The following is a 58,594-nucleotide window of genomic DNA, read 5'->3' on the forward strand; positions in this document are numbered from 1 at the left end:
TCCCAATGTAGGTCGGTTTTGGAGAGCCGCCCTAACGCCAGCTGCAACAGCTTTCTCTATAATTAAAGCTAAATCTAATTAATTTGGACTTGCCATCTTGTTGTCTTGTCGTTATCTCGTGAATAAAAGACCGCGCTTTTCTCCATTCAAAAAACCCGTTGCTTCACGAGCGAATTACCGTAAATATTGTAATGTTCTGGCGCCAAATCTTAAATGTAGACTGAACATAATTCGGACATTTAACATTTAGATATACATTTAACATTTACGTTTACATTTAAGTATTTATATTTTACATTTACATTTAACACTTATATTTAACATTTATATATAACATTAAACATTTAAGTTTATATTTAATATTTACGTTTACATTTATCATTTACATATATATATATATAACATTTACATATAACATTTAACATTAACATTAACATTTATTTACAACAACTTAAACAACAATTTCTCTCTAAATGTTTGAAAAGGTGACATGTGAATATTGTCGTGCTTTTTCCCCCGTATTATAATGCTAAATGTGCCAAAACTGAGCAGGATTTTAGAACGTGCAACATTTTACAAACGGCGCCCCATACATTCTTGGATACTCTTTGCTCAAACTTTGGCACTGCAGCCTTTGGACAAAAGCATGAAAAGCTCAACTGGGTTGACATTTAAGAGTAATCTGTTTGAAGAGATCAATATGGTATCTAAATGCATCTCTCCTAAGTTAAATCAAACATCAAATTGGAAAGGATAGAATTCAGTTAAAACAACCTCATTATTCATGTCATACTTTATTGACCATGGAAGAATATAGTCTGTTTTAGCTGTATACCATAAAACACAACTCAAGCAATCTATGGTTGAAAGACTATGACAGTTGCACATGTCAGTACACTGTAACTCTACAGTACATATACATTTATTTGTTTGTTCATATACATTTCATTATTTATTTCATGAATATAGATTTATAAACTTGTTTTGTGAAAGTCTGGTCCAGTTGTCGCCTTGATCATAGCAAACAGATTCATTCAGCGCAAGTCACCGATGACCAGATGCTTACTGATGATTAGACATGGCCCACTCAAGAATGTCCACACAGTAATATAAGTCACACAAGCAATGTGTGTCATACAAGTGGTGTGACAAATCTGTAAATACGCCTACAGCCACTGGCTGATCTAAGTATGGGAAACATGGGCTACCGCCCCCAGCGACATCTTACCGGGGGGTGGCATGGTGCCTCAGCCTAAAAAAATGTGTATTGGTGAAATTTTGGCAGTTTTCTATCACTCATTTGCATGTCACGTTAATGATATCATGTCACCGTGTAGGTCAATTAATCTTGTCAGCACCCTCAGTCTCTGAAGTCAAGATGGGGAGGGGGGTGCAAGTGGGTTGACCTCAGGTCTCTCTACTGGAAACCCAAGGCAGGGGAATCTATCAAACAGCACACTTCTAACTACAGTACTAATGCAATTTGTAAAATTAGTCACAGTAGTCACACAGAATGCTACCAAATAATACCCAATTCATTAATAATACTGTGAATACATAGTTTCACAGTAATTGTTTCTTGGGCCTTACTGTTATCGGTAGTATCCATGCTGGGTACATTCCATATGATGATGACAGGCAGAAAAGGTCAGGGTTTTGATAGCAGTTGTGCAATTTAGGTAGTGTGTTTCTTGTTTGAAGTGCAATAGTGTAATAATTAGGTTCTCTTCTTTATAAGGGTCTTATTCTATCTGTGTCTTCGATATGGGTTTTTGTGCAATTCAGTTACATTTGTGTGTATTTTGGTAGCAGTAGGGTAGTAGTGTAAACATTCGATTCTCTTTTTGTTTCTAATGTCTTTGTTATTTCTTTCTGGTATTAATGTGTCCTATTGTAATTATTTTTGTATTTCTTTAGTTTTAAATGTTATAATTATTTACTTGTCATTCAAAATGTAATGTAATAAAAATTGCGGTTAGAGGAGAATGTTTTTTTTTTATGTTGTTGGCGAGAGGGAGAGGTCACTGAAGGGTTGGTTCACCCAGGGCAGCATACAAGCTAGAACAGCCACTGCCTTCTGCTATCACCAGCTGTTACCTCACTAAAACTTAACTATGTACATGTGTACATATACATAGGCCTGGTACATTACTCATACTCATTCTTTATGCAATTTGTGCAAAAAGGCAGACCAAAAAAAATTACAATAATGAGCGATGAGACTGGTAGGATGATATTGACTTCACTGCTGGCGGATTTGTGTGTAAAACGCACACAAATATTTGCCCAAATGCTTTGTACAAACTCAGCCTCCTGTTTTATCTTCGCAAACAGCAAGTCACGCCATTGCTTCTTACAGCCACGCTTCACACATTCAGTGCACCTGAACGTAGCCTCTAAGGTCTTTGAGGTACCTTTATCTCCTGGCGGTTGTGGGTGTTGCCTTTAACTGCACTCCAGGGTCCCTTTGATCAGCTCCCTGTGTGAGTCCCTTTCAGTAAGCTGTTCCCTCTTCCTGTGGGCCCATCCAATAATGGCTCTGGAAGGGCTGGCGTGTCATATGGCGACAGCTGGGTCGGGGGAGAGGTGGTAGCGCGGCCCCCCAAATCACTTAGTGCCAACGGGGTGTATCCAATCTGTCAGTGGTGGAGCTGTCATACTCATTTACTTTTGCTTTTTTCCTCACCTCTCATGTGTGCCTCAATATCATGCATGAACATTTCTTTTTCTCTTTTTTCTTTTTAAATGAAAACGTTTTAATGGTGGAATATGTAAAAATTGCAACTTTTAAGACTCTTGCTTGTGTATACATGGCAGTTATGTAAATCATCACAAGATCAATTTTTCACACATGCAAAACGGAGAACAAATACCACCATGCGCTACCCATGGCTGGACATTGAGAGAAGATTGGTAATTTACCGAAAGCTTATCTGGTCTTTAATAAGCAACTGAAATATTTTGCACATTACTTAATCATATTTACCATGTTTAATAGCATCCACTCAAGCAGTTAGCAAATTATGCCACTTTGCGTGCCAGCATATTTAAGTGTACAATAGGGGTATGCTAAAGACCTGCACAAAATTGGCAGACAGATTCCTGGGGAGCGAATTTTTAAAAAACATATCACGCAGCCCTGCACTGCTAACAGCTTCATTCACCAACCAAATTGCCATGAGTCAGGCCGTCACCTTGGCAACAGCGGCTCTCACTCCACCAGTTATCTCCATAAAGAATAGAATCCTTCACATGACGAGACGTATATGCAGACTGATTGTGATGGGTTGCCAAAATAGTAAGTGTTGTTGCCCTGGAGGTTGAGGGCTGGTGGGTGGACGGATGGAGCAGGGGGTGGGTGGGAGCGGTGGCAGGTCTGGAGGATGCAAGTAGAGGTAATTGATGGATGCTTGGAGGGGAAAATACGTGTTCAATCTCTCCCTCTCCCTCTTGCCCTCCATCAGGTGGGTCGAACATTTACATGTCATTGTGACTTGCGGGTCTATTATTGGCTCTCTCCAAGTCAAACCTGACTGTCAGTAAGAGGAAATGCCTTTCATTAGTACACCAATTATGCCATGATCACACCATAATTAAATAATTGGCTAATACACTAATTCTGTTTTGTGTGAGCACTGGGTTGGTGGGTGTGTTGTCATTAGTTATAGAGTAGTCTTTACCACAGACTCCCTGTATATCTGGGTTGCACAAGGAGCACCAAAAAACTAGTACTTGTCAAATCTATATATGTTTACTTGTTCCAAATTCCGTTGTATGCAAATACAATGACAATATGGGCTTAACAATTTCAACATGTTCGCTTTTCTAAATGTGTTCCAAAGGTGTACTTTATGCAGAATGACCAACAATATAATTCATTTCATTCTATTGGCGATTATCGATGGATTCATACTAGGTTATAGCCTTACATTTGATGATGGTAGATCATGCATTTTTTTGGGGGGGGCTTTTTATGCCTTTATTTGGATAGGACAGTTGAAGATATGACAGGAAGCGAGGCGGAGAAGAGAGGATTGGGAAATGACATCAGGCCAGACTTGAACTTGTCTCCCCTCGGGCAATGTAGCCCGTAAGTGGGGGGCTTTATCGGCTTGCGCCACCGTGCCCCCCAGATCATGCTTTTTAACCCTTCAATCCCAAAATTGGGCAGATAGTCCATAAATGATTCTCCCCTTACACATAAAGCTGCATAGCCAAGGATGAATTTCTTGCTTCACAATGTATCAAATACAGCTGAAAGGATGTTTTTTGCATTCAATGATAAAAGGAGGGATTTTCACAGGTGCAGCCTCCTGAGTATTATCCGCATGCTCATTTTAAAGTACGTATTACAACCATTTTAAGAAAATCTTATAGTGTAACAAAGATTGAACAAATTAGCTCGCACAATAACAATATGTAGATAATTTGATAAATAACACCAATACATAACGAAAATACAAAGCTGACAAACCAACCATGTAACATGACTTAGACGTTCTGATCGTTTTAAATACTTTTATATTAAATGATGGTATACCATGGATATGAGTGTAGTTTTTACATTTTTATTTACATTTAGTCATTTAGCAGACGCTTTCTCAAACTTAAAGTTTATTTATACAAGCTGTGAACATTTGTTTGGTTTTAATGTGAAACAGGTATGAGTAACCTGTGTTGTGTGGACAAACAGTCCCATATTAGGCTTGAACTCACATCCTTGGGCATGGGAGGCCGCGTTCTAGGCTAAACCCCACGGGTGCTAGTGTGTCACTGCACAGCACTGTACCCACAGGCTACCGTAACACTCCCCCCCCTAACCCTCACTCCCATCCAGGTCACGGCACCACAGTAACCTGCATTGTGTAGACAAGCACAGTGCCACACCGGACTTGAACTCACAACCTCGGGCAAGGGAGGCAGATGGGCTAGCAAGGAGGCTAAACCCCATGGGTGCTAGGGTCTGGCTTCCTTTTACGATGTCGGGGCGTGAGGTTTACTCACAGCACAGCACTGTACCTGCAGGGCACTGTTACATATGGTATCAAAATCTGCACAAATTCTGTGTTCAAACTGTGATTGAAACTATCAATAGAAACAAGGGGTAGGGACCCAAATGTTATTTGTTTGACTAGAGGTTTCCATGTTTACATGCATAAACCGGATAAGAATGACTTACAATATTTCCTCTGAGACCTAGGCCTGCCTTTGAACTGGGATTAAAACCAATATTTGTCTACACTTGATCCAATAGGTAAATGAACACAGGAAATTGAAACCATACTACATGAAATATTCACTGCACCTCATGGGTTGTGTGTTGGCATATATCATGCACTGAAGAACTCTCCACTAAATGCTGAACAACTCTGAAATGTTGCCCGAATACATGACGGTGGTCAGCTATAACCGTTATCCCTATTTATTTCCAGCTCAGCGGGTGGGCATGCAATCATGCAGCCTTGCTGATACTACCAGCAAAAATCCTCTGCAACACGCTCTGCATTTTACATTTAGGCTGAGTGGCCTCATGAAGCCATGCACATTTATATTCTGTTTAACAGTAGCATAAATTTTACATTAATATGACAACTGACAAATACTCCATGTTCCCATTGACCTTTTGAGATTCTAATTACATTAAGCCTACTGAGTGGTGGGGAATAAATTCATTGCTGTTAAAGGCCCAGGATGTGGTTCCATCCATCACCACCAGATAGCGTGTGCTTATTTTTTGCACTCAAAGCAATGACAAACCCCATGGCCAACCCAGTTCTCCTGGTAGTTCTGTGTATTACTTGGAAGAATAATGCATTCTGTATCTAACAGCAGTCTGTGTCCCAGTGTTTATAGATTCATTTTGATTTTCATGTTTATACATAAGCAAAGGCATGTGTTGATAGAAACCACACTACATATAGAAGAGAGTCTTCTTGCTCATGCCAGAATACATTACTTTCACAGTTCATGGAAATGAACTAACCTGTTCCGATGCAAGTACTGGCTTCACTGGCTACAGCCCTGTGAAATACTGAATAATTCAAATTGCATGATCAGAGGCTCGCTTATCCCATTCCCTGTAAAACAAGCAAGGGTCTGCATAGTGTTAAGTTCGTTAAGGTTTGTCTTGGTGTCATCTATGCAATTTAATGTTCAAATGTCTATTTAAGAGCAGAGTTTTGATTGGCCAATCGCCATGATTGGTCTGACAAGCAACGTTAGACTGCGGATGTGGTCAAGGCTTTGGAGGGCGGAGCTCAGACTGAAACTTCACAGAAAATGAAATGTGATTGGATCAAATCTGTTTCCTCCTCACACTGTTAAATGTCCTGTCCTTGATACTATTTATGTTTTGTGTGAGCAAGGACATTTTGACTGGCAAGTTTTTAATTTCTTATTTTGTTTATTTATTTATATTAAATTTCAACAGGCAAAACACAGTAATTATCTACTAATGGAAACACTGCTTAAGAGAGAGGTAGGTCAGTCTAATGTTTTGCCATTTTTATTCCTATAATTATCTATGCAGTACAACACAGTTGCCTTCACTATTGTGTATGCCAATAGTAACCAAATAGATGGTAACATATACCACAATCTTCATAACAATAATGATTGCTACATAATGGAAATCATGCTGTTTACAAATGTTTACTGAAGGAGTGATGATGCATTGATTGGAATAAAGAGCTGCGGACTCTCTTAACAGCTTGTACAGCATTGATCATTTGTAATCATCATTTGTTTTTCACATTTAATGCTGTCACTGATGATGTACAACACTATGCATTAAGTGTGGACACTCGAAATGTCAGAAGCAGTGAAAATGCTGCATTGATTCAAGTGGCTCAAAACGCATGCAGACAATTTGAGCTCAGAAATGTTATCAACCATACACAGCCCACTAGAATATTTGGGCAGTTCACACAGCTGCCATGGCAACAGGAATTTTACAGGGGACGGCGTAAGCCTATGGTGAACCACTTTTCACTTTGCCTCCACCAACCAATGCCTTGGATGTCGTTCAATCCATTTATCACAGGCACACATTGCTAGGCTAATACAATGAATGAGAATGGACGCGGAAGAGCACTTGATAAGGGGGGATTCCCTCTCTTCATTACCTTGCTCTGATATGAATTCCATCAAGAGAAGCCAGATGGTCTCCACAGATAGCAGTGTTCATGTGCTTGATTTCAATTTGTTTTGAATAATGATTCAATTCATTGTGAGTTTTCAATTTATTACGGCTGCCAGAAGTTCAGTATTTAAAAAATACTGGTTGTACTCAATCAAAAGATAAATATCAGCTATTTAGATAAAATAGGAGCCATTAGGTAAACATAACCTAAATATAGAAAGGGGGGAGGGGGGGGGAAAGACAAGAGCCATAAAATGTTCAGCCTTCGATAAAGTCATTTATTATTTTTCCACAATGACATGAACAGAATTCAACTTTAAGTGCTTGATGCTGCCGGCCAAGGATAGCAGCAGAAAAAAGGACAAAAGAGAAATAAAAAAGAGAAATAAAAAAATAAAACTACTTAATCATGATCAACAAACATGACCAAACATGCCAGCATACAGTACACGTATATACCTATATACAGTATAAGTATTTATGAACATATATGTGTGTGTACACTTACACACCAAATATGCATGTGTATACATACATTCTATGTACAATATATGTATATGCATGTGTACCTCTGTATTTGTTCATTTTATATGTCCAATATTTGCAATTTGTTATAATAATACAATATACAAAAATGCTTTGAGAATTAAAAATCCATTAAAAAAGAAACATATCAAACATTGTACAAGTTCTCCAAATTTGATTGAAATTCAATTTTTCGTTCATGTAAAATATTTATGCATACAATGAAATGGGGCATGCATATACAGAAAAATAACACAAACAATATGAAATACACAATGTCTTCTAATTAGAATATACAAACATAGCTATGTGCTCTTGCAGACACTTAATTTTTTCACGCAATACTGATTTTTTAAATATCAATGTAGCTTCAAAATGCATGATACAGATTACTACATTTGTATAAGCTAAAGACGTTTTTTCTTGAATGGGTATGGCCAACTGTGACACTAGGAGGACACAAACAGCTTCCAAATACTTCTGAAACCCACTAGCACCTACAGGCTTCAAAACATAATTGGATTACACCAAATGTTTGCTTTCATCCAAGTGTCACTTTGGGCAATAGTACATCTGTCTAGAGTAAATACAGAGGCTGTCAAATAACAGGATCGGTCTTTGTCTCTTGATTAAAGAGCCAGTAAATATAGAAAGGAAACACCTCAACTTCAGAAGGCACCATTTTATGCTGGTGAAGAAATACACAGAATTTTAAATATTAAAATGAACTTTTGAGCTGCCATGCCTTGCTGCTAAAACCTCCCTAGAACACATCCTAGTCGATGCTTAATGTAAAAAAAAGAAATGTTATAGGTTTTGGTAGACGGAAAAAAAGATAGCACATTCAGATTCAGCGTTTGTTAGATCAGCTTTGGATGGCCTAGCATTAAATACTGATAAATGGACTTCTTTATATTTGGCGATGTCTCCAGGTGGTTTTCTGAGCCAGTCCAAAATTGAGACATCCTACAGCCTACATCTTGGTCCCACTGGCTAGGGGGGGATAGCTGCCAGCCAATGCAAATTATTTTTCTTGGCTCTGACACAACAGAAGTCATCATCAGACTTAATGGCTGAGCTTGTAGCAAAATGAACATTTTATGCATGTAGACTACTGCTTCAGTCTATGCCGGACGTGTTCACATGATACCAGTCCAACATATGTCAAAACACAGTTTCCTCCCATGCAAATGGATCTAACCTACAGTAGTTACACTATTTACAGTGGAGATTTAGCTGAATATAACTTTAGATTAAGGCTCGACTGCTGTTAAGACAGTTCTCTGTCACATGCAGTGACAATAATTGCAGTGAAATGATAGTCGCTTTTTGCACACTTTTACAGATTTACTGATATTCTTCATTATAATTGATTATATTCATTTCTTTTCCACTTCACTATCCATAAAGGGCAGATCAAAATAAAAAGAAGAATAGAAAGCTTACCATAAAGGTTTATCTTTGAAAGTCATTAGGCCAACATGTCAGCAGATTCTCAGGTAAACCTGATGCATAGAAAAAATGTCACTGATGGAGTGCTTCCCTCTCTGGATGTACTGTCTGTGTTGTGTGTTCTGGATATTGATCGAGACTGGCTTTAAACACAACAGAGTACTGATAATACACCCATGATAACCTCAAAGCATTAGCTTCCTAGCTAATATTATGTACCTTCAGCTGTGCTGGAGCACTTCTGGGCATGACAGTGAATGCTTTAAGTGTGTTCTGAGCGATGGATACATGTATGTTAAGTATGGACATTCATGATTTAACAAGGTAATCACATTGATTCCTGCATTTCCCTGCAAATCAAATGTAATGAATTAATAAACAAACTTAAGGCACGAGTGAGACTACGGAGAAATCAATTGCAGATAAAAAAGCATTTCAAATGGACGCAAATGAGGTTCTGGTTTCTCTGCTGATGATTGTTAATCTCTGTGGATCGTTAAGGTTCTTTAAATTGACCCGATCTACATACAACGGAAACACATTGGTTCCTCGAAATACGACTTGGGGTGTCCTACAACTCTATACAGACTACATCGTAAAACATTCAAGAATACAGAAACCGTCGGGATTGTAAGAAACTTTGGTTTCGTTAACTAGGACATTTTTAAATGGAAGGGTTTCAGGGTCTGCTTCCAAAAAATCTGCACAACCATCTAATGACCATGCTAAGGACAGGCACCTTCTCAGAGGCTGATCTATGGTAGTTCAGCACACACACTCTACAAACACCTATTCCATTTCGAAAGTGATTTAATTTCAAAATTGAACACAGTTGTGACCTTATTTAGCCACACCAAGGGACTATTATTTCTTTATTAAATGCTGTTTTTCAAACTATTTATTGCATACTATTTATTGGTCAAATATTTTAGCCACAATGGTTAGAAATACAGAAACATTTATTATGACTGTAAGAAGTGCTAAATATTATAGACAACTGTAAGCAGTTACGTTAATACTGTTCCATGTTCAGAAGCAGAATAGTCAGTGATGCACTCACTTAATCATGCTCATGAAATTATGGGTCATTCAGAAAAATCTTTTTGGTGAAAAACAATATTGATTTTCACAGAAACAATACTGACTACAACCATTCTGACTACAGCACGGCATAAAACGTGTTATCACCTACTGTAATGAGATATTTTGTGGATGGGTTTCTACATCTTGTTCAGTATGTATCTTATGTACAACTAGCCCAGCACTGGCCATTGGTTTATGTTCAGGGCGACCCCAAAACAGCTTGAGTTTGCTTGGGAGGAGGAGTCAGAGAAGGATGGGGTTATTGTTGATCATTCTACACTGAGTACACTGACCCAACTGTGCTTTAACTTGGATGAAATACAAAACGATGAGGAGGGGGGAAAAAAGAAAGCTGCACAGTACTGGCGGGAAAAAAAGCAATTATCTACACTAGCTGGTTTATGGCAAGAACCACAGTTAGGAAACCTTTGAAAGTTCTGTTATTGTAGTTTGAAGTGGGGCTTTGGAGGGTAGTAGTTTAACACAGCCTGGCCTCCAAGAGACTCAGGGAATACACAGCTAAGTCCAGCTAAGTCTCGCTATAAAATGAAAGCGCTGCACATTTGACCACATTCTTTATCTGAATTCTGCCGAGAAGAATGCCCATATGTCTAAGAAAAAAAAAGATATAAAAACAAGTTAAGACAAAAAGAAAACAAGGCAAAAAAGTGCAACGGCGTCTCAAAAAAAGGTGTCCACTTGCACTGCTTTGTGACTGGCTAATGAAAGGCTAGAAGTGCATCTTCCTTTTTGCTGCTCCCGCGGTACCTCCGCCGGCGCTCTGCGGTGCAGGCCTCATCCGGCATCCGCTGCCACTGCTTGCCTGCCCCCACTGGCTGGGACTTGGTTTGCAGCCGCGCCATGTGCACCACAGACTCGATGGCATCCATGATAGAGTCGTGGTTGGAGAACTCTAAGGGCTCAGGCAGCACCATGCTGGGATGCAGTGTGCTCCTCTTCCCAGGCAGGTCCACACACTTCTCCAGCACTGGCATCTGGGCCAAGGGCTCCTCCTCCTCGTCCTCCTCCTCGTCATCGTCCTCATCCTCCTCCTCCTCCTCTTCCTGGGGCAGGGGCTGTTTCCTGGGCCTCCCCCTGCGCCGCTTGACGATGTTGTTCCCGGTCTTGGCCTGCCTCTGCAGCCTCTTAACCTTAAGGATCTTGTTGACGTGATCTAGGTTCTTCTTGGTGTTGAGGATTTTGGAGAAGGCACGCATCTTCCGCACTTCGCACTGGATTTCCTCGATCTCTTTGCGCTTGTACCTTCTTTTCATTGAAGAACTGGGTTCTGCAAGACAGAATAAAAACACACGGAACTGTAACACTTAACTTTGTACAGATGATAGTGCTGCCTTGAGTTTATGATAAAATAAGATTAGATAACCCCCCCGTAGGGAAATTCAGGATACCGGAAGCATAAATGATTTTGTGTAATACAGTTTGTAGAACTCATTCCTTGTGTCATTCAAGAAAAGTGCTGTATATACAATATAAAAGGAATTATAATAGTTTTAAGAAGCAACAATCTAGAACAATCTAGGGTAGAAAAGGCCTCTTCTAACAACAAAACAATGTTATTGTGAAAAGTTGGTTTGACTTGGTAGTACTGGACAGCAGTTAAAATATGGAATATGGATATTTATATGCTACCATGCCCTTATTTGTGGGACTTGCTTACCAGGGATAACTGCAAAATGATATTACTACACTGAAACAAACTGCATGAACAATAATGGAAAACTTAGGTGACACCTCTCAAAAATGATCCCCATTTTTTTTTTTTTTTTTTTTTTTTACATCTAAACCCATTATCATTCCGTTGGTTAAAGGTGCAATAGCCAATAATGTTTTCCAAAGCTGCCTAGACTATGAGTACATTTTATTTTTGTGTTGTCCCGGGCATATTGAGCACAACAATGTTGTAATAGGTCCTGTTCACACCTGGCCCTACCATGCGTCTTGGGGGATCCAATCACAAGGGGACAGATGTAAGTACTGGTGTGAATTCACCCAAAATGCATTGAGGACGCATTGAGATCCGATCACTCAGACCACATTCGGAGGTAGTCTGGGCATACTGCCACTTTCTTTTAGCAGTGTGTGCGCAAATATTTCCAGGTCACATTGAAGGACTGTCTACTCCACTGACATCCTCTGCATAAGCGGAAGTACTTACTCAAAGCTGGCTTTGTCCATGACATTTGAACATTTTAAAAAGCCCATAGATATATACTACGAGTGTGTGAAAATTGATTTCAATAACCACTTACACACTTATCTGGCAAGCGAACTCAACTCACTACCTTTACTTTCTTTCTGGGCAACTTCAAGATTTTATAGAGCCATAAGTCACAAATAATGAGTTTGTCCCTAAACACTACTCATTTGACAAACCTGTTCACTCTATTCAAAGGCAATTTAATATTAACAACATAACAAGAGAACATTAGCTTGTGGTAGCCAATGACTGGGACAACCTGTTCTCTTTCCTTGCTACCTGATTAGCTATCTAACTCGTTCATAAGCCAGTCCTCTAACAGGTGCTGCTGCTGTTCTCTCCTATGCTTTCTATAGGGTAAAAAACATGTGAAAATGTTTTAATCCTGAATCCAAGTAACTAAAAAGACAGTTGATACTTAGCCTGAAGTTAACAGTAAACCAGCATTTCTTTAGTAAACAGGCGTGAAGTTTAAGCGTCAGTCCGATTAGGCTAACCTCAATGTGCTTTTTGCACAGCATTTTATTGTTGTATTAAAATCAATGTCAGAATAATATATAAATATTTAATTTTTTTACCAATCCATATAAAAATGACTTGAGGTTAATGTTTTTAAAGTGGCAGTGGGGCACATTGAATGAAGTGAGGGGGAATTGTCCCCTCATGCATTTGGTCTTTGCAAACAGAAATTATGTACAGTATGTCTTTACTTGCATATAGAGCAGGGAAGATCAAATTACAAGTGGTCACTCGAGACGCATGTGGAGACTCATTCTAATAGCTGGAGTGATCTGACGTACCTAGAGCTGTCCACTTGTGATCGGATCACCCAAGACACAGATACAGAAACTAGCTGTAAGAAGCCATGGGAAATTTCCACAATGGCTGAATTGTTATGTTGAAAACAAATGAGGATTGGACCTGTATGTCTGCAAGCATTTTGATCGATATCAGCTATTAATGACCAGAAAACATGCAAATGAGTGTTCTGTTGTGGATGTTTACATCCTGCGGTGTGGAGGAGAAAACACAGCATCCCTTTTGGCTCCCAAAGCCTGGGAAATTTGTTTCACTGCCTCAAACAAAATTGCACATAAAGAATTTAATTAGCCGCAGGCCATGTCCTACCAATACATTTCAAACGGAGGAATACCTTTTAGTAAAAACATCTTAAAGAATGTTTGTTAGTGTGTAGTGACGAAAATGATACAGTTACAGGGAACTTAACACCTGACATCTGGATATGGATAACTCTATTCACACACACACACACACACACACACACACACACACACACACACGCACACACACACACACACACACACACACACACATATACACACACGTAATTAGGGTACCAGGAAGCATCCCTCTTATTCACCTTCTCTCACACTGTAGTCAATGCTCAGGCCCCTACATCTTGAATAGATGTGCCTATAAAGGCAGGCAATAAACTATGAAGCCTAAGATACATCGGTGATTAATTTACTGCTCCTCGACTTCGCATCTGTGCCTTGGAAGGCAGCCCAGACCAGAGGAAATGTTGGGTTTCTGGCAGTCTCGTTTGAAATGGGTTCAGACAGCCTAAAGCTGCCCAAAATGTGTGTTCCACTTTTGCGATCTCCCCTGCACCTCGCCTATCTCCAGAGAATTCTTTCTCTCTGATTGGTGTTCCATCTGGTAAGGTTTCCCGGAAAACAAACAGAAAACAGAATTGTTGAGGATTTCATTGGCCACAGTGGGAAGACAAAAAATAGGCTGCAGACAAACAACAGACTATAGGAGGTTTAACTAAATGTAGATACTCAAACATCAATTTCCCTCTCTGATTTTTTTGCCAGATTCTTTTTCCCCATTGTGGACCATGTTCAGGAAAAAATTACAATAAGAACCTTCTAGTCAATATAATGGGCCTAATTGAAGTTGCAGAGCACACCTGAATATCCTGAAACCACACTACATGTTACACTGCATGATTCAGGAAAACACATCTTATGACTTAAGTTACCACAGACTGTCATAAATATCAAACCTCAACAAATGGTTACATCAGTGGTCAGTGCCGAAGGCTGTAAAGAAGAGCATAACAAGAGGTCTATATTCAGTGATCCTTCTAATGACGAGGTGACAGGTATGGCAAAATATGTGGGGAGATGCCGCGCTAAAGAGCTGAAAGCACAACTGTGAAAGTAACCGATCATAAACAAGAACCATTAGTTTTATACAAAAGAAATGAGTGCTTTAGACACTGAAGAGAGGAAATGTGCTGTAATGGAGTTCCAAAAATCACTTGAACTCACCACTCAGCCATTTCATGCCCCCTGCAATGACATTTCCGCCGACTGGATATGCACTATAGGCAATACGTGACCTCATTTGGTTTTAATCAGGCGATATGTCCGCCTGTTCAAATAAGCTTTCTTTCTCCTGCCCATTAATCACGGGCTAACGCAGAGAGACTTCCCAAGTGCCAACAAATCATTCGAAAGAGACATTCATTTTCAAAGGGATGGTCACAACTCATTTATCCCCTGTAATCTCTACCTGCATCCCGCACATGATGTTTTCATTAGGGGGGCACCAATTTATGGACTTGCCTCTGCGCTGTCCAGAGGTCCCCCCCCCCCCCCTTTAACGTGAGGAGGCCTACTTCCTGTTGTCATGGCAACTAAATTCCACAGTTCAGAGGTAAAGAAATATTCTCCAAAAATTCAGAGGTGGTGTCGAATATTTTTGAATAGCTGCGCTGGCTTTCCTTGCAAAAGGTCGAAACCACTCATGCAACCAGATGGCTTCTGAGGTGTGAAACAAAGTGTTTCTTGCAGCATGCCAGCTATGTGCAAAATAGCCCTAAAAGTCGGATGACAGTGGCACATGTGAAAGGACAGAGAGGACCAATAAAAAAAACACTGCTTTGTTAAAAGGAAAAGAGTGGAACTGGGCAAGGTAATTATACTGGATATACCACCATCTCATACGTCAATACAGTGGGCTTAATACACACACACTGCAGAGCAGTTGAAATTGGCTTTAAAAGATATAACACAGTTGACCCACAACCCACAGGAGAGGGTTTTGAAATAACAAGCTCATTATTTTAATAATGCTACATCTAGAGTCTTGATTACTCAGATTCGTATGAGAAAACTCAGCGACTGTGTTTCGACAGCCCAGGGGTTCTGCCAAGAGCACCTGACAGTCATGGAGTCGTGGATCATCCTCGTTTATAAAGCAAGGAAATGTTAGTCACTACATAAATCACATGCTTTTTAATAGCCAAATCCATTATAAATCTGGTTGACACTTACTTTATATTAGAGCCCTTATTATACTTCATCAACACAATTAAGCGCTGTGTAATACATAATAATTACTTGTCAGTAATGCTACCTTGATACTTGATAATCCTGCCCCTGAAAATAATCCACATAATCTGTAATTTTACCTTTAGCTGTAGATAAATACAGTGTAAAATTGTGTTGTTTTGCATTATTACTATACAGTAACTGTCCTTAATTGTACAGTAACACTACAAAGAAGCCTATAAAACGTGTGATGATATTATGTAAAAAAGAATAAGAAAAATAGAACACTCAAATTAAAGAAATTACACTAAAGAGCTAAATTAATTCAGAAGTAAAAGTGATATTTAAATTGGAGCCAGTGCTAGCCTTTGAAGCCCAACAGTCAGTCATGGAGGGGATAGTGGCAAGGGGTTAGGCAAAACGTGAGTCATCCTCCTCCTCTCCCTGGGGAGTGGAAATGTAATCTAACTGAGCCCAGGGCTTCCAATTCCCCTCCAGAGGAGTCGACTGGATTCATTAAGAGCCTGGCTGCTGTCCAGCTCTTTTAACACAAGCAGTTTTTTTATTGCATGTCTGTAGAAAATAAATCAAAACGTGTGAATAATATATCTCTACGAAAACCACTGGCAGGAGAAAGAGAAATGGGAGGAAAAAGAAGTTGGTGAATTATAGTTGTCTCCATCCATGCATTACATTTTCCTCTGCCAGATGTACTGACTGAAAATACAGGAGGTACAAAAAAGTGCATTTGTTCATGCTTTTTTGAAAAGGGACTTCATATCAACAGGAACAGCTGCAATTTGATTAAACATTTGCAGCACTCAAAGCTGTAAGGTGACGTTTGTTTCAAATGGTATTACCATCATTATTCATTTACACAACAATCATTTACCATGCGTTAGGGATTTGTATGAGATAAAAAAAAGAAATACACTTGCTCAATGTGTATTTGCCTTTCATGCACAGAAATTATATTCCTATGTAAAACGATAACACAACAGGGAGGAGAGGTACTATGGCAACATGTAGTGGAAGACAGCAATAGTATTAATTATTCCCAATCCACCAAGGGTGGAAGAACGCCTCTGAAACTACTGGAGGTCTGTGCAGCTTGTAGACGATCTGTGCATGTTTGAAACTACTGCTATATGTATGACTACAAAACATGTGTTTGTGCTGTAGATGACACGTAAAGGGGATCACCATAAATCTTGTATGTATGAACACCCACTAATTTGTCCATTGAAGTGCAAAGATCACTGGACGGCACATATGCAGAGACAAAACATTTAGAGATGTTCACTGACTAACATGGTATCTTACCTGCTAATGCAGGATTCGACCCATGGAACAGCTGTTTGGTCCCCTCCTGTCTTGGATTCTGGAATGACACTGAGCTTCCCTCTCTGTAGGTCCTGTAGCCAAGTAGGCTGTGCCTCTGGCTCCGCAAGCCCGCCGCCTCTTCATATGCGCGCTGATGTGCGAACAGATCCAGTGACCCATCCTGGCTGGCCTGAGAGCACTTGAGTGGCTGCCGTGCACACATGTTACGGAAACTGTCAGATGTTTCCCCTCTGACACGCTTGCAGTGCTGTATGTCGGATAAGGATAGTGTCGAGAGTGGGTCCACCTCAAAAAAGTTCCTGGGTTTTCTCATCAGGGCGTCTGTGCTTTGCTGGTTCCTCTGCTTCTCCTTCAGCTTTGCTAAAGACGAGTCCTTCTCCATTCTCTCGTTTAGAAGGTTACGAAAGGCGGGATTATTGGTTCCACTGAAAAGTCCACCCAGGTCGTCCGTCTCAGAGACAGAGTACTGGTCATCCTTGTGTTTGTGCTTGTGCTTGTGTTTGCGTTTGTGGAGACAGACACTCGCCAAGCTGCTGTTACTTCCTTTGAGAGCCACATATGCAGGCTGGGTTTCACCCATTCCATTTGAGGACATGGTGTGGGGCATGCTTTTTGCTCTATGCCTGGTTACAGTTGAAAGTTTGGGGTAAGTACCAGAATGGAACTTTGGGGGAGGGATCTGTGGCCTCATGAAGGGGGGCGCTGCTGCCCCCAGTCCATGAGGTAAATAAAATGGAGGGGGGTATTGGCCATAACAGCCCATATTCATCATACTAGTAGCAAGAGGCATGGATGTGTAAGGCATTGCGTACGGTGCATAGTAATTGCCACCAGGCATTGGGTAGCCAAACCCTTGAATGAAAGGCATCCGCATCATTGGCTCATTGGATTTGGCTGGTCTGCCACGCCGCTTCTTTGATTTCTCTGAATTTCTGCGAAGATAGTGCACAGGATCATAAGGAAGGTATGGCATAGGATAATAGTGGTCAAAATTGACTCGAAATATGCTGGGATAGGAATTTTCTCGATAAAAATTGTAGCTGCGATGAGAGATTCTGAAGACCTGGAACTTGCTGATCAGTTCCTCCAGGTTGGCCAGGAACTGCAAGTCATCCCCTCTCTGGAGACCCTTGCGCTTTCGTCGGTGCTTCTGTTTCTTCATGCTTTCCTGAGCGAGAAATTTCTCTACAGCCGCCGCTGATATACGTTTCGGGTAGTGCCCTCTCGTCGCTTTGCCAGAAGCATCAAGTGCAGCTCCTTCTGCAGCTTCGAAGCTGCAAAAGTCAAAAGAGTACCTCCTGCGAGATGCTGTTCCTTTCTCAGCTTGATCTGATGTGCTGTTGTTGTCAGTGCCAATGCCACTGTCGCTTGGGATTGTCTCTTCACTGTGGGACTCGCTGATGGGGGACAAGGTGACTTCTTTGATTGACGCCACCTCTGAAAGGTGTGATGGCGAGTTCGCCATAAGCCTAGGGGGAGAAAGCTTCCAGCTACTGCTAAGTAATCCCCTGGGGGCTTTCGTAGGCAAAGCACTGATAGGCTGTAGATTTGGCATGGTCTTCAGGTCTTGCTGGTTGGATTCATTGGTGGGAGGGTACAACATCCCACCTGCTCCTGGTGATAGTGGCAGCAGGAGCCTTGGAGAAGGCATCCCACCTGCTCCTGGAGATAGTGGCAGCATGATCCTTGGAGAAGGCATCCCGGTTGCTGTCGATGGATTAGAAGGCACTACAAGGTTCTCAAACTGGCTAGGAACAGGCATAGAGTGCTTATCTTTGTGCTCATCTTGCTGAGCCTGTAGATCAACTCTGGGCTTTCTTCCCCTTTTTTTGCCAATATAAATAGTCCCTCGCTTACTCACATTGATTTGTTTGCCAAGACGGGCCTCGATTGTCGATGCCATAGTTGACACGGCACTTGAAGCAGGAGAATTAGACTTCAGGGCAAGATTGCTAGTGCTAGAGCCTGACAAAAGTTCGTTTAATATGCTTTGCATCTTAACTAATTTCATTTTTTTGACTGACTTCTTTTTAAAGACACCAAGGTGACTGGTTTTATTGAGTTTCAATTGATGGGGAGGAGGGGGGTTGTTTAAGGCCAGTTTCACTAGATCTGACAAATCATGGGCCCTCTTTCTTTTCTTTGCACCTAGTGAGTCTTGGTTAATTGGACTGACTGGACTTGTAGCTGTTCCTTCATGAATGGTCTCAACAGTAAGCAGCGGTTGTTTCTTGGGTCGCCCACGCTTCTTCTTCACGGGGGTTATGACGGTCAAACTGTCAGTGTTGGTGTATAGGGGGCTTGCTGGTGTTATGGGATAGGCTGAAGGGGGATCTTCAATAGATACAATATGGCAACTTTCTTTCTGAGGGCTTGGGCTATTTAAATATGACCACCTGTCCTTAGCTTTGGACTGCCGTCTGTCAGTTTGTTTACTTGAATCAAGCATTGCTCTTGGTCTGCCAACTGGGTTTTTTCTCTGCCTGCTTGGACTATTGTCCACATTACAAACATTTGCTACCATATCTGCCCCTGTTCTAAAAGGGCTCCTCTCTGTTTGTTTTTCTTTAAACAATTCCTTTGATTCCTGGCTACCTTGATCAGGTTTACTGTTCCTATCAGGAACCTGCGTCATTGGTGCATCATCCAAGGAGATCTCATCCTCTTGGACTCTGCGATTCTTCCGCTTCCTGCCTTTTGATTCGTCTATCAGCTTAGGGACAGAGCTATGCAATGTCTTGGCCTCATCCTCCATCTTCTTACTACAGCTATCAGCCTCTACACTCTGTGTTTCAGCTTTCTCCAGTCCACACAAGTGCCTCTCTTTAACATGGTCTGGACCAGGAAATTCTATGCCCTTCTCGACCTTCTTGGACCACAGAATATCTGAATTGTTACTACCACCCAGGGTCCTCATTGAGTCTCTCCTGCCGTACTTCTTCTTGATATTTCCAAACACCTGCTCTGTGACACCTGGTACACATCTTTCTTTGCTCAAAGAGGAATGTATCAAACTATTATTAGAGTCTGTGGGCGTGGCCATCGATACAGTTTCTGTTGATGATATCTGTGGGTCTCCAAACTGGAAAGACATTCCAGTGCCGCAGTAGGACAGAGGTGAACCTTCCACAACCTTTTTTGCTAGCAGCTTGCTGGAGAGAGTGATGTTAGATCCGGACTGTGGGCTCTTGCTATTGCCCGGGAATTCTGTTTTTGACTCTGAATCTGTTAAGTTTCCATGAGATAATGCCTCTGGTGCTGTTGGTTTTGTCCAGTCCACTTGGTGCATGTCACTGTTTTTCCGCTCATGCTTTGGTTTCATGGGCTCTCGATGGACATCAAGCATCTCTTTGTTACTTTGATCGGCGTGTTTGAAAAGCCTTTCATATGTCTGCAAAAAGGAGAAAGAAAACGAGGTTTAGGACTTAATGTATACATCCGTTAATCCAAACATACATACAATACGATACAATAATAAACAACACAAGGATGTTTTTTTTCATGTTTTCTATAAGGGCAGGCATGCCCTAACATTATTGCTAAGCTTCCTGTGAACATTCTTCAGTCCTGAGGTTCAAAATGAAATCCTTCTTCCGCATGCATAAGAAACTGCAAGCAGTGGTGCCACAATCCTATTAAGATGTATGATCTCAAAGTCAACCAAACAGCAATGGATCATAACAAATCAATATCCCTCACTGATTTTCCTCACATAAAAAAAACATATATTCAGGGTCTATGAGCCTGCTTGCACTCCCTCTGCCCTCCTCGTCATCTGTAATCAGTGAGGGACAATTCATTAGGCCTCTCAATAAAGCTAGCAGCAGCAGAATGTTTTATCTGCGGTGCACAGCCTTTGCAGTTACACTTGGTTATTAAGAACAAAATATATATGTATACATCCCCACATGCTGAGAGGAGAGTGAGGGAGAGAAGGGGCGAAATAATAATATTGACTTGCATGTTTTGTCCGTGTGTTTTTTTCGCTTGGACAATATGAATATTTAAATCTTTGTCATGCCAATTAAGGTTTTTGAACTTGACCATTTGAACAGAGATATACAGTTGGAGGGAGAGGGGTGGACAGAGAGATTGTATGATTGGTTATGAGAGAAGATAGGAGGATGGGGGATGGGGTCTGCAGGAGTCATCCAACAGCCTAATCCTCTCTGATATCATTCCATCAGTGGCTTTTAATTGAAACGAAACAGTCGAGAGATGCATCGAGGGAGATATTCTTTCTGTCAGGCATGGTCTTTGTATTTTACCCCTTCTGTGAGAAAGTGCATCACCTTTTGGGTTCTTAATCCAGTAATCCCTTGTGGAATTTGCAGTCTTCCTGAGCTCAGAGGATACAATCTCAAACACAGTGTGCCAGGTTTCCTAGTCACTCTTTAATTTGTCTAAATGGCATTATATTCCCTACTGTCTCCAAAACAATAACCCAGCGATTGCATAACCTCTGCACTGAGTATGTCAGTGCCATTATATAAACACGTAACAAAATGGATTAGTTTTAGAGATGAATTACAGTGCTGTGAGCAAGAAAACAGTACTGCTTTGACATTTCTCATAGACTGTCAGAAAAATACAATCCTCAGTCAAAAATACAAATATCCTCAGAAGTAAACATGCAAACATTAGCTTACTTTTAAATCAGACACTGCAGCAACTGCAATGGCGGGGAGAGGCTACAGCTGCGAACAGCATCACACCCCCGCCCCCCCATTTCGGAGACATAAATAGTACACATTTGGCTCATACTGCTACTGTGAATGTAACGGGTGAGGTCTTCTCAAACATTAAATATTATGTTGCTGTGGTGCAGTAACTAAGCATCCTAATAAAAAATGTTTGCAGTCATAAATGAGTGATGTCTGCCCTTAATGAGTGCTGCTTATCTGCTGAGAACAGAGCCTGCTTTTCTGGCAGGAGCAACTGGGCAGTTGGCTCAACGGACCCAAATCCTGATGGGTTAAAATCTTCTTGAATCCCAGATTCAGCGGGTGTAGCGTTGGCCTCAGCATTTGCAGATAAATGGGCAGTGGAACCACAGGCAGAGTCACTCAAATGATAATAAGCCTGGTTTGGCATGCAGCAGAGTCTCTCTGTTTCCAATTCTTTTTTTTTTCTCCGATGGGGTAGGGGGAGGAGTGGATGGGTAATGTTCGGTTTTATTGTTCTCACAGTTCTCAAAGCCATACTATGTTTTGATGGACTCCATTTTATGTGGTGAGCAAGAAGGCACTCGGAGCTGCTTGTCTTCAGACATGCTGAGCCAAACATCCCCTCGCCTGTACCTGATCTCTGCCAGATCACAAAGTGGCCCTTCAATCCTCCAGGGATCATTTCAAGGGGACATCGACTGCAGAGCAACGTTTTGTGGTTAACTCAGGTTTTATGATATTTGATGTCTCGCAAAAGCACTGTCAAACATGTCCTCTGATTTCTTATACCGTTTGGTGACGCAGAACAAGTGTTTTGCATTAGATAGAATGTGTCCTTGGCATGACATGTTAGAGCCCATATTTTTTTTATTTATGGCAGGCCACACACTCTTATGCTCTCTCGCAACAGTCCATGGTTTAGGCATGAGAGGGTCCGTCTAATGAAAGCATTAATCATAACCATATCCCACTCGGTAAGGACTGGAGAGAGAATTACTACTAAAAGCAAAGTAGATGGCTATACCCTGAATCATGGCCCCCTCTCCAAAAAAGGCCCTTTTACATGTGAAAATGGGCATTGTTTCATTTGTAATGGATCAGACAAAAATCCATTAGCCTTGTCTGGTTTCGCACATTTCCCTGCTCATCTGGGACATCTGCTCCCCTTCAAGAGGGTTCCTGTCCACTGATAAGCATGCTTCATAACCCCTGCACTAATTGGTCAAATTACAGCGTTTGTTTCACCAGTGTCTGATAACAGTCTGAGATGGAGTTTTTTCGAGGACACCTCCGCCTGCTTTGTTAGACAACTCCCAGTGTCCTTTTGGCCAGAGTAACGTGAAACTCAGGCAAAGACGATGCAGGGAAGGATAGGGTATCATCTACATGAAATGGATACACTGTCTCCAATTACATGTAGCGCTTCTTCATTCATGTCAGGACAGACAAAAACACATCATGAGGACCGAGTGACTGTATATGAGGAAAGGCTCCTGAAATTAAATTAGCTGTAAATGAAGCTACACAGTATTAAGGCAATATCTCAAAACAGATATATTGGGGGAAAAATAGCTTCCCTCAGCTATTCCAATACAGAGACTCCATTCAGAGAACTGTTGTGTAATAAGACCCGTGCTAGTGTTTCCGTTAAGAGCTTTGATCCCCTTGTTCTTGTTGTTTTCTTAATCCCTCTCAATCCCTAGATAGCAGTAACTGAGTTATTGCCTCTTCCCTGTCATCAAGATAATGACGCGGCGTTCAATCCCTCTGTCCCATCATACTGTTTTCTATACCCACTTTGTCATGTCTTACACAAGCAGGTTTAGAATGACAGAGGTACCATCAGCTACACATGCATGCTTTGAGGGTTTGGGATGAGCTTTGTGGGTAAAGAGGATTGCTGTAGGAGTCGAACCAAAACTCAAGCTCTGTGCGTGCATGAAATAATGGATGCACATTTTTCTAAGCTCCCAGAATCCTATTACAGTGGCCATTTGTGTTTTATAAACTTCAAGAATACCCTGTCTTTTACTCTTTCCATATGGGTCGAGCAATGCGATCGATTAAGCAGATCCATTAAAACAATGTCTAAGGTTTCCTTGTAAAGATGGGGCGATAGCTATGACATATGTAAACAGTTATAGCATTGTTTTGGGGGGCTTACAAAAGTCTAAAGACCTCTCCAATTCTGGTATTACACTTCAAAGCACTGAATAAGCACTGCAAGCCAAAGCAACCTCAGGAAAGATCACAACTTCCAATGTATTATTTACAAATTATAGCCTGCAAAACGTGCTATGTGTAATAATCCAGATTAGTAGCTAAAAATCAAAGCAACTAGGTACCCCACATCTATTGATTTATTCAATGGCTGGCTTCTATGCTGTATTATTAAATCTAATCATTGCGAACATGAAAACAATAAAGATGCCCTCTAAGGCAGCTATCTATCTCTCCTTAATCATCAGTCTGATTGATTCAAGGAGGGTCAACCACAAATAAAGCTTCATTATTCACTGACAGGACCCCTGTCTAAACACTTAATTCAGGTTTTAATAGTATTAGCCTCCATAATTACGGCAATTTGCTTTAAAATTCCATTCACGCTGTGCATTCGTTGCCGTTCGCACTGATTAATTATGTTCAGTCCCACTAGGCCCTCCAAACTCATCCATCCTTTTGAACTAAATGATTAGCAGACTGTACACTGAAAGCAAGTTACGAGTGCCAGCACTGACGTGTCGCTCGGCAAACCACAAAGTCACCAGAAGGCTTTGAAGCCGAGATAATAAAGGAAGACGTGGTGACCAACCCCCTTTTCCTGTACACCTTCTTCATTAAATCACAGCGCCTAAATGTTTGCCGGGTGGCTGCCTCCCGTCTTTGTAACAGTAGGCTCTCGTCACAATGTGTGCACGAGGACTTTTCCTTAAATGCGTGGATGTTGGCTCTTAAAAACAAAATGGTGGGGTGGACTTGAGGGTGGAAGCAGAGTGGGGTGGGGTGGTTGGTGTGCAGGAAAGAAACTCCTATTAAAAACGTTTCAGCCAACGTCAAGCTGAGGAAATGTAAGGCCTCAACTCCTCCAACAATACATCTGGCACAAACAAAATGGAGCACCCAATTTGTTTCTTGGAGGCTGCAGGAGCACGTGATAATAAAACATCTGTGTATGCACCCCCCTCCCCCCACACCCCACCCGGAATGAAGAAAACAACACACACGGAAGCACGTACACACACATACACACCAGCTTCCCTGTGCCACCCTTTCCATGCATTCACAGCAGAGAAAAAGGACATTCGCTCCACATTTATGGGAGTGACCCCCCCCCCCCCTATAAGATCCCACCCCCCACCACTTTGCTATGTGCACCAGTGGGTTGTTTGAGGAATGGCACACAGCATTATTGTGTATTTGCACGCCGGCAATTTGCAGGCTCTGAGGAAATCTACTAAGCTTTAACGTAGAGGTGCCAGCCTGGCACGTCCGTCTCTGATGGCACACAGAGTGAGAGAAGCAGCCTCACCACAGGCCCAAAGTGCCGGATTAGTTAGAGGGACAGCGCTGTGGTTCGCTCCACACTTGTCATTACTTTCCTTTTTTTTTAACTCTTCTCCCATGGGGGTGGACAGGAGATGTGGGTCTGACTTCAGATAAATCTTGCTGCAATTATGATGAAATTTCAACTGTCATTCATCACCTCCACAAGGTTTTTGTTTCGTAGTCCCTGTCTCTCCTGAGGAATCTACACACATGTCAAATGTCAAAACAAATTAAGATAAAGATCTATGAATGGATACACAGATACATTAATTTGGTATACCAGTATCAAATAAGCAACCTGGAGTTATCTTCCCATGAATTTCACTGCTTCAATGTGGTCTGGAGACCATCCATTGATTTTTCCTTGGGTCTGTGGTGTTGGAAATGGGTGTAGTCCAGAATCAAATTGGATCAGCTGTTAGCAAATCAGCATCAATACAGTTCTCTTTTTCAAATAAGAATAATCAGAACAAGCAGTTTTTTTTATGTTGGCATCGAAGCTCCCCTTACAAAACTAACGTAACATGCCCATTGGTTGGCCAGGAAATGTAGAACTGCACACTCTCCTCAGTTGTGGGCTACAAGGCCTTAACCCAGTGACACTGAGCTTAAAGTGTCCTTTGCAACTGCCAGGCCAATGATCTAATAGGATCATTCATTTCTGTATCAAAATTTTGATAAGCACCTCTTTAGAGCTTTCCCTGGCCTGCCACTGGATCATACACTTTGCCTCTGAAGGTGCAAGATTTTACGGCTGTGATGCGGATTAGTGTGATTAACACAAACCTGCACTAATCACAACAGTCAGCAGGGGTCATTAGCCACAGCCTAGCAGTAACCCAAAAAAAAAAATCTGAAAACGTTCCATGTAAGTTGCCAGACTTGTCCTGTCGGCACACTGAGTACTCTTATGGTTGTGGGGTGGGGGAGAAAAAGTCCTACTTGGCCTGCCTGTAATCAGAGCTTTCAGAGCGTTAGGTCACGGATAGAGGAAGAAACTATCAGAGGCGCTGTAATGGAAAACAAGTAGCTCTCCCTCCCCGAGGGCAAAACTGGGGGGAGAAAAAGTAATGAAAGAATGGCCCGTCTTCATATTTCCTAAACACGAGGGGTGGGGTGGGGGGCAGAGGACAGTGGGGGGTAGATAGGGGGGGCAAATATTTCACATGACTCTTACTCACAGTCTGCTTTTCCATCTTAATTACTGCACATCAACAGAAGAATTCCCTGGACTGTGCAAGCAAGGAGGAAGTCAGAGGTGACCTTTGTAGCGGTGCATTTGATATTTAAAGCTCCTGGAGGAGGGCAGACTGTCACACGCCGCCCCCCTCCACCCCACCCCCCCCCCCCACCCCACCCCTGACCTTCTGCGCTAACACAGCCTGACCTTTTACTTCTACATAATTTGTGTTAGTGCTCTTGCATAATGCAGCGTCTAACTGTATGACACACTGCGGCACTGACCCAAACAAAGAGCTATTGTGCCACTGCAGAAGAACCTCACAGCCCCATGCAGCGGGGGAGAGAGAACCCCCAACAGTGATTTCTAACCCTTGGGGAGGGAAATGAAAACCAAGTGGACAGCTTCACAGACGTTTTAAGATTCTTTCAGTAAAGGGACAGTTTTTTTTGTCGTGTGTGCCAGTCACAGTCACGGTCTTCTCGGATAGAGGCCGACTTTGTGACATGTTTCGCCCGAATCTGAACCTGGTCCATGACAAAGTCAGCCGCTTTGGGACATGGTGGCCTGTCCTGTTGGGGCCAGCACATGTGGGACCCACTACAAAGCCCCACACAAGTGGGGAACAGGAAAATACATTTCCTCTCCCCCCCCCCCACACACACACTTTCGCTTTTACCTGCTGGAGCAGACACTGTCAGCCCTATCCCATTGCAAACCCTCTTACTCCCACTCCCACCATCAGGGCAGGGGCCAGGGGACAGGTTAAACACACCAGCCTGGAGACAATACCCAAAGTCCCCGTGGTAAACACTGGAGGCTCCTGTGGCACTGATCCTGATCCCCCCACTCAAGAGGTGCAAGTCCATGAACAAGCAAGATAACAGGCCTATGTCCGTGTCAAGTCACCGGTCATGTTTATAAAACTAACAATGAAATTGAGAGGCACAAAACCCAGTGAAATTGTGTTATTTAAATGCCACGACAATAGATTTGGGGTCTGTTGCCTGGTAGGGGAGATGTAGCATTCTCAAGCAGATTCAGTGATGTGTTGTGTTTTATTGGCTTTTATCGGCAGCTCATGATTTTTAAATTCGATACATTGGGTTTTGTTTTGTAGTTTGTCTCTGCTGCACTGCAAATCAAATTAGTTGAATCAGAAAAAATAAATAAAAAGCAAATCCACAACATATGAGCAGGCCAAAGAAATGTTACCAGCGCCTTGTGCAGCACAAAATCACACTCACACTCACATACAGACAGACACATACACAGACACAGACACAGACACAGACACAGACACACATACACACACACACACACACACACACACACACACACACACACAAAGAATGACAGAGGGAGAGAGAGAGACAGAGATAGACATGCATGCGCTCACACTGACACACACAAACACGCACATACACAGAGAGAGCGTGAGAGAGAGAGAGAGAGAGAGCGTGAGAGAGAGAGAGAGAGAGTGAGAGAGAGTGAGAGAGAGAAAGAGAGACAAACACACACACACACACACACACACACACACACACACTGCCCTTCAAATAGTTTTCTGCAGCCCATTCTTTGGCAGGAGGCCCGGTGGCTTGAGTGTTTCATTTTTGCCTGTGTATAGGCCTGGGCAGATGTCCAGAAAAGGCCCAGCACAAAAGAGGGGAGGCCAAGCAGAAAGGGAGCGGGACTGAGAGAGACAGAAAGAGAGGGAGAGAGAGTGAGGGAGAACGAGAGGAACAGGGAGAGTTGAAGCTCGAAGCACTTCTTTCATAACAGTTCCCTCCAAAAACCCCAAAGTGATTGATATGATTCTCACACAGTTCTCTTGGCTTTGAGACAACATCACCCCTACCCTTTTCTGCCCCAGCAACCCTGTCCCTGCTGTAGTGCCACCTCCCCTCCACCCACCTATCCACCCCCCATTTACCACCATCCACCCAACCTCACCCCCCCAGCCCACCCACCCCCCCGGCCCCCTATTCTCTTTTTTTCTCCCTCCCCTTTCCCTTTTCTGTGGAGGACCACCCTCCCCTGTGGGAACCACGCTTGGCAAAACTAGCCCCCCGGGACCCCCTCGGGTTCCATTGAGAGCTGGGTTCCTCTCTGATCTGGCCAGCCTTTGTGTGACCGGCTGACAGGTCCAGAGCAAACAAACAAAATGAATACTAACACGCCTTTGTGTCTGCTTCCCAACGAGGAGCACTTAGAGGAGAGGACGAGGAGAGGAGAGAAGGCTGGGGGTGGTGGTAAGTGCTGATGGGAGGGGTCAAAAAAGAAGAGAGAAAGCAAAAGGAGAAAAATAAAGAGCTCTAGTCCTGATCCCCTGGCCACTCACACGGAACTCTCTCTTTCCCTCTTTCCCTCCCCCCCTCCCGCCCCGCCCGCTCTCCTTATTCCTCCCCTCCCTCTTCTTCCCATAAGCTCTTTAGGGAATAAAGACTGCCATTCATTCTGGGAGAAAACACTGGGCCCAAGTGGGATGTCGTCTCAAGGTGTGCGTCTGGCCTGATGCTTGTCTCGGGCCAGGCAGTGTGCCTTTTCCGGAGGGTTCCTCCCCGCGGGTTACATTTAATGCATAATCTGACAACAGACAGCTGAATGAAAGGCTACAAACAAGACCCCTGACTTGCTCCACCAACAAAAAAACAGTAAGCAAAATGCGGATCTTACTGATGTGACATAGTCGCCCACTGTGAAATCAGCTTTGCAAATATCAAACCAAATATCATCCTTCATGCACACACACACACACACACACACCCCTGGCAGATGTATCAAATTCAATGTTGAGAGTGTACCAACAGACAAAGGCTAAAATAACTATAATTACGTTGCCTACACATCACTTTCACAGCAACTGTTGCCAAATGAAATTAAATACAGCCTTCAGTCATGTGGAAGGTAAGGACTACCAAAAAAAAGACAAAAAAAGAAAAAGAAAAATGATAACGATGGAAGAAAAAAAATCTACATTTCCTTTGTTGGTAAAATTGGGTCAATTTCCCCATAATCACGCCTTTTATGCTGAATCCATTGATTTCACCTTTTGTGAGAGATGCTTGTGTGGCTAACTGACCTTGGCAGGTGCTAGCGAAGAGGCAGGAAGCAGAACTGCTGAAAACACATTAATTAGGTCTGACATCACCCAACAATCCACACCCATTAACCATCTGTACAGACTGAGATGTTTTCAAGCTTTACATGTCAATAACACTTCATATGTAATGTCCTCAGTGTCAAAAGGCACATTCATAAGGATTTAAAATGCATCTGTTATGTAATGATGCATTTTGTAATGATGGTCTCTACACCGTACAATAAACTAAATCTATGAGACGTAAATCTCTGTAGAATCGTTGTAAATGGGCGGTGTTCATAGGGCCACTCTTCTGAAATAGGACCACTGTTATCTGATCAAACTACCACAGAATAAAGTAATTTGCTGTTTGGGTAGGAGTTGGTAGATGAATGCTTGACTTTTGACCTGTTTCAGATAAAAAACAGATCTGTTCTTGGTGCGGCCACCGATTAGTTAACTTACTCTATTTTAACAGTTACACCTCGAGGTAAGGATTTGTGTTTGATAGCTGCTCAATAGCGGTCCACTTCTGAGGTTTTTCACAGCTGAAAGTCAGGTATTGGGGTTGCCAGGATGTCAATCAGGTCACCATAGATGCAGGTGTTGTTCAAATGTACCATAATCATACGGACTTACTTTGTCTGTGTAGGTTATAGTCAAGCATTCATTAAAAAAAATTGCACTAATTAGCTGGTTCTGATGACTTTCCTTCTGCCACAAATGAGCAGGTCAAATACCCATTTCAAACTGACTATGAACATTTACCGTCTACTATGATAACATTTTTGATCCATTCATTAAACACACGTAATGTTTTCCAGACATTTAAAAACCCAGAATGTGCAAAATGTGGCAGAAAAATAAATAAATAACAACAACACCAAAATAAAGGCATGGAATGGGCTCAGTGAGCGGTTACACTAAGCATTTGTTGTGCTCCACGGGCCACTGCCCTCCAGGCAAATGTGAAAAAAGGCCAAGTGCCATTTTAGGAAAGGAAATGATTCCAGGTTTCAAAGAGTCTGTGTTATTTCAGTTTTGTGGAAGTGCTGCAGGCTTTGAAATTTCAGGATGAGAAAAAACACAACAAAGTTTGAGAGGAATTTGCTCATCACCGCAAGCTCTACACCCTGTGTAATTAACACAATGTGATTGCTAAAGTATTGCAGGAAGCAATTTACTGCTTGCACTCCATTAAAAAAAGAGAATTCCTAAGGGATTATGATCATTTAGGTTCAGATTTACGAGGAATGCTTGCGCTGGATTATTGGCTTGTTACTACAAATGTTACTATTTTCTGAAGCATTAAACTCTTCACTGAAACTAACCTTCACTTACTTAAGAAAGTAAACATTATGGTCCATGCATATATAAAGCATACCTCATTCTTAATATATGTACATTATTCTCTAACCTTGATCATGAGGCTGTAATAATGATGCTCTTGTACTATTATATATGGCATTAATCTAATGCATATTTCTCCCCATATTATTAGCACACTGTAGCTTAGTGAGGAGCTTTAGAGTCCACAAGATAAGGTCATGTGATGGAGAACAGTAAATTCTTCCAGTACTTCTGACATTCCACTGTTTGGGGGAACAGAACCGTTTTCCCATACCTTGTTTCAAAAGATTCAAATGGTTTAAAAACATCTGGCCTGGATGCAGTGAGCACATTTCAGACCTTTGGTTTAAAAAACACCCACTTGTCTTGACTATGGGATCTATAGTATAGCTGCAGCAGAACAACCTGTACTAAGGACCACTTGTGTCTAGTTACTGTAACTTTACTTTATATTTGGCTCATGATGCACAGTAAATCAATATAAGTGACTCACTACAGACCTCTCAGGCATACATACTCTGTTATGACACTGGCTTGCTTGCAAGGTCAGGAGAAACGAGAACTCCACAATGGATCCTGATACTTATATTATATGATGTGTTTAATTGAGACTTTTGGTATAATCCCAACATAACACACATTAATGGTATTGTACAAAAGGTTACAAAAATGTAATCTCATCCTAGACACGGCACTTATCAGTGTTGGCACAGAATACATGACAGAGATCCAATAAGCTTCTCAAGGCGTTATGCACCTAATGTTGTACATTACCCTTCACAGACATTGAAAGAAATATCACCTTACAATCATTTAATTGAGATTAACCAAGCCAACTTCCAGCTTTCTTACACAATCAACCATGTCTTTCTCATTCATGTCATCCTCCTTCAATTCCAAATGGCCTCATCCAAGTGTATGAAACATTCAAGGACAAGAAGCCTAAAGAATGGCAAGGGAGATTCCAGGATAGGATCTGCAGGCTGACACAGAAGCCACTGAAGACTTTCTATTATTCCTTTATGGCTGAGTACCACTAACATCAATAACAAATCATATGCTATCCAAACTCAGCAGGATACAGTACTGTACAGTACAAACCATCGCCAGTATAATGATGTCCTCAATATCACAGCGAGAAAACATTTTGATGGTTGCTCCATCCAAGCAAAACAGGAAGAATGAGAAGAACTGGGGCACAATAGCTTAAACCAATAAAAAGGGATTACTGAGCTCCAATCCTAGAGTGACTGAACAATGGCTTCTTTGTGTATGGGGGGGGGGACACTTCTCCCTGGCAGCTGTTTTTCCACTCGATATCGATCTCACCCGAAAAAGGGCTGAGCAGCCCAGAAGCACCTGAGCATCCCCAACACGAGGCCGCCGAACGATGGAGCGATCGAGGGGGAGCACCGGTGCACTCAATACAAAACCAATCACCGCTTAAATCATGGCTTAAATATGAAGCTGTTAACCTGCCATAAACCATAAAAGAGGGCTCCCACGTTCGCCAGGAGGCAGGACTGCTCAGTGCAAACAGGAACAATGACGACAAAGGGCAAACAAGACCAAGACAGAGGCCTCTTCACCTTCACGTGTAGGGAGATCAATACCAGCTCTGCTTTGTCACTGCCCCAGCACTTTCAAACGATGACTCAGAGCATATCCTGATGTCTGATCTCACTACAATCTTTCCGTAGCCTCATGAAACGGCAGGTAAGCATCTGACCTTGTGAGAGCCTCAGAGAGACTACAAAATCACATGACTAGATCAAATGTTTCCTCTGACCACATTTACCTAGCATGCTCTACTTCTCCACACATAAAGGAGAAGACATTTCTCTTCCTACATGACTCAGGTGTAAACTTAAGCTAAGCAGTTGGTCACTTAATAAACCTGCAGTCCCTGAAAAAGGGCCTCTGATGTGGTTGGTTTCAGTTCATTAAGAGTTTGGTTTTACACCTGGATCACCTTCGCTCCATCATTTGTCATCTCATTGTGCCTGTCCACATACCACCCAAAGAAAAGAGGGGGAGCAGACAGACTTTTAATACAAACACTCATCAGGCCGTTGACATTGTATGTCAAAACATCCCCATGGTAAGTAGCTATGGGTCTTGATAAATAAGTCACAAAACTCCTATCTGTTACAAGAATGATCAAAATGACCACACACATAAATCACTTACGAATACGCTATTTCTTAACACATATTTACATTCATTACTCTTTGAGGGAAATTTTGTTTTTGAGGCAAGCACAGCTTGGGAAAGCTCACAGATCCCATTTAGTTCTGGACGTCTCTATTTCTGGGTTTGAATGAAACAGTATTTGCTTTCACCTGAGCACATGACTACAAATGACTGCCAACAGCTCCTCAACCAATCCCCCCCCCCCACCGCTCCCCATCCACCTCCCCCTAGCCTCTCCACCGTTACAATCCAGCCCCCAATTCTTACCCTGCCCCCCTTCCAGAATTCATGACTGTGTGGGTGAAAGGTCATAGTAAAGTAGCATTCCACAGAGTCTGAGACACAGTGTGCAGTGCAGTGAAAAGAGGAGAAGGGAAAAGGGTTTAGTGTCCCTAATCCCGCCAGAGATTCTGAGGGATTTGCAAGGACAGAGTGAACCATTCCCTTGCAAAAACTCCCTGGGTAACAGTCCATCTTGCGCTCCCACCGGGCAGCCGCTGTGGGAGTGTAGCCAGAGGCCCAGCTGTTTGCTGCCCTGGCTGCACTGTATGGGACTATTTACTGTACCTCAGCTACATCAAACCTCTCATGGCCCTTGGTCTCCAAATGTTATGGTCTACACTCAGGCTGGAGGGACTTGGACTTACTCCATTGCAAAATTAAGAACAAAATGCAAGAAGAAACTTTTGTGAAGTTCTCCATTCACGCAAAGCACCAACAAGTACTTGGAGATCAGAGCGCCTTCAATGCTTAGTGTGATTATTGTGAAAACGGGCCTTCAAGCCTTACGGTCCTTATTTGGAGAGGACAGACAGTGAAAATAAAGACCTCTTTCATGCCACTGTGAGAGCTTTGGGGGCACTGCTCTGGTTTGCTGGTGCCTCTTTTATCCTTACAATTAGAATGTCACTGAATACTCTGCAAAGTTACCCTGAGTATCAGCCCAACACAATGTTCTACACAAACAGAGCCCCCCCCCCCAGTCCCGTTTTCCCTTCCAGGCCTCAGGACTAAAATGACTCATTCCTTAAGAATGTACAACTTGGATGTATTGTGTGTCCTGGTGCTGTACGATTTAAGATAATGTTAACTGTAGGAACAATTGTGTCACTGAGTTTTCAACAATAGTCATAAATTAAAGTCTAGCAGTTAGATTACCGCAAATAATGTGGCAATTATTTATTTAGAAAAAGAAATTGTATGCTTTTCTCCCTGACTGAGGTTGCTTAGAGACATTACTTCTGGGGAATGAGTGCCTGAGATGATCGTTTCGAGCAGAACAAAATGTCAAGAGAGTTTGAACAGAGAATAGGGTTCCCACTGAGCTCTGGCCCTGGTTCTGTTTAAACCCGGCTACCTCGTTTGACCTCCACTTTTCATTTCAGTAACAGAACTCCAAACCGGTTGTCCCAGAACTGGACTCACTGTCGCATGATCCTTTGTGTCTACCACAATTAATTACTGGCCTTTTCAATGGGCATTCAGGGAGAAGAAGCTTTAGTGGAAAGGTATCTGGGGCCACTGACATCTCGGCGGCAATGACAGGACCATCTCCGGCAGACAGCTGATGGTGCAGATCACATTTCACTGACAAACTCAATTGCGCTTGAAGTGAGATCTAGTGAAAGTCAATATGCCACATGGCCCCCATGGCACCACCATCGACCTGGTGAGACCAGATATCCAGCCGAAACCATGGCCACTCATTTATTCATTATATTTCCAATGTGTCCCGCGGATTGTTGGGTACCCTCGTTACAAAACAAAACAAGCGAACAGAACTCACTAGCCCGGCCAAGCTCAGAGTTGGCTGGCAATGAGAGGTGTGTCTAGTATCAACAACAACATTTGTACAAAACAACATTAATTCTGGAAATGAGGGTCCAAGGCGAAAAAGGTAAAACAAGCAAGCAAAAAAAAAAAAACATGTTACATTACATGTCATGCCTACCTTAACTCCCATACCTTTGTTATACAAAAACTAAATTTTCTTTGTTATACAAAAACTAAATTTCAGGGGGAAAACACAAACCACTTTGTGTTGTTTGTTATCACAGCCAATTGTGAGATGAGGTTTCAGTGACATGAATAGAACTAACCACCAGGAACATTGCAAACTCTCCCTCCCTGCCTGCACCAACGCGGAACCCTCTGAGGAGAGAGTGTGGTTACTAATAGCCCAAACCCTTCAGGCACTACCGCAGGCAGGAGGAACAGTTACACAACCTGCCGAGGTTAGCGGCTTACTAAGGAATCAATTAAAGGCACTGCAGTGGCAATGAGAGAGAGAGAAAAAAAACAACATCACCTAGTGCAGGCCAGAGAGAAAGTAGACAATGTCTCAATAGAAATTGTCAGGTGCACTGTGCCCTACCTCTCCCTAATGATTCACTCTGTGTCTAAGCTTAATGGGTGGAAATCCTATTTATAAATAAGACACTCAGACACCTTGATTGAAGGAAAGTTGTGGTTTAACTCAACCTCACAGCTTAGTGTGTTGAACACCAACATGATGGGTCTGTCTACCTAATCTAAAAACTGGTAACTAAATGAAAAGGTCGAGTTTTAACACACGGCAGCGTGTAGGCACTTCATGGTTGCTATGAAGCCATCTTGTGTTACTCCTGCGTCTAAGAACTGTAAGTTAGACAGTGATTACCATGGTAGCAACCATGACAGCTTGCCATTAGCAACTGAAGGTCACATTTGTGATAGGACCTGGGATGCCGGGGTGGTTTTGTTTTTCATATTCTATCTTGAGGTTGAACGTGCTGAGCCATGTGGTATGTACACAGTTGTAGCTCAGCTGAAGCTCTGGTGACAGAGTGGGAATGAGAATACTTCGAACATCTGAGGCAGGAATCTGGGTGAACTGCCACGGAGTGGCAACCATTCCACAGGAGCCCTGCTCGCTTCGTTTGATGACATGTCACATGATCTGTCACAGTACCCTCGAAGAAATTTTGGCTGCTGAACAACACTGGCTACTCTGGTAGCTTTTACACTCCATTTGGCTGTCATGGGTGGGATTTTTCCCCCTCTTTTTTTTTTTTTTGCTTCCCTGGCTTTGAGCGGATTCTAATCCCACTATTCCCAACTCCAGTGTAATAGCCGCTCCACGCGCCACTCAGCCAAAGGTCCCTGGAGCAAAGTCCAATTTGGAAAGGCTGATAAGCTGTCTGACATCGAAAGATTACAGGGTTCAAGACGGGATCTGGACAGATGAGGAGGGACTTAAAGTTGCCAGGGACACAAAGGAGCAGGCAGGACATTTATGTTACAGGGTGGCTTTCAGGGTCTGAAGTGCACCACTGACCACAGACTCTCTGCCTCCACGGATCTAAACATGCCATGGATCAGGGTAGTGCAGCACTGGAAATGAAAGACAGAGAACTGTCCAGATCTGGAGCCTTCTATTAATTAAAAGGAAATTCATAAGGTCATTTTATATTAGTTTCTAACAGCAACCCCAAAAGATTGTCCTGTATCAGGGAATGTGAACACTCACATAGAACTGGGAGCCTTCCTGTCTTTGTGGTTTTTTAATGGAAGCAGAGAAACGATTGCATGCTAATTCTGCATCCCTCTTGTTCTCTGGACATCTCTCAAGGGACAACCACAACTACTGTTTCCCATCAAGGGTCATAATGAAGCCTTACCACTCTGACCTTTCCATATTAGCACCATATGAAGAGCAGCACAAAGCACAAAGAAATCCGCCATCTCAACACGGGCACGTTAACATTCACGGTGCCATCATTTAAAGAATGGCCATCACGCCGGTTCTGTGGCCAATAAAAGAGAGAGCTTGATTTATGTGAAGCAGGGAAGATTATTAGAACATTCCGGAACGCTAAGGTTAGTGAGGTTTTGTGGATCTCTAACTGCATAGTCACGGGTCCAACATGAGAGCACAACTTAGCATCTTTTGAGTTACTCCAAAAAAATCATAGATGAAGCAAAATGCTGTGCATAAATTGCCTCTAGACTTTGGAGCAATACTGCACACTTTGTAAATCTAAGTGTCTAAATAATCTTACCTAGGTAGCAGTGACAAGTCTTTATTCTATGGCTCAATTTGGTCATGATAGACAAAAATAGGCAGAGAGTTAGCATATTTTTACCATGTATTAATGTGGGATTGTAAATACGTTAATAGTCATGACCACATGACATTGGTTCCTACCACATCGCAAATGGTACTTCATTCATTAATGAGAACGTATCAACAGCCGTGAGCTAAAAACAACATCAACCAACCTCCAAAGGGCTCTCATCAGGGGAGGGGATTCCAGTTGTCTAAACTCTGACCCTGTCTTGCACACACACACACACACAAAACCTCAAACCCCCATACTGCAATTCTCACCAGCAGCATTGTAGTTCACGGAAGGTCAAAACATGGCTCCGCAATTAACTCAGGACAGAGAAATGGCTGTCAGCAGAAGATACAAATAGCATTCTGGTAGCAAAACACCTTTTGGGAATTTTAATTCATACTGCATGGCCCCTAGTACACACACATAACCATAGAAGACAGCAGAGCTTCTACTTAGGTGAGTTACATGAATCAAGTAAACCAGAGGGATAAACTGAACTGGGTAATTGAGGGCTAGTGGCAGCCATCACCTTGTGAAGTGTGGTGCCTCTTTTCCTCTGAGAGAATCACAGGCAGTGGCACTTTGCCTGGCCTACCGGGGGGTTGGTGGCTGGGCTACATGGAGACAGACACAGAGGGACAGCTGGTGTTTCGGTGGTAGTAAATCACACAGACGTAACCTCTACACATACCCCCAACCCTCTGAAATCCCTAGTGCGCCCCCCCCCCCCCCCCAACACACACACACCTCCCAGAAAGAGAAAACACACACACACACACACACACACACACACACACACACACACACACACACACACACACACGCACACACACACACACACACACACACACTTCTTCCAGCTCAGTGGCTCACAAAACAAAGGCAGTCACAGCTTGCAGCCGGCCAGCAAGCATGAGACCAAACTGAGATGGCTTCATTTGGGACTGCACAAAAAATGGAAATAATGCTAGTCTGTGTAACAAGAAAAGGGGCTCCATTTTGGGGAGGCCATAAAGTGATGGATACCCCATCTCCTCTAGATATGGCATCTATGGAGCGCACACCACCTCCTCTCAGTAGATCTACAAATACATGCTTGTGAATTTATAACAAGCACTTCCTGTTCTTGGAATTTAACATTGACTAAAAAAAATCAATTTTTGCAGGATTTGGTGTTTCTTAATATTGACATAGCTGCGCTATGCAAATGAGCTCAACAGACAGTAACAGTATTCCATCCTGAGGCCCATGGGCCAGGCAGGGTTACTCTCTTTGACCCCTTCAACTGTCCACAGTTTCCTATCGGTCACCCCACTGCTGTCCCCAGCTGACAAATAGCCCATTATAAATATTCCTTTGCGAAGAGGTTGCGGAAGTCACCTATCATCTTGGCAACCATGTCAGAGTTAATTTTCTGGTGAATACACTAGACATGCTCCTAGGGATTACACCCGGGCATTAAAGATGGCTTCCAGGGGCCCCTGTTATGAAAGGGGGTTGTGGGAGAGGGAGATAACTGTCGGCCCAATGCGGCTAGGACATCAAAAGTCCAACCTGGGGGGTGAGGTGGGAGGCATGAGGTTGGACACACTTCAAGGCCCCCCCCCCCGGGCCCTTATCACCCTACGCAGGTCCTTAAATGGATTTACGCCAAGATCTGGCACCTCCACCGCATTAAAATAGATGAACATGTTCGAGAAATAAACAATCGCCCGACAGCCTTCAACGCCAGACGCTCAATATAAAGGCGAAAAATATAGCATGCCTATTAGGCACCTTACAATGCTCAATGGAGAGGGGCTGTCTCTGGATTTCTCTGGCATTAATTACTGTCAGTGATGGCTTCATTGAGCAGCTAGAAAGAAAAAAAACTGTAGAAGGAAAAAAAAGTAAAAGAACAGCATGCATTTAAAAATATATATATATATATTGTGCAGATGTCATTAGAGTCAGTTTGGACAGTAGGAACATTTGTAAGAAAGGTAACAGCATTTGGAGGTGGCTGGTTTGGGAGGTTTGTCTCAAAACGACAGAAAGCAAATAAGCGCAGAGGGGAAGAACCCCCTGAGGGACGAGAGTCACTCAAACACACAAATTCTCAGGAGAGACAGAGAAACAGAGCGAGAGAGGGAGAGAGAGAGAGAGGGAGAGAGAGAGAAGGAGGATCAGAGAGAGCAAAAGAGAGAGAGGGACTCATTGGGAACAGTGTGTGGGTGAACACCATAGCAGGCTTAACCTTGGGTTCAGCGCGACACAACACACACATGCTTGTCCCTTTGAAAACCCCTCCCCCACCCAGCCTTGTGGTAAACAGTCCACATCTAGTTACTTACACCAATCAGCCCATTATACCCAGTGGCCTGGTTCTCCTCAGTGTTTACGTGTCAACATGACAAACAAAGAGACAACACAGTGCTAGACGGAAAAGCACCTTAAGCATACGCTAATGAACCACAGTGCAACTAATGCAATGTGTAATGCAAACAACTACACCTGTATTCTTCTGTCGACTTCGTTTTCTTTCAATCTGTGCTGGCAAAGGCAAAGAACTACTCCAGGCTTGAGTTAGATGGAAACCAAATCAATATGCATCCTGGGTATGGGTATGAATTCTTCAGAAGAATAATTTCAAATGTGAAATTGAGAAGTGGTAGCTGCCTGTGAGGAAAATAACATGAAAAAATTGCACACCTACATGTCTGTATAATTTTGCCCTGTTTGAAATTCAAATACGCCACGTGCTGGCGGAGAGCACACTAAAAGAGACCACAGTGATGCTTCCGATGAATCAATCAAAAAGGAATCACACGTGTGGCACTTCAATGAGGCCGTTTCAAGCTTCACACCTTGTAAGCATGTTGCAACACACACAAAAAAATCAACCTGATTAGAGAATGTTTTTCGGATAGGATATGGCAGGTTTTCAGCAAATATTGCACTCACGGACAAAGGCTCACCGGTGAAGTCAAGTCCTTTTCTTAATTACCTGCTATTGTATCATACATCCCTTGCCCATCCCCCCTCCCAGCGGGGTCCCGTTTTAAACAGGCTCCCCATATGCCGAGCCTCACTTGTTGGCCTTTCCTCTCTGCCACCATCTGGCATATTAGTTCAGCCAAAATGAAAAAAGAGAGACCCAGACACAATGAGACATGGAGGTAGCCCATCTGCTCCACGCCAGACTCCCCGATCATTACGGCACAAAAGCAGCATTTAACCCAAACACAAGTCTCTCATTTATTTAACCTGTTCCTCTCCAATGAACCCAGCCCAGGAGCTGCAACTAAACCACCTACACCACCACCACTGCTACCCAGGAAAAGAAAAAAAAAATGACAGGCCAGTTAGGTGAGAGGCAAGAGATGGAAATAGATCTTATTTGTGTATGTGTGTGAGTTTGTGTCAGATGCCTCAGGAGTACTGAGCCAGAGGCGCCAAGCCTATTCCCCTGACAAATCTACACCAGTGAGCATGTGTGTAGTGTGTGTGTGTGTGTGTGTGTGTGTGTGTGTGTGTGTGTGTGTGTGTGTTTGCGTGTGTGTATGTGTGCGCTCCGGTGGAGCTGACTGGCATTCGGGGCGCTGTCGTCAAACACTGGCGTATCAGGGCCAGCGATCTTTGACATCAGCTGTTCAAAGTGCAGCTTCAAGTATTGATTCGCCTCTCTATCTACCTCAGTCATCACAATGAACTTGCACCTACGCTTGCACCGCTGGGGAAAAGCATGCTCTTAGTATGCTAAGGACCTGCGTTTCCTCTCCTCACAAGCTGGCATCAAATTTTTATGAATACACGGCACAATGATGAAGGGTAAAATTCAGCAATCCACCAAATTATGATAATCCTACTGCAGATCTTTGGTTAATAATACAAAATTGATAATTATTCTTGGAAGACAGGCCAAAAAAACATGCTTGGAGCTATCCATTGTCAAGGCTGTTGAATACAAATGTCATGGAAATGAAACCGAAAAAAACAGCGTGCCCCAAGCTGCGCATTATTTAAACCGCAGGAATACAGATCCAATCTCTGGCTTCTTTTGCAGCAAAAGAAAAAAATAGAAATCATTTGCCAGTCTCTATTTCAGACCACATCTACAGGGCACGATTGTGTCGACAACATTTCCACCACATCACATTCATCGACTTGTTCCCCCAAGGACTGCAAACCGCAAACTAATTTGCAGTGTGAGTGTTACTACTGACAAGAGCGGTGAGGACATTGGTAAGTGATGTAAAAAGATCAAGCTAATACATTGGAGTGCCCTGTGCCGTTTTTTCTCTTTTAAAGTGCCTTGGCTGAGATGTGATTTCATTACTAGGACAAGGAGAAAGAGGAGGAGGAGGAGGAGGAGGAGGAGGGAAAAAAGGGGGCTGTTACCACAAATGGGGAGCCCAGACACCAGCTGTCACAGTCCGGCCGGTTGATGTAAGCCCTTTTCTCAGCGAGCCCTGACCGGTTTCAATTACAGGCCGACCTCTGACCCTGCCCGACTAGTAACTGAGCACGCAGGAGAGGTGGTGGGCTTCACCGCTAAGCCGCTGACTGCAGAGGCGGAATGAGGCTCACTTCCATTTAATCTACTGAGCTGTGGCGCCTCTTTTTTTTAAGGCTAATGAGCAATCTCTAATGTACATGCTGTGAGGTGAATGCATCAACATTTCACATTACAGTGGGCTTCCCTGTGTTACACATGTGCTGCTCTGTGTGTATGTGTGTGTGGAGCGAGAGAGGTTGAGAGAGAGAGAGAGAGAGAGAGCGAGAGAGAGCGAGAAAGAGAGAGCGAGAGAGAGAGAGAGAGAGAGAGAGAGAGAGAGAGAGAGAGAAGAGAATGAATGGGGGGAAAAGAGTGTGTGTGTGTGTGTCCCTGAAATCAGGAGGGGGCTTGACATTTCTCCAGTCTTGGGGGTGGCTGCTGTTCAGTGTAGATAGGGCCACCCCTCTGACAAGCTGCTGGGAAGCCACCTCCTCTATCCCTGCTAATGCCCTTTCTGACCTTCTGTCTTTGGGCAATTTGGAGATGCCAAAAAGAGACAGCTGCACTTCAGACTTCCCGCCTTTCTCCCTCTCTATTCCTTGTTCCCTCCCACTGTCTCTTTTTTTTTCTCTCTCTCTCTCTCTCTCAACCTCTCTCCACTCCCTGCCCCCATTCCTCACACAGAGGAACACCCCAAGCCAGTCCACTGCTCAAGGCATGGCATCCAAATACCTAATGATTTTCCCCCCTGCAATGGTGAATGGATACAGAAGGAACTTCAGGGATCTATACATTACAACATTTATTTCTCATCACATACACTTAAAACACCTCCTATTTATTAATACTAAAGTCATGTTACATTTATAATGACTAATTTAGCATATACCTTTATCGAAAGTAACTTATAATAAGTTGCAAAACTGCTACAAGCTTACCTTATATAATAGTATTATAGTGAAATAGTTTATGTGTCCTAGCCATCAACTCTTCAGAGGATGATGTAATCTATTAGAGAAAGCTAACATTAAAGCAAGCTGGCATTAAGCAAATGATGCATATAAACAGGAACTCATCTCATAATAAACTGTATGTCCTTTGTGGAGTCCATGTTATATGGTGATTTGTATTTCAAGGAGACAAACAACAAAATTCCTCAATGTTACAAGGGTGAAAGGAATCAGTTTAAGCTCTGCTGCTCTTGCTAAAAGATGCTGAGGCTGGCAGCTTCCCTTTGATTCAGTAAGCAAGCATACTCTCCCTAATTATGTGAAATTATAGGGTCAGGTTGTGGTATCAAAAGCTTTTCCTTTCATTCTCTCCCAAAAGTCTCTATACTTCATTTTCTTGCCGTCTTTTTTCCCCCACCAAAACATAAAAAAGAAATGTGCAACATCTTTGTTTTGGAAAAAGACATTAAGAATATGCTGACTACACTCAGCTTCAAGAAATAAAATGAAATAGGGCCAATGCAATTCACTTTTTGATTAATATCTCATAGAGGAAGACATGCACTGGGCATGTTCTAGAAAATATTACGGTAGACCAACTATGCAAGAGCTCAACCTTACAGAAGGCATGGATGCATTGGCCAACCAAAACACAGAGGGAAGATCAGATGATGCCACAGAACATTCAAAAACTGCTTGAAAGCTACGTTGTTTTTTGTTTTGTTTCTTTGCCTTGAGAGACAGATCCAGTTTAATGCCTCTCTGACTCCTCATTTATATCTGTGATTTTTAATCACACCTACAGTGCAAAGAAGAAAAAAAACATTCACCAAGATAATTACACTGAAAGTCAAAAAGCCGCCATCTCGAAGCCAAGGATTCTGTGAGCGTGTGCTTATTCATTTGTGGTGCTGCATGCCACAAAAGGTTAATGGCAGAAAAAGACTGCTTCACACAACCCGTTGCACAGAATGGCGGGAACAGCTGGAGCAAAAACAGCAATTGCCCAGAATTTCTATCAGCTTGGCAATACTCCAAATCAAATTTAGCTTTTTCCCCTCTTTACAAGAAAAAGACTTGCGTTATAATGAAGCCTTGGAAACAATGTGGGAGATATAGATCAGGAAAACTGCACAGGGAATAAGGAATGTTTCTTTTCTTCACTCGTATGTAATTGTTTATCAAACACAAAAAGGCCACATATCTATCAGCTGAATCTGTCTACACTGTAGATTAGCTATCTCACCCAATCCATTTTTCTTTTTCAATTAGTGTCAGCACTCCAGAAGACTGTCTGGAGTCTTTCTAACACGCTGTCAGTGAGAGCAAAACTAAAATGCCATCTAACCACCAACAGCACATTTCACAGTTTGAGTGAAGGATTTATTGACAAGTACTCTGCAATGCTATGCTATGTCTTCCTCTGCATCTTATGGCTCAGATCTTCCTCTGTGGCTGACAACTGAATCACACTGATGCACACTGCAGCTTCTCAAGTGGCTCTCTAAAAGTAAATGGAAAAATTCCTTACCTTCTTTTTGGGGGGTACTTTGTCTTCCTCCTTGGCTGCCTTGCTGCTCTTTCCATGCTTGGCTGTCTTCTGCTCCCCGGGCTGCTTGATGGTGATGCGGATCTCCGGCGGGCATATGTAGTTCTCCAGGTTCTTGGGGGGCTTCTTGGCGCGTTTCGTGGTCTGGATCTTTAGTTTGAGGCTGCCCTCCGAGAAGCTGGCCTCTTTGATGGAGAACTCCTGCTCCTCCATGCCGTCCGGCTGCGTCCACTTCTCGCTGTCAGCGTTCGAGCTAGCGTCCACGTCCCTGCCCAGCCCCAGGTCCTCGTCCTCCTCCCGCTCCCCGGGCAGCGTGAGCCCCTTGGCCTGGATGGGAAGCAGGCTGCTGCCGGTGAGCTCCGCCAGGGTCGCCCTGTTGATGGTGCTCCCGGACGGGAAGAACTCGGCCTCGCTGCCCGCCTTTTGTCGGGCCACCCGGGACAGTTCCCGTTGCTCCATCGCTGACCCCCAACGTGTGTTTCGGGAATCGGACACCAGGAGCAAACTCGGAAAACAGGTGCGCTTGCTACCCTCTCCGACAGTGGGGATTGCAGACTGTTATTGCTCTCTGAATCTGATGAATCTCACAAGGATACAGATTTTCCAAGAAGAAACTGTAAAGGGGTAAGAAAAACACGAACAAAACACAAATAAGGATGAGAACCTCCCCATTGTCATGTCAGAATAAGCAGAGAAGTCCACACTGCACAGTCTAACTCCCTTGGCATCCAAACCAAAGAGCCAGACTGTGCAAATAAATGGCTTACCAATTAGTGCAGCACACAACAACAGTGAACATCAGTTATTCTGCGCCGAGTCCCTCAGACACATAATCCTTGTATTTTGTTTTTCTTTGAGCACAATTCCTTTCATTACAGTGGGACATTCATTAAACTGCTTGCTTGAAGCTAAAGCATAAAATCACTGCCGGACAAGAACAGACTCCCATACATGTCTTTTTATGCACTATCTGGATACTCTCAATTGAAGTTAAAAGCCTATCATAGGCTGACACATACAACGTGGACTCCAATTCCTTGTGAATTCGACTCTAATGGTGAGTTGAGAAATCACACTCACGGTGCAAACATATGAAAACAAGAAGCCACTGTCAGAGCCGTCCTCTCAGCGAGCTCTTCTTAGACAGCATGCAGATCTGCAACCTGGGCGGCTGCTACTATTGTGGAAAAGCCCAATTAGACGGCATGGCAACACTTCCAGAGTGAGCTGTTTTGCATCACGAGACAGGACAGAAGTCTCTCTTTCCCCCTTCCCTCTCTCGCTTACTCTTTCTCCAGAGAGTGAGAAGTGTGTACATTTCTCCATTTTCGACACTTTAAGCTGCAGTACACATGCATGAGCCGATATAGAGTGGTAGATGATGGTGGAGATATTTTGATGTTGCTTGTTGGCAACTGGCTATGAATTTCATGTGGACGCCAAGTGTCAATTTTTTAACTTCGGCTGGGCCAATGTGCGGTACAATATATGTGGTACATTGTGTGCTGAGGGCTTTTGTGCATTAGTTCATATGGTTTTGATAAAGAATGCCAGAAGGTTTGTCTAAATAAAGCTTAGAGGAGAACGAGAGGCTGACTCGGTTCCACAAGTATTGCAGTTTACCCAGCTCTACTCTGTGCTGGATGCGTATGAATCCAACACCAATATTTTTGCAGCAGTGTACGTTACAACTACCACGGACAGGTCCCAATGCGGACTACCACTAATATGTCAAAGATCAGGCCAGAGGACAACGGGAATGTGGAAAAGGAGGATGTGGTATGGCTTCTTCAGTGTTCAGGATGTCACTAGGTATAATCATCTAATAATCTTCACATCCTCACTTTCACCACCACAAGACACCAGTGTAGTGAGTCTAGCGGAGATCTCTTCCCAGGGTATGATTTTACACATCCGTTAGCAGTGTTCAAGCTTCAAAGTCCTGTAAGGTCCTGTAAAGTCTTCACTGATTTAAGCTCTCATCACAGATCATAACATGTCACTGTTGCATAATGCGACACAATCAAAAATCACTCCCCAACACTTCAAAGAATGTTCTACTGGCTCCTAATCCATTCCAAACACTTAAACACTTTGCTACCTGCTCATAAAATGATCACTTAACAAGTTCATTGCTGGCATGCTAGTGTGCTGAGGGACATTCTCAATGTCTGGTACATTATATTATCAGCACAATAAAATGTGATAAGATAACATAATGGATTGATTGAAAAGGACTGTCCAACATGAAACGAGGTATTTCTTTTGATCGCCAGCACAGTAAAACCTAGCAATAAATAATGAATGCCATCACAGTCTTACGCAGCTCGAAACTGGATTCAGACTTAGCATTTTTAAGAAGATGTGTCTATCTCTACAGAGACACACTATCAAATCTAATACTCCTTTGGAATTCTTCTCTATGCCCATAAAAACACTGTCATAACAATAAGCAGAACCCCTGAGAGGTTAAAAAAAACAGACATTCAATCCTAGGGGGAAAAAAAACGTTGGGAAGAAAGTGCAAGGGGCAAGGGGCCTCCGTGAGTTGCAACAGTTTTCTTTCATGAAATGGGGTCCTCCTTACTGGTCCAGAAGTGCCAGCCATGTTATGTCAGCATTGATGTGTATTGACTGAGAGCTCCCAGAGTCTGCTCCCCTCCCTGGTGTCGCTCAATCAATCAGCCTGCTTACTGTAAATGGTATTGGTGTTGCTGGCCTGTGGTTAGACCTCCTCCTGGTCTTTCTCTCCCTCTCTCTCTCTCTCTCTCTCTCTCTCTCTCTCTGAGGCAGGTGGCAACTGTAAAACTACTGCCAGCCAGCCAGCCAGCCTCTTCAAAGTGGTTTTCACCTTCATACAGTATCGTCTTTTTTGGGGTCGGAAACAAAGGCATTTAGGTGGCTTGGCTGCAGCTGGGTTGGCAGAAAGCGTAGTATCTGGGGCAATGCATCACACACACAGCACGTGCGAAAGGATTTTGTGCTGTCATGGAGCCCTTTTAAGGCCATGAAGCGAGAGGCCTCAGGTCGACTCACAAATAGCTCAGCCAAACAGTCACACATTCACAGGCTGCCAGCAGACACCAAGAGATTTAGGGGACCAACACCACCTAGCATATCAAAGAACAGTCTGGCACAGTATATAATACTGCCATGGATTTATGTGTAACATAATGTAGGGTATAATGTTGTGTAATGCAGCACTGGATTGCGTAGTAACATTCCATAACACTGTAATGAACAGTATAGGGTATGCATATGTAGTTGCAGAGTGTGTGTGTGCCATTGCCATGAATGTATGTACATTATACATTGCATTCATCCACTATCATTTTTTGTAATATGGCATAGTGGATTGTTTCAATTGTGACAATGCCGCAAAAACGAAACATACCATGACAACACTGTCATGTAAGTTAATATCCTGTTTATAGAAGGCATCTGAGAAAAGAGCTCAATGGAAATCTGTTTTCCACTGCCCAGCATAGTATAATTTGTGGTTGTCTTGTTACATATAATTCATCTCTTCAGAAGAAAAAAAAACCCACACTGAAAGCACAGTAATACTTGTAGGATAAAGGCCAACCGGCGCATTCAAAACCATTCACACGAGAACATTCGACAACAAGGCTATGGCCAGAATAATGAGCTTTATGCAGTCACATCACACCCCCTGGGTGGAGGGGGAAGTGATTTTGTCCCCTTGCACCAGTAATCGGCTCCTCTGGAGTGGCAGGCTTGACAGCTCTCTGGTAGGAGGGACACAAATGCTTGGAAGTCCTCTACGAGCGAGTCAATTCATCACTCTGGCCACTTTTGCTCAAGACTGAACTCAGACACTATGTGTACAATTGTACAGACATGCTCTCCAAAGACTCCATACAAAATGCCATTTTTCTGCATTAACTTATAACTCTCCAATGTTTCTTTTGCTATTGACCAATCAATTACAGCTTGCTTTCATAACTACTATATTTTGCTGTGCTTTCTTAGAATTACTGAACAGCTATCATTTCTACACTTAATTGTTTGAAGTAAAACCAAGAGACTGAGCTGGAAAATGGAAAACAAAAAGAGGAAATAAAGAAAGATAGACACAAAGAGAAAAAAAGAAAGAGTTTGCCTTCCTCAAGCCGTACTCTGCCAAAAGGTGTTCTTGTTCAGATATCCAGCTAGAAATGGCTGCCAACAATTAGATTTGTCCTTGGATATCTCTTCGCTTTCCCTTGTCTCCTGTCATGGTTTGGCTGACGTCCACTGAAACTAGCCATATCCAGGTCCAAGAAAAAAAAAACCAATTCTCGACAACTGCTCAAAAACTATTGGGCCCAACCCTTTTTGGAGTCTGTGAAAAATTAGCTGGGTTTGTGAAATAAAGCAAAGACCAAGCCTGTGTTAATGAGAAGTTCTTTGTGAAAACAAATCGCCAAGTTTTTTGTGCTAATTGCCATGTAAAGTTCCAAGTTTTCGTTCCTTTTTGTACTGTGCCCGACAATGAATTATTTTATATGAGGTGTATGTTTAAAACATTTCTCCCATGTTCTGCCAATTTTAAAAATAGCCAATTAGCAAATCCTCTTAAGGTCTGCTTATTAACACACAACACCCATGTGAAAACTCACATAAAAACCCTTGTTTCTCCAGTATGACCTCTAGCATGAATGCAAGTATCAAGCGAAAAAACACACACAAACAACTGAACTTGGCAGAAAGTGCTTCTATACTGTGGAGTCATGTACACTCAGTGGGTGTCACTGTAGAGCCATGATAGAAGGAAAACCCTCTGAAGTAATAGAGGTGTAGTAGACAGTTCTTCAACCTGGAACTCCAGGCCAGTGGCAGTCACTTGAGTGGAAGGGTCGCAAGATCAATCTTGAACTGTTATGTTTTACTCGAGTTTAGATCAAGAACTGTCAAAAACTTGGGGAACATATGGAGTATCTTATCTATCAGGTTCAATGTATCGACTCAAACATGAAGACTAGCACTAAGGCTATGACAATGAACTTTATGAGTTCATATTTACATTCTCAAAGGTGTACTCTCTGCAGTCAGAAGTATAGGCTGTTAATCTCCACTGTTCAACTAAACTATGGACTGACTTTTGTGGCTACTATATAAATACACAGAAATATGCCCTAAGAGAGTTGTCTCTGAAATTCAAATATCCGATGTTGCAGTTTTAACAAGAATAACACTGATACTGGCTTTTAAACACACAATGGACAAGTTTTGGATCTAATTAATCACTGAGTCAAAAGTGGGGTGGAGCAATGGGTTAGCAACTTGACCACTAAATGGCCCATTCTGGCATGATATTTACAAGCTCTGTCATTCATGAAGGCATTTGCAAAAAACGTCACAAGCTCATCCGAGTCATCTCAGGACATGTGAAGCCCCCAGGCAGTTGTTTGTGGTGTGCATGTGACACTGAGTGACTCAACTCAAGGGGGACTTTTTCACAAACACAGCCCACCCCTCCTCTGCAGTGAGTTATTAAGTAGAGATGCTAAAGTGTTGTGGCTAAGAACGACAGCAATAGGTTGTGTTTAACAGAAACTGAATGTGCTCATTTCCGCCTTGAAGGTCACCTGCCATTGTGGTGGTCCCTACTGCTGACACCTTCAGCGACACAGCTTCCTCTCCAGCATACCTGTGACAATCTGCATGGTAACAAGCTTCCTGACACAACCTCTTATCTCGTTGAAAATACAGGAGTGGTCAACAGAGGACCAGCAGACTGTCTCATCAAAAGTAAGCTTTAGCCAGTTAGAAGTTATATTTAAGACGAAAAAGCTTAGATTTACAGTCTCCCAACTGAATACAGCACATCCCATCAGCATCCCATCAATGCTACATGACCTTTCAAGAGTTGGAAGTGACATGGCAAGCCATGCTGGAGTACCTAAGGGACACCGAGAGAGGAGTAGCGTGTAGGCTACCAATAACCCATAGGCTGCAGAGCGCTACAAGCTGTGTATAGTCTAAGAGGGTCTCTTATCAGAGTTGATAACACCATGGAAAAACGAATTCTATTCAAATGAAGTATCATAGGCTAAGTGAAGACATAATTTATTTTGACAATGAACTTTCCACTCAATCCTTGCTTGTCTCGGTTGTTAGTATCGCTGACAGAAATGCATTATTTTGCTATTGGTGAATACCGGCCTGCGCACACATCATGGACTCATATCAGCATGCCTGGTTAATTAAATTAGCGGGAAACTTAGGCTACTTATTTAGTGGACCATACTATAGGGAAGCATTTAAAAATTTCGTCGTTTCTAAATAAAACAATACAACTCCCTTAAAAACAGAATGTAGACATGCACTTTAGCCTAAAAATGGTGCTGCCTCCTCACAAGGGCAATTAGGCTACATGCATATTAAGACCGGCTTTTGCATACAAATTTTAACTAACCCAATTCATGGGTAGAATAGTAGATGCACAGATTTTTCACTTTGCTTTGCAAAAAAACCCGTTGCATCAAACTGATTTCGCAAAAAAAAACAAAAAAAAAAACAAGTGAGCCATTTCCAATTTAACAGCTTGTGTTCAGATGAAGCCTGAGTTTTTCATTTTAACACATCACTTAAATCTTATTAACACTACATGTCATATAATGAAGGATGGATCTTGCAATACACTTCCTTAGGCTATTTGCCTAATGAATAGCCTGTTACCAAAAATACAGTAGCCTACCGCTCATGAATCCAAGAGGATATAACGTTAGTATATGGGAGAAAACTTACCCATGTCCGATCGTTGTGTTCGCAAGGCGGTCGGTGGGTAGTTTCAATGTATCATTTAAAATCCATCCAGTCAGGAAGCTATTATATCATTTCCACTTAAAATGACATAGCCTTCTGCAATCTGTCAAACTGGACGCGGCTTCAAAACGCCGTTAAAACAGTAAAATGGCGTCAACTGAGTGCTCAAAATAGACAAAATTTAGAAACGATCAATTATCAAATCGACAGGTTTACGAAAATTAAACGTGCCACGGTCCTCTGCGTTGAACGATCAAAATGCGCAATCGCTCACTGATGAACTATGCAATTTATCAAGCCAGGGTGCAAAAAGCCCTGCCGTGTTGCTGGTCAGAGACCTGCATAGCTTCCCTCTCAAATCATAGACTTGGGGGTGGATGAAACTGCTTCACTGCAGTGAAAACAAACCCGGAGAGAAACGGTGTTAGTATCCTTTAGTATCCAAAGTCCCAGCGTAACGCTTCCGAGACGTAAAGACGTTGTAAAGTGATTTATTTAAGCTTCTTTCCTCGTTTTGGTCAGTCGGAGTTCGGGATATCTTCTCTTAAGTCCTTTACACTCCTTCTCTCGCCAGTCCCGCAGCAGTTTTTGATAATGATCTCACAGTAACATGCACTGGACGCTGCTTCAAGCACAGGCACAGTGCTCTATGTCGCCTCTACCTGTCAGTAGAGGCGAACCACCAAGCCTACATAACTTCAAATTCTCCTTTGAGAGAAGACCACTAATAACGAGTGTTTCTATGGGCTATTAGGCTATTTCATCATGACAATTAATCATTGTAATAAAGTGTCGCACAGGCATACTTGAGGACAAATTTAAATGATAAAATTGTGTACCCTAGTGTTTAATTAGCGTTTGTTTAAGCTACTCTTGTTTTATATTACTACAATGTAATATTATAACAGTAATGACAGCCTGGCTGTTTTAATAATCTTTAGAATGGCATAAATATTTTAACTAGGCATTTAATTGGGCAGGTAATTGCACTGATATTTTAAGGTACATGCAACACTTTGGCGAGGGAAAAAAAATTCATTCATTAGGCGTTTGCATTTTTGCGTTGATATTTCCATCAGCGTTAGGTTTACCAGACGTGAATTGAATTTGAATTGAATAGTATTAAATATTATGAGCTCGCATGATATATCTCCCCCTAGTGGAACTAGATGTTTCTCGCCTTGGTGAGAGATTATCCACATTTTTGCCATGTGTGAGTGCCTTAAATCATGCTTTACATTATAGAATAATAACTCATGGCAAGACACACCTAGCAGTCCATAGAGGTATAGCTACATCTTAGGAATTATAGCATTGGAATAAGTAAATCATTGGCATCATGGCACAAAAAGCACTGGGTTCATGCCTTTTAAAAAAGGGTAGGTGAGGGATAATGGATAATGGAATGGTTAAGGATAGAAATGAATCTCAAGTTTTACTCTGCTGATCACATATGTGGTTACAGGAACACTTGTGCTTGATAATGGATGTCGGCTTGTTTCTGTGGTCACTGCAGGAGATTCACTCTTTTTCTCAGTTGTCCAAGAGTCTCTGAACTCGGAGCCAGTGGAATATACAATTATTTGCCACATTAGAACTGAAAACAGACTCCCAGCTCAAGTAGAAGTGACAACTACTATAACACTGAGATTCAGACCGGTTCCACACTTCCTTTTGCCTGTTTTCACGGCATGTTTCTTTGACACTATTTTCAAAACACCACAAAGGCATAACATTTTATGAAAGCATAGCTCATTGTTTGCACTGTTGGCGAGGTGCCATTTAAGCAGCGTTAGCAGAAGTTGCGAAAAACTGCGCAATACTACAGACACAAGCAGGTTTTTACGGGACTTATAAGAATGTGCCCTCACCCTTTAAGAGTGGCATCCACAGATACACGACTGCCTCTGCACCAGCTATGGCCCTCATGCAGTCTTGATCATCACATCTTATCTTGATGGGTTCTGGCTCGAGTTGGCAGCTGTTTTTGCCTGCAAGGCTGATAGACTAACCTTTGTTAGAGGGTCAGCTATGTTGCTGCTCTAGCTGACAGTCGTTGTTGATGAATAGCCTGACCAAGAAGGTAATTGCTACGGGGTGTCTATGATATCATAGAAGAACTCTCTGTTTAGACTAATTTAAAAACAAGGATGAATGAAAAGTTAATCATCATAAAAAGACTAGTTTTGTCTAGTCATCTGCCATATGCCACAAGGTATTTCTACCACCAGGGCCATTGGTACTGGTTTAAAAATGTGAACGGCATCTGCATCTGCAGAACTAAATTGTAGACCAAAGGGCAAAGTCATACTTCCAGGTATAAATTACAAAATTATGAACTACAACGCCATCCTTATCTGGTGTTCTCACATTCAATTGTCTGGATTAAATGATGCAACTCCAATGTAAGATGTGTATAACACCTTTATAGCTTTGCATAAAACTGTAATAAACAGTATAGCATGTGTTCATAGACCCAATGTGAATAACTTGTACCATGTGCTATGGATATTTTGTTGATGAAGTTGAAATAATTTACACCAAAAAGATAAAGGCTCCTGATCATTTCAGAACATTGGTTGCATTTGTGCCACCCGATAACTAAAACTATTCTGGAGACCATTCATATCCATATTCCCGTAGGACCAAAACTTTGCGCCACCTGAATTGTTTTTCCCCCACGGCAGTGGGGCTCACAAACAAGCCCCCTGCATCACACTGACTCTGGGTTTGCTAATTCCAACTCACTGCATCTTATCCCTGCACAAGCCCAAATTATTGTTTAGTATCTAATATTCTATCTTGTAAAACACTTGTCTTTTATTCTTGTTTTTGGTATTGTGATGGTATGTTATGTGTTTTATGTCTATGCACCAACCACCAAGATAATTTCCTGTATGTGTAAATATACTTGGCCATTAAAAATTATTCTGATTCTGATCCTTAGCCATATTAAAGATTCAAAGAGAATATTTTAGAGTCATTGCTTAATTGCTCTAGTATCACTGTATCAAATGTTCATATGCGTTCTTGTAGGCCATGTATGTATTGTTTGTCCCTCTGAGAGAGTTTTGTTCCATCTTTGGTAAATCAAGGACATAATAATGAAATGTCTGATGTTCTCTCCACAACATCTGGTAAGAATGAACGAAATAAGACACATATTAGGCTGATTACTGATGATGCATTTCAAATGGAAAGGAAAGTAGCAAAGCGAAAAAAACTGGGATTAGAATGAAAGCTTTCTTTCAATAAAACCTTCTTTGTGGATCTTGTTTCTTTTTGATGATACATGCGATTCCGTGAATTAGATTACTTTTCCTAGCTAGATGGTCAAAATGGGTGACAAAGCCCTAGCCTTGGGGACAAAAGAGTCTTTTAGCCTCTGGGCAAGGTACATAACCCAGATTTGAGACTGTGTAATGACTTTGCGTTCTCTGTTCCCTCTGTTCACATTTGCTGGTTAATGCACCCGAAGTGCTCTGCAACAGAACATCTTTTTTTCCATGTAAACTGAGGCATATACTATATCCTTTCTAGTTGTGTTGTTGATCACTGATATGCAAATGCTACCCCACTTAGTTTCATTTACCACTAAAATAGCTCAGTGTGTTGAAGATCTCGTTGATCTTTTCTGTTTAGCCTACTATGTGGGAAGAGGGCTCTTGAATAATTCTCTTACCCTTCTAGGTTGTTCACCATGTCTGTTTGTCATTTTTTTTTAATATATATTTCTGTATTCTCAATCTTACTCATCAAATGGCCCAAAGCTACACCTCCTCAATGTCAAAACCTTGGTTGTGAGATGAATCATCTAATCTTCTAGGAGAATAAAACCAAACATATAGTCAGTGAGTTCTCCTGAAGTGGAACACAGTCCGCATGTGCGTAACAAAAGACAGAATGACCACATTTGCAGAAGTGCACATTTATCAAAAAGTGTTGTGGTTAATTACAATACTGTTCAGCTATCCATATATATATTTTTTTTTTCTGAGGTATCTGACAGTGAGTTGTTTAGCTCAAAGCATATCCTCATGTTTAAAAGCTGTCTAGCTTTCTGTTTCTGATCAATATTTTGCAGTATCGCCTCCCCCATTTGACTGAAATAGCAAACATGTAGAAATGATTGTTCAACTACAATAACATCCCCCCCTGCAGACACTTTTGGAGCTCTCTGCTCCTGAAGCAGTACAAACACCTCAAAACAATCAAAATGTTTTTCACATAATAACGACTTTTGCTTAATTTCATCAAAATAGGAATGTGTTTTAGCCTGACTGTAATATAAGCTGTTGCCAGTAAATCATCATGGTTCATGATGGAATGTTCTCTCTTGCTGTCACCGAAAGCACTGGGTCCTTGTAATAAGGAACTTATTTATGACCTACTTCCAACAAGATGTCTCTTTCTGTCTCTCTCTCCCCACAAATGGTGAGGAATACTTTTTGTCTACACTGGTGTGACTAAAAAACAAAGTCGAAATTATTAGCATGTCATACAAATGAGTGATGGACCTAGCATGCACTTTGAGTGTTTCCCCTTTCTCGGCTGTGGTTTCCTGTTTGATGGCAGCATAAGGGTCCTGGGGATTTCTGCTGTACAATTTTATTTATTCTCTTTTTTGGTTAAACAGTTTGGAAGACAGGGCATAGCAAGTCATTTTTTAACACAGAAATGGAAGATGTGGCTAAATTTGAGCGCAAACAGGTTGTACAGTATTAGTCCAAAAAAATAAGATAAAAACAGAGGTTATAATGGGAGTAGTTTCCCATATTCCCATATATTATAGATAAATGGAATAGGATCTACTAAAAAAACCTCTGTAACTCAGTTTGAAGTAAACAATGTCCCATATTTACCTCTTTCAAAATGTACAAAGGGATGAGCATAACAATAACTAACACAAGAAGTGTGCAATTAGGTATTACTAGATCACAGTCTTTCTCTTTTGGGGATGTGAGGCATCGTGTAAGTGGCACTGTTTTGACTGAATTGTCATGACTGTTAGGAACTTGAGTGTGATTGCATTTGGGAGACACAGTGCAGGTTTAGCAACAGTTAAGCAAAATGTATCTGATGGGGTTAGTGCACAAAACCACAAGTGTGTTTATCAAAGTCAAAGGAAGTGGGCGTTTTATAAGAAAAGAAACTTAGCCAACCACTTCCTGTTGAAGTGGGAAACATTTGATGGCGTTACAAAGTGTACAGTAAACAAGTAGAAAGGCATAGAAAGGCGTAGGGGAAAATATGGTTTGGAGTTTTGCCCTAGTTTGTGACAATATTACATGACACAGTAGATATGAAGCCTTGACTGTATTGAATTTGTGGTAATACAGATCAAATTGAAAATTGTTGCTCAAAACCTCAGACCAGTGTTGCATGCAGAACCTTGAACTTTGATGAATCTGAAATGTGTTGCCTATGAGTTCAGAAGGTCTCTAAGTACAGAAAAGGTCGTAATCATTTTTTCACCAGAGCTGCAAAGATGCTCTAGTCCCTTGAATAACCTTCAGACTTTGGTGCAGTCAAAAGTCAATTACAGCCAGGATGAGGAATAAGCCAATTGAGTTGGCAAGTTAGTGACAATCCACAGAAGAAGTATCAGATTGGACATGTTTCGGCCTACGACTTACTAAACATTCATGCCGGTACAGCAGAACAAATCTGTGAATACTGAAAAAGGCTACTGTTAAAATGAAGTTAAAGTCAAGCAACTTGTCTGAGTGTTGATTCTTTATTTTACGACTTATATGACACTAACCTAGATTTACCTTAAGATGTGTTGGATTGTAATTGATCTTAAAATGTCTCAGATTGCGTTAACATGTTAACTACCTATGTTAACTACCTATGGTCAGTTGCCATTTGTTCAGATATCTTAATTATCAGTAATGATGAATCTGATTTACACCTTCTCCTACTTAAGTCTCGGTTTGAATGACAATTTTGCACTTTCCATCCATATTGAGTACTGTGTGGAGGAAATGAACAGATAGTCAGAAATATAATGGAATTAAATGGCTTTTGTCATTCACAAAATGGAAACATCTGTAGTCTATAGGAGCCTGTGGTTGGATGCTCCACAAGAAAGCGGTGACTGATAAGCTAACGTTTTTAAATCTAAATATGATTAACATGCAGGCCTTATCCATGTGTTATAATGACCGCCGCGCGAGAGTGCTGCATTTAGACACCTTCTGACTGCACGTTAAGTTTTGTGGAATTCCGTTCACGGGGGGGGCATGCAATAAATTGATTTATATGGTTGTACACCAACTGGCATGTAGGTGGCGCGACACAGTTTTCTTCAAATATCCCGAGAACCGTAGGGCCTTGGAGGGCCAAATTGTTCTTGTATGTTTGTGTTAAGGGGCCATGTCAACCCATACCATAACCAGTCATTACATGTATAGCGCCACCTAGTTAAAAATTAAAAAGCAAAAATGAGGTGTTTTAATCGCATATGTCAAAGTGCTCGAAAAATTACCAAATTTGCCAGGGACATCAAGCCTGTAACCGTCCATCTTCGGTAGAGTTTTTGTCCATGGATAGAGCAAAATGGCTCTGTAGCGCCCCCTAGAACATTGCAAAAAACCCTGCGCATTGGGGTTATTTTGGTGTAGCTTGACGGAATTCGGTACACGTCTTCATCATGCTTGGACGCATCAAAAAGTCTCTTGACGCCATGGTGGCAGGTCCACATAAGTCGGCCATTTTTAGTGGAAGATGTGTTTTGACATCGTTTGCACACCTCGCACCTGATCAAACTCCTCCTTAATGGTAACGCCTTGAAATGTAGTCAGGTTACTCTTCAGCCATGGGCTACTAAAAGTTATAGAAGATTTTCTCATTAGTCGGAAGGTGTGGGCGTGGCAGACCCTCAAACTTTGCCAACTTGCCAGTGCTTGCCACAAAACACAAAGTCTCTTATAACTCTTGCGTACATTGTTTGATCCAGAGAAAATGTCTTAGGGTGGACGCTGGATCTGGCCCGAACGCGTACATATGCCTGACTGATATTACCTATAGCGCCACCTGTTGGTAGTTGGAAACTTCACTTTGTTTCCACACCTCTTTATGTGACCTGTTTTAACAAACTACATTGCAAATATACCAAAATAATCCACAAAAAAGTAGTACACAAAACATTACATAACCAAATCATCAAAATCTATCACAAATAATTCCTTTAATAGGCCTACATAAAAATGAAACACAAACCAATTTACACACACAAAACACATACAAACACATAAACACTGACAACCATGACTCATTCTGTGCCAAAACCTACTGAACAGTTCGGCGGTCATATTTTGTAACGCTTTGCGTTACGTATAGTTTTTGTATTTTATTTGTGGCAGTTGCCTGACAACGAAGTCAGCAGAGTCAACGTATTTTCATTGACGTGGCTTCACCAGACTATCTTGCTTGTTGTTAAGCTTAATAGAGCGCTACTGTGTACATACCTAACCCATCGCAGGCACCATGAGATATTTTAATATTAATATTAATTTCACGACGGTGGCTTAGGGCACAGCACAGTTAACGTTACCTGGCTGTCATCTCTGAGGTCAGGGAGTCGTGCCTGTTGCTCTCCAGGGCGCTCGGTTTGCGTGCGTTAACTGCGGTTACCGTGGCAAGGAAAGTTGAAA

At 42.2% G+C, this 58,594-nt stretch overlaps 1 protein-coding gene across 1 annotated transcript; it reads right to left on the bottom strand.

Moving 5' to 3' along the window:
- Window positions 1-7,490: 7,490 nt before the first annotated feature.
- Window positions 7,491-51,479, bottom strand: setbp1 (SET binding protein 1). The gene is made up of 4 exons (XM_080852243.1): window positions 50,919-51,479; window positions 44,148-44,779; window positions 17,048-20,459; window positions 7,491-11,489 (listed from the first exon to the last, which is right to left on the bottom strand). Exons 2-4 carry the CDS (start codon window positions 44,622-44,624, stop codon window positions 10,921-10,923), a joined length of 4,458 nt encoding a protein of 1,485 aa, XP_080708369.1. The 5' UTR covers window positions 44,625-44,779; window positions 50,919-51,479; the 3' UTR covers window positions 7,491-10,920.
- Window positions 51,480-58,594: the final 7,115 nt, after the last annotated feature.

This window comes from Sprattus sprattus, assembly GCF_963457725.1.
Source record: "Sprattus sprattus genome assembly, chromosome: 15".
Classification (NCBI taxonomy): domain Eukaryota; kingdom Metazoa; phylum Chordata; class Actinopteri; order Clupeiformes; family Clupeidae; genus Sprattus; species Sprattus sprattus.

Excerpts from the sequence above, each read along its gene's own strand:
- setbp1 (XM_080852243.1), bottom strand. The coding sequence starts at position 44,624 with ATGGAGCAACGGGAACTGTCCCGGGTGGCCCGACAAAAGGCGGGCAGC. Across the intron at positions 20,460-44,147 it reads AAGTACCCCCCAAAAAGAAG|ACATATGAAAGGCTTTTCAA; the intron begins GTAAGGAATTTT and ends TCCTTTTTGCAG. Across the intron at positions 11,490-17,047 it reads GTCGAATCCTGCATTAGCAG|AACCCAGTTCTTCAATGAAA; the intron begins GTAAGATACCAT and ends TCTGTCTTGCAG.